Here is a 68,272-nt window from a genome sequence, read left to right on the forward strand (position 1 = left end):
ATTTTATAGTACTAGTAGCTTTTTAATACTAATAGTTTCATAGTACTAACTATATATTTATACTAATAGTATCTTAATACTAACCCAACTTTTATACTAATTATTTCCTTATACTAATATTTTGCTAATACTAATATATTTTCTATATATTTGTTATATAAGTATTTATATTCACGTAATCTTAATTTTGGTTCCGTAACTACTATATATCTTGCTTAATATTAATATTAGGCAGAGGTTATTACTATTAGAAAATGCTTTCTTAAATAAAGGTAAACTCTAATAAATTCGTAATAATCCTGAATTATTTAAAGTATATACTCTTACTAATAGTAGATCTTATAACCCGATTAGCCTTTATAAATAATAACTAGAAACCCTAGCTCGAATACCTGCCCCTAAAAGTATTTGAGTTTGGTATTCTAAATAAAGAATTTTTATTTAATATTAATTAATATAATACTATAGGTTATAGTAACCTATATTAGTATTAATTATTACTAGTATTTGCGGCTTCACTTTTATAACTTCTATTTTTAATATATATTATAACTATAATAAAGTAAAATAAAAGTATTATTTGAACTTATAAAAGAAATATTATAAATAATAAGGCTATATTTATATATAGATTATATTTTCTATATTACTTCTTTATTTATTCTTTAGTATAATATCCAAATTCTCGATTTAATAAGCTTACTAATACTGCCCTTATATAAGCTTAAGCCAAATATAGTAATAAAATAAAAATTAGTTTAGTTTTATTTAGATGTTTTATTGAATTAAATAAAATTCTTTATAATCTCTAAAGTAAAATAGCTAAAAGAAAGAATTAATTTAATATAAAGATTATATTAAAAGAAGAATTAAATATAATTAAATAGATTCTTATAAATATATTTAATTTAATATAGATAATAAGAAAAACTTTAATATACTAAAACTATATTCTAAATACTATTAAATTCTATAGCTTATAATAGCCTCTATAAAATATAATTATAATAATATTTAAGATCTTTTTTATATATTAAATTTAGTTAATAAATAACTATTTATTATTTTATTTTATTTTAATAATAATTGTATTTTTGTTAATTTCTTTACTAATAACGAGTTTAGGGCCGCTTTGCTAAAATTATTACTAGCGGCCCTATACAAGCTCCGGGGCTAGCAATAATTTTGCCCTAAACTCGTCCCGAGTAGCTCTTTAAATAATATTTTTTAGTAATAAACTTTTTATAAACTTTTAATAAATTATATAAAAAAAAAATAACTTATAAATATATAAAATTATTAATAAATAAGCTAAAACTATTCTTTTAATTTATATTTTAATAACTAAAATTTAAAATTAATAAATATTTTATTTATAATTTCCTTTAAATTTTAGGTTTAATTAAATTTAATAAAATATAAACTTAATTTAAATTAAAAACTTTTATAAAATTAAATTTTAAATTATAATATAATACCAAATTATATAAAAAAATCTTAATATTTTTAATTACTAAATTTTAATAATATAAGTATTTTAAATAAAAACTAAAGAAAATTAATTTAATTATTATTAAAATAAAAAATCTTAATTTATTATTTATAAATTTACTTTAATTAATATATAAATATAAAATTATAAAAAATAAAATACTAATTTTCTTATATAAACATTTTTAATTTATTTATATATTATTTATTTATTATTAATATATTAAATAATTTAATTTAAATAAAATTAAAGCTAATTATATTTAAAATAAGCTTATTTTATAAAATTTAATCTAATATTAATTAATAAATAAAAATAAAAATACTAAAATTTCTTTTATCTTTTAATAATTTTTAATTATTTTATAAATTATAATATTATAAAAGTATTTATAATTAAAATAAAAAAATTAATTTTTAATTATTTACTAATTTTTAAAAATAATATTAAAGAAATTTATATTATTTATATTATTTATATTACTTATATTACTTATATTACTTATATTACTTATATTACTTATATTACTTATATTACTTATATTACTTATATTACTTATATTACTTATATTACTTATATTACTTATATTACTTATATTACTTATATTACTTATATTACTTATATTATTTATATATTAATTAATATTTAAAAGCTTTTATTTAAATATTTAGCTTTTTGCTTTATATACCGGACCCGATTTGCTTTCTTATTTCGTTTCCGGTATATATTGCAAGTAAAGAACTAGCCAAAGTCTATAAGAGGCTTTTTTTGATTGCAAAAGAAGCAATATTGCTCTTACGGGCTCTTCCGGATCTCTTGCAGGCCCTTCCAAGCCTCACTCTCACCCGTAAAGCTTTCCCTTTCCACTTGTAAGCCCTCCCAAGCCTCACTCGTACCCGCAAAGCTCTCCCTTTCCACTTGTGAGCCCTTCCAAGCCTCACTCGCACCTGCAGAGCTCCCTCCCTCTCACGGGCCCTTCCAAGTCTCACTCCTACCCGCAGAGCTCTCCCTCCCCTCTCGCAAGCCCTCCCAAGCCTCACTCTCACTTGCAAAGCTTCCCCTCCCCTCTCGCAAGCCCTCCCAAGCCTTATTCCTACCCGCAAAGCTCTCTACCTCTCTTTGCAGATCACTCTCACCCGTAAAAACCTCCCGGCTATCTTGCAAGCCCGCAAAGCTCTCTTCCTCGTCCGTATCCCCTTCCCCCCCTTGTAAACCTGCCCACTATATACCTTCCCGCGGGTTCGCATAGCCTACCTACTACCGATACGGGCCCTTGCAATACTCCTCTCCCTTTCGAAAGCTCTTTATCTCCCCTCGTATTAGAGTCCCGCACTCCCCCCTTACCTACCGCTCTCGTATCTCTAGCTATTGCTTTCTCCTCTCCTCTCCTTATATCCGCACTTGTAACGCCTTCTCTATAATCCGTTAAGCTCGTATAAACTGCCGGGCTTGTTTCTCTTGCGAAACCGGCTCTCCTTTCCGCTTATAGTATACTGCTTGCAAACGGGTATGGTATGCGGTATAAGAGAGGGTTTAATTCGAATTTCGATCCAGGGGAAAGTCGCAAATAGGCCGGATATACTTATATATCGAGCAGCAATTATCCGTATAAGCCGACTATAGGATCTGGCTCCTCTCTTTATAGTATATATATAGGGAGTTCGATTTTAAAGAAATAAGAGATTTTAAAGAGATAAGGCGGATCTGGTATTTATAGTAGTAGTATAGGCAGGCTATTATAAGAAAAGAGTAGATTAAAAGAGAGTAGGAAGAGTATATCTTATAGACAGATTTTAGTATTCCCGTATAGACCGGTTTATATAATAGTATTCGTTTTTTATAAAGCTATAGTTAATATAATAAGAAACTAGATCTTCTTTTTAAAATTAGAGAATAAGCTAGATTCGTCTATAAAAAACTTGGATTTAATAGTAAAATAGAAAGTATTATAACTAGAATTAAAATATATTAATAAGTAATAAGTAAAAGTAGTTTCGAAAATAGAAAGAAGCTATTTCTTAAAAGACTTAGTAAATAGAAATAAGTATTATAAATACTAGTAAAGAGTAAGTACTATTAAAGAAAAAGTAATTTTCTAAATCTTATAACTAAATAATATAAAAATTTGAAAAAGTATATATTTAGATCTTTAATTAGGTTTTTATAAAAAGATTTAAAAAGAGAATAAATATAGACTTTAAGCTATTTTAAGCTATTATAATAATTAGTATTATTAGTATTAATATATCTATTTGCGTTTTAATTTTATAATTATTTAGATAATTAATCTCGAAATATTAGGTAATTTCATTTTATAGCTTAGATAATAAAGTTATAGTACTTTATATATAATAGTTAATAATTTAGATTTTGCTATAGAAAAGTAAAATTAGATATTTATAAAAAAGAAAACTAATAAAAATATAAATAAATTTATAATAGTAGTTATAAAGTTTTTAAATAATTTAAATAATAATACTATTAAAGAAAATAAGATTAAGAAAGCTAATAAAATTATTTAAGTAATAGCTATTATAATAAAAATAAAACTCTTTATATTTGGCTACTTCTAATAATACTTATTTAATTTTAGTATTCTATTTTCCAAAAAATAATAATCTAATTATTTCGGATCCAGAAACCAAAATATTATTACCTTAATTTTAAAAGTAAAATTATTAAAAATTAAATTAATATTTAGTTTAATATTAGATTTATATCTTTTATTAGATTTATAATAATAAATATAATTTTATATTATACTTTTAAAAACTCTATTTTTATTAAGTTTAGCTAATATAAATAAGCTAAAAATCTATTTTAATAATTTTACTAATTATTTTATTATTTTTATTAAATATTAAATATTTATAATATAATGTTTTAAATATATTTTTTTGCTTTATTTCCGATTTCTTTATTTATAATTTTTTATTTTTTTATAGAAATTAAATTATAATATATATATTACTAATTTAGTTATTTATTTATTAATAAAGTCCGAAATATACTAGAATAAGCAAGCTATAATATTAATATAAAAGTCTTTAAATACTTAATAAAATATTATAAATAATACTAGAAATTCAAATAATTATTAAAATAATTTAATTTTAATTTAAGAAATAATATTAATTTTAATTATTTTATTATTATTAATATTTTTTATATTTCTAATAAGCTTATATTTTATATATATAGTTATAGAACTCGGGATATAAAATATAAATAATAGAATATAAGTAATAAAATATAAAATACGGGATATAGTTATATAACCTTATATTTTATAAGTAATTTAACTAATAGCTAGTTCTTATTAGGCTTAATAGATTTAGGAATTATATATTAATACTATAATATTATAATTCTTATTTTTAAATAATAATAACTTTATTAACTTTATATAAATAGTATTATATATTACTAATAAACTAATACTATTTAGTTTATATATATAAATTAAAGAATAGAATCTTTTAAGCTAAAGAAGTATTTAATAGCCTATAGTAAAATTAAACTAGTTTATATTAAAGGAGAGAATTATTTATTAATTTTATAAAAAGTATCTAGTAGCCTAAATAAGAAAATAACTAGCTTTTACTAAAAACTAATAACTATTTTATTAAAGAGAGAAATTATTTATTAACTTTACGAAAAAGTATTTAGTAGTTTAAAAGAAAAAGACTTTAGTTTTTACTAATTAATAAGTAATTAGCTATTTCATTATTTATTTATCTATTTAACTATTTATAATTTTTTAAAACTAACTTCTTTTAGCCTTAAAACTACTTTTTTAAAAAATCTTCTTTTTATTTATATAATACCCGAATTTATAAAATCCTCTTTCCGAAATATATATTTTATATATATTAGAAAAAGCTTAGCTCTAAAGATTTAATATAATAGAACTATAGAATAAATATATATAAATAAAGAAATAAAAAAATAGTATTAACTTTATTATCTATAGTAATAAGAAAGTTCTAGACTATTTTAATATTAGATTATTCTAATATAAAATAGAGAAGTTAATTAATAATAATTTCTAGAAATTATTTAAGAATAATTTTAGTAATTTTAACTTTAAAATATTTAATTAACTAGATTAATATAAATTATATTAATTATAAGCTATTTTATAATATAGTAATATTTATATTAAATAAAATAATAAGAAACTTATTATTATATAATTCTTAGTAAATACTATTTAGGAAAAAGAATAATATATCTAAACTATAACTAATATTATTACTATTAGACTAGACCTTAATATAGGCTCTATTACTTTATTATATATATTTCTTAATAATAGTATTATAAGAAATTAATATATTAAACTAATTATTATTTTTATTTCTATTAATACCGAATTATAGAAAGCTAGTAATAACGGATTTTTATTACTTTTACTATTTTCAAATAGCCTTTTAAATAGCCCTTTTACTATAAAACTAATTAGAAAAGTAATAAAAATATATATTAAAATATAGAAATATAATAGAACTAATAGTAGTTTTAACTAAAAACTTACTATTTTCCTTAATATTTACTAATATATAAAGCTTTTATAAAAGGTATTAATAAGAGCTTTTCCTATTATATTAAAGGAACTAGTAAAAGATTACTTTTATAATAACTAGCTTTTTTAATATATATATAAAAAGGCTTATATAAATATTTATAGCTTTTTTAAAAGTTCTAGTTTCTAATATTAAAACTTAGATAAGTAAAATACTATTATAATAGTAATTATAATAGCTTAATACTTTAAAAAAAAATATTTAAACTTATCTAGTTACTAATTAATAACCTATATAAATTATAATATAGATTAGTACCTGCTTTATAAAATACCGAATTTCTATATAATAATATTATTACCTTTTATTAAGATATACTAGTATATTAATATATAGTTTCGGATTCTTTTTCTAATTTCGGCTAACTTATTAATAAACTCTAATTATTTAATACTATTTATAAGAAGAAATAGTAAATTAATACCGAAATTCTCTTTATTAATTAATAATATTATTTAAGAAAATAGCTAAGTAACTATTTATTCGGAAATTATTAATATAATTCTAGTTATAATTATAGTTCCCGAAATAGCTACTTAAATAACTATAAGTCCTATAATTATAATAACTATTTAAATAAATTATATTTTATATATAGAAAACCCGAATACTGCTTCTGGAAATATATATTAGAGAAATAAAAGACTAAAAAGGCTTGATTTAAAACCCGAAACCTTTATTAATTTAAGGCTTTAAACTCCCATTAATTTAATAAGGAATTTAATAGTAGCTATTTATAACTAGAAGCCGAAATTAAGAGAAAAAATATTATAAAAGTAATAAAAATAATAATAAAGAGAACTATTTAAATAGTACTTTTAAGGCTCTTTTAATATTAATAAATAAAATAGAGAAAAATATTTAGATTTCTATTTTATTTTAGTTAAAAGCCTTTTAGTTACTTTTATTATATTAATAACTATAATTAATATTTTTATAAATAATCTTAATTTCCTTTTTTTATATACTAATTAATAAATAAGAATTATATTTTGGAATTTAATAAACTATTAATAGAATTAGCTATAAAGAATATTTAAACCTTTATAATAAATAGTATCTCTAAATATAATATCTATTACTTTTATAGAAATTATAATTAATACTAGAGCTTTTAGATTCTTAATTATTAGTTCTAATTAATTTCAAGCTTTATAATAGACTAATAATAGTATTAAACTTAATAAAACTATTAAAGATTAAGTTAATATCTAGTTTAATATTAGATCTATATCTTCTATTAGATCTATAATAATAAAAATACTAATTAAGTAAATATAATTTTATATTATATTTATAAAAACTTTATTTTTATTTAGCTTAACTAATATAAATAAGCTAGAAGTCTATTTTAATATTTTAAATGCTTTTCTTTGCTTTAAAATATTATATTATAAAGTTTTATTTCCGAATTCTTTAATTATAACTTCTGTTTTTTTTATAAATATTGAATTATAATATTTATATTATTACTTTAATTATTTAGTAATTAATAAGCTCCGAAATATATTAGAATAAGCAGGCTATAATATTAATATAGAAGCCTTTAAATATCTTATAAAATATTATAAATAATACTAGAAATTCGGATAATTACTAAAATAATTTAAGTTTAATCTAAAAAATAATATTAGTTTTAATTATTCTATTATTATTAATATTTTCTATATTTCTAATAAGCTTATATTTTATATTATTAATAAAGGTACCCGATATTAAACTAGCTAATAGCTATAAAATATTAGTATCTTATATACTTGAAATACCTTAAAATAATATTAAATTAATATCTATTCAAGTTTTTTTAATTAAATTATAATAGATACTAGAAAATAATTTATAAATATTATAAATATTAAAATTAAAATTATTCTTATAAAAGCTTATAATTCTATCGGAATTATAGAATATTATTATAGTTTAATTTAATATATTTATCTTATTATTATAACCGAAATTAATAAAATTAATAATAATAATATATTTCAAATAGCTTTTAAAACTATTAATAACTTTATAGAATCTAATAGTATTATTCTAATTCTTTTAGTTTATAGTACTTTATTTTAAATAATTAAATATAATATTCTATTACTAACTATATTATAATAATTAGTAGTATTTAAGAAAGTAATAGCAGAAATTCAAAAGCTTTAAGCTAGATATTAAATTATAAATACCCTAAATACTTGAAATAGTTCTAATACTACTAATATTTATAAACTTTTCCTAAATTTAGATATTTTTATATAATATAAAGAAATACTAATTAATTTAATAATTGAAATAGGCTATATAAACTTATAATAATAAATAGAAAGTCTTATATACTAGCTCTATTATATAGTAATACTACTTTCTATTTAACTTCTATAAAGCCCTTTTATAAAAGAGATATTAAGGTTAGTACTAATAATTCCGAATTTGAATTTATTTCCGAACTTTATAATAAGACTAAAAGTAATATAAATATAATTCCTTTTACTATTTCTACTATTTTATTATAGTATAATAGAAAATACCCTTATAAGAATTCTAATATTATAGTATTTCTATAAAATAATAACCTATATAAGAACTTTTATTAAATTGAAATTACTAGCCTTTTAGAAAAGAATATATTTAAAGTTTTTTAGATTTCAGATACTAAAAAAAAAAAAATTTTTAATTTCCGGGTTATTAATAAAATTAAGAATAAGAATATAGAAAGAGAATTTAAGAAATCGAGACTAGTTATTTAAGCTTATAATAATAATAAGAAATATATAATATTAATATAATTACTAATTATCTAATAAATTAGCTAGAAAATTATTCTCTATATTATTACTATAATTATAGAAATTATAGAACTATATTTATAGAATATATTATAAGCTTATATTTAATTAATAACTTTACTTAATTATAATTTTTATATTAATCTATTTTATAAGCTTATTAGATAATTAAATTTAAATAATAATTTAATTCTAAAAATTATAAAACTATTATATAATATATTAGAAGCTAGAAACTATTAGTTTAAAACTTATTATTTCTACTATATTAATAAGCTTTCTATAGAATAGTTAACTTATAATTCTTACCTTTTCTATAATAAGTAACTATTCGGAATTATTAGTCTTTAAACTAATAATATTTTATTTATTAGAAATAAGAATTTTGCGAAAATAAAATAATTAAAGCTTTATAAAACTAAGTTTTTAGCTAAGAAATACAAATGCCTTACTTTTAATTATAATCTCAAATTTAATAAAGGTATTATTTATATAGAAACTACTAGAATTACCTTTATATAGAAATATTAATATAAAAACTTTCGAATTATATTAATTAAGAATACTATTATTATAAATAATAGAAATATTATATATTAATATCTTTTTATTAAGAATTAATATATTACCTAATATACTACAATAGTATATATTATATTAGTTTATTAACTAGAAGCTTTATATAATCTATTAATTATTATTTAAGCTATTAAATTTTCAAAAGCTAATATTAAGGTATTTAATAAATATATTTAATAGTAAATTAAAAATACTATTAGAGAACTGAGATTTATAAAGCTAGTAAAGAAGTTCTTATATTTAATTATTTTTATAAATATTTTATTTATAAATAATCGAGATTTTTTCTTTTAAATTAGATATATTCTAGTTTTAATAAATAGAATTAGATATACTAATATTATTTACTAGTTCTTTACTAAGTATAAGAAAGTTACTAGAAGTATTCTAGCTTTAGAACTTTATAATATAGCTTATAGTTTTAATATAAGTATTTCTATTAAATTAATAATTAATAAAATACTAGAAATAGAACTTTTATTAGTTATTTATATAGATTTGAAATTATTATATAAATACCTTATTAAATTAGGTATTATTTAAAAAAAAAATCTAATAATTAATATAATATATCTCTATTAGATATTTAAATAATAAGAGATTATAGAAATTAAATAAATTAAAAGAAAATTAAATTCTATTAATTTTATAATAAAATTAAAATTATTAAATACTTTTAAATATCTAATTAATACAAATATAATATAATTAGATATAGAGAAATAGATTAAATATAAATAGAATAGAAAATAGATATATAGAATAGAAAGAAATAAATATATAGAATAGAAAAATATTATAAAAAAGAAAGTTATATATAAAAGGCTATAGCCTTTAATATATAACTAAAATCTTAAAAAGTAATATAAATATATAAAGCATTTAGGAAATCTGGTATTAGGCCAAATTAGGGAATTTATATATAATTAGAGAAAAATACTGTTTTTTGCGTTTTTTTTAGAAAAGATCTAATATTAGTATAGTTATTTCTTTAGAAGTTATATATATAATTATAGGATTCGAGATATAAGATATAGGTAATAGAATATAAAATATAGTTATATAATTTTATATTCTATAAATAATTTAATTAATAGCTAGTTTCTATTAGGCTTAGTAAATTTAGAAATTATATATTAATATTATAATATTATAATTCTTATTTCTAAATAATAATAACTTTATTAATCTTATATAAATAGTATTCTATAATTATATAATAGTATTATTAATAAAGGCATTTAATATTAAGTTAAATAATAGCTTTAAAATATTAATATAATATATATTTGAAATATATTTAAATAATACTAAATTAATAATTATTTAGGCTCTTTTAATTAGATTATAGTAAATACCGGAAAGTGGTTTATTAATAAAAAGTTTATTTAATTTATAAATACTATAAATATAAAAATTAAAATTATTTCTATAAAAGTTTATAACTTTATTAAAATTATAAAATATTATTATAAATTAATTTAATATATTTATTTTATTATTATAGCTAAAATTAATAGAATTAATAAAAACATTATATTTTAAATAGCTTTTAAGGCTATTAATAATTCTATAAAATTTATAATATTTTATTTCAAATAATTAAATATAATATTTTATTATTTATTATTTATTATTTATTATTTTATAATAATTAAAAATTCTTAAAAAAGTAATAATAGAAATCCAGAAGCTTTAAACTAAAATATTAAGTTATAAATGCCTTAAATATTCGAAATAATTCTAATATAAGTAGTATTTATAAACTTTTTTTAAATTCAAATATTTTTATATAATATAAAGAAAATATTAATTAATTTAATAACTAAAATAGATTATATAAGCTAGTAGCTATTAATAAAAGAACTATATACTAGATCTATTATATAGTAATATTTTTTTTATTTAATTTCTATAAAGCCCTTTTATATAAAAGATATTAAAATTAATATATTTTAATTTAAATAAATTTTTAAAATAGTATAAATATAATTCTTTTTATTATTTCTATTATTTTATTAAAATATAATAGAGAATATTCTTATAAAAACTCTAATATTATAATATTTCTATAAAATAATATTTAGTATAATAATTCCTGTTATATTAAAGTTATTAACTTTTTAGAAAAAAAAATATTTAAAATTATTTCTAGATTTCAAATATTAAAAGAAATATATACTTTTAATTTCTAATTTATTAATAAAATTAAAAATAAAAAATACTAAAAAGAAGCTAAAGAAATCGAAACTTATTATTTAGGCTTATAATAATAATAAGAAATATATAATATTAATATAATTACTTATTATTTAATATATTAATTAAAGAATTGTTTTTATTATTATTATTATAATAATAAATATAATAGAATTATATTTATATAATATTTTATAAGTTTATATCTAATTAATAATCTTATTTAATTATAATTTTTATATTAATTTTATTTTATAAGTTTATTAAAAAGCTAAGTTTAAAGAATAATTCTATTTTAAAAGTTATAAAACTATTATATAATATATTAAAAGCTAGAAATTACTAGTTTAAAACTTATTATTTTTATTATATTAATAAAGTTTTTATAAAGTAATTAACTTATAACTCTTGCCTCTTTTATAATAAATAATTCTTTAAATTATTAGCCTTTAAACTAATAATACTTTATTTATTAAAACTAAGAATTTTATAAAAATAAAGTAATTAAAACTTTAAGAAACTAAATTCTTAGCTAAAAAATATAAATGCCTTATTTTTAATTATAATTTCAAGTTTAATAAAGATATTATTTATATAAATATTACTAGAATTATTTTTATATAAAAATACTAGTATAAAAACCCTTAAATTATTTCTATAAAAAATATTATTATTATAAGTAATAAAGGTACTATTTATTAAAATCTCTTTATTAAAAATTAATATATTATCTAATATACTAGAAAAATATATATTATATTAATTTATTAATTAGAAGCTTTATATAATTTATTAATTATTATTTAAGTTATTAAATTCTCGAAAATTAATATAAAAGTATTTAATAAATATATTTAATAATAAATTAAAAATATTATTAATAAATTAAAATTTATGAAACTAATAAAGAAGTTCTTATATTTAATTATTTATAAATAATAGAGATATTTCTTTTAAATCGAATATATTCTAGTTTTAATAAATAGAACTAAATATATTAATATTATTTATTAATTCTTAATTAAATATAAAAGAATTACTAAAAGTATTTTAATTTTAGAATTATATAATATAGTTTATAGCTTGAATATAAGTGCTTTAATTAAATTTATAATTAATAAAATACTAGAAATAGAACTATTACTAATAATTTATATAAATTCGAAGTTATTATATAAATGCCTTATTAAATTAGATATTACTTAAAAGAAATATCTAATAATTAATATAATATATCTTTACTAAATATATAAATAACAAGATATTATAAAAGTTAAATAAATTAAGGGAAAATCGAATTCTAATAACTTTATAATAAAATTAAAGCTATTAAATACTTTTAAATACCTTATTAATATAAATATAATATAATTAAATATAAAGAAATAAATTAAATATAAATAAAATAGAAAATAAATATATAAAATAGAAATATAAAATAAATAAATATATATAAATATATAAAGTATTTAGGAAAATTTAATATTAGATTAAATTAGAAAAATAGTATATAATTAAAAGAAAATATTATTTTTCGCGTTTTTAAAGAACTTTTAATATTAATATAGCTATTTTTTAAAAGTTATATATATAATTATAGAACTAGAAATATAAGATATAAGTAATAAAATATAAATAATAAAATATAAAATATGAGATATAATTATATAATCTCGCGTTTTATAAATAACTTAATTAGTAATTAGTTTTTATTAGACTTAATAGATTTAGGAATTACATATTAATATTATAATATTATAATTCTTATTTCTGAATATTAATTACTTTACTAATTTAATATATTTATATTTTATATATATTATATAATAGTATTATATAGGCCTTTAATAATATTATAAATTATTATATAAAAAGTAATAACTTCAATTTATTAAAAGTATATTTTAATTAAGCTTATTTTATAGCCTTTAATTTTCTTATAATCTAGCTTTTTTTATATAATATTTATAAGCTATTAATACTTTTACTTTTTTTTCTTTATTATTATTCTTTAAATAAAATCAAGATCTAGTTTATATTATGCGAGTTATTAGTAATAAAGAAATATTTCTTTAATTAAAACTATTTAAAAAATTATATTATTATTATAATTACTTATAGATAATTTAGAAATATATAATTTAATTATCTTAACCTCAAAAGATTTATTCTTCTTATTATACAATATATCCCACTTCTGAAAAGTGTATTTAAGTATATTTAAGCTATATTTAATATATAAAATCTTAGAAATTATATAATTCTTAGAGATTCAACTAAGAATCTCTTCTTTATAAGGCTCAAGATCAATTTTTAGAGGCATTTTTAATGCTACACAATGTATGCAATAGATTAAAGGTGGTATAATAAGAGTAAGTTATGGTGGGGGTAAAAAAGCGATATTGCAAAAAAAGCCATTGAGCCTTTTGGTCGCTAGGGTCAACCGTACGAGGCGAGAAGGCATCGCGATTCCTCGCGTCATCCTCCGTTTACCACAACTCTCCACTATATCTTGAAGATGTCCGCCATCACCACTCGGCGTCTGCCACCTGTAGAGGTCGACTGTAAGTGGTGGATGCGCGGGTATTGCGCGCGAGGCAGTGCTTGCTATTTCAAACACGATGCTGCCATGCTTGCTGCAGATATAAGGCAAGATCAATCAACTACCGCCGCGTCTTCTTCAAATCATCGTGCAAGCCCTGCAGAGAACGATGCCACCGAATGTATATTCGCCCCTCAGTTCCGCGCCTGACATGTGCTCACTGTCGACACAGCTTCTCAGACGTGCGCGATCTGCTTCGAGAGACCAGACACGTACGGCCTCCTGGTGAATTGCGAGCACGCCTTCTGTCTTGGTATGCCCTCTCCAAAGTCTCCTGCTCGGACCTAACATTGCCAGAATGCATTCGGAATTGGCGTGCTACACTCCCCGAAAACCCCACCTCCGAGAACGAGCTGAAGAAGACCAGCAAGACATGCCCGATGTGTCGTTCCCAAAGCGACTTCATCATCCCGAGTTCCATTTGGCCAACAGCAGCTACAAACGAGAATCCGATGAAGAAGGAAATCGTGGAAAGATATCTTGGGCGTCTCAGAACTATTCCTTGCAAACATTTTGAGAAAAGCATCAACGATTCAGCGCCGCCAGACTACAAATTCAAGTGCCAATTCGGAAACCATTGCCATTATTCGCACGCACACCCCATCACAAAGGAGCCATACATCTTCTCGGAGGAAGAGCTGCAGCGCCGGCGCAAGCCACGGATGAGAGCACAGATGCTGGACGAGATGGCGATCATTGAGATGCTGTTCAACAACCTGACAGCTGACTATCTTTCTACCGACGACGATGGAGACGGAGACGAATTTGATGAAGTGGACGACTTCGAGGACCGTATTGTCTTCGAGGCCGAGTTCTTCGGCCTATCAGACGATTTTGATGACTTCGGATATGATTATGGGTCGGACTGAACGTGCGAAGGGACACATTTCTTGGTCCCTATATTCTTGCTTGGCCGGTGCTAATATTTGTGGTATTTTGAGTGCTCCGTGGCATGGAAGGTGTTGGATGGGGATTTGTGAGACACAATATGTGAAGCCAAGAAACTGGCAAAGGCCTAATGGATATGTTGTTCAATTTCAGGAGCATCTTTCCCACCTTGCGTGCCGAACATCTCCGCGCTAGAACCGACATCGAAATCGCATTAATAATGACCGACCCGCGAGTCGTCAGACGAGATCACTTCCGATTGGCAATGTACCTTTCTTCTTCCTCTCTGCATCCTTCTGTAGCAGCGACAAAAAGACGACAAGGATCTTACTTTACATTATTGTCGGGGCTCTACGACCCCTTATAGCACGTGAGATGAAAACTGTACTCAACCTTGCCATTTCCCCAGGAGCTCGATCGATCGAAGACCTCAAACTTCAACCTGACGAGGTGTTCCAGAACCGGGTTAGGACTCTCTGCGGCCTTTTTGTGACAATCGTCGAAAATAGAATCTTTCTTTTTCATCAAACTGCGAGTGAGTTTCTCATTGCCCAGGATGATGCCTCTCAATATAAAGGAAGATCAGTTCCATACCCTGATCAGTGGCAGCACTCTTTTCCCCCAAGGATATCTCATGGTCTCTGCGCTCAGATCTGTACATCGTTTTTGATGTTTGATACCTTTAGGGACAGATTCCCTAACTTCGGCAACCAGGAATTTGATTACGAAGGGATATGGAAACCATCCTTAAGGAAAAGTTTGCTTCAGAGAGCGACTAGCTTTTATACAACTGAAAGTGTTTTCTTGGAGTATGCCATGAAAAGTGGGATCGAACATCTCGTCGCTAGTCGCCAGGTGGACACTAAACCTTCCGGATCTATGAAGGTAGCAGTGATTGACGACGGAATCGATCCACGCCAAGAGGACCTAACTGGCAAGATCATCATTTTGCTAGCACCCGAAATTCCCTAGTCGCATAAGTGCATACTTTGTCCTGCGGGCCACCATAGGACAATGATAGCAAGGCTAATTTGTCGTTTGTGCCCGAACGTGAAGTTATATATAGCAAGGATACAGGAATCAAATGGGAAGAGACTTATTACTAGACAGTCCGCTACGCAGGTATGTGCATACAAAGTTCTCCTCTTCCTCAACTGAAGTGGTATTTTTCCTAAATTAGAGGATATTGGCAGTACACTGGGCCATACAGAAAGGCGTGCATATAATCTGTATAAGCTGGGCCATCAAAAGTACAGTCGACGAGTCCGACATCAGAACCTTGGGGGAAGCGATAAAAACTGCTCATGATGCAAACATTATTATTCTCTGTGCATTCTCCGACCAACACAACAGCCCTTCCGGGAATCATTTCCCCTACACGTGGAAGCCTTGGTGCTGGACCATCAGAGAAGCGACCGCGATGGGGAATATTTGCAACAAGGTGGATAAGACGGAAGTCGATTTTCTATTCCCCGGAGAACAAACCCTTATTCATCAGGAATCTAACAGCGGAACTTCCGTCTCAGATGAGAAGTGAGCGAATGGAGCGAGCATCTCAATAGGGTTAGTCGTAGGGGCGGCCGCGATATTATTGTCTATAAGACAGTTGGTGAAGCCAGAGTTCTACGAGAAGTTGCAATAACCGGAAATAATGAAGGTGGCATTCGAAATATTCTGGACAGGAAGGAATAGCGACCATTTCAAGGCACGAGACCACTTTCTACCACTTTTTGGAGATGCGTGCGAGAATTGGGAAGTAAAGGACTTACGACATCAGGTGAAGTTCTTGGTTTGGTATATATAAGTGTGATTTCTATCACCTTTCTTGTCAATATAAAAAATAAATAGAAGAGTTTAGCGATTTGAGCTTTACTAATGAGATTTTAATAATTAGGACAACTCAAGTAGAGCTTTCTAGCCCTTTTAACTAGTCTAATAACAAAACAGACAACTTGGGCGTAGGATTAGAACCTGTAAACATTAAATAGTGCTTTTATCTTAACACTTATTATAGTAGGGATCACGCGGACGTTTGTCACGTGATCCAAGCGAGTGACGCTTTAAAGCGTGCTCTGCTCCCAGCTCTCACTAGCTCCTTAGTCAATTGCATTAGCTTTTACTCCCTCCATATTATGGTTATATGTACCCCTCTTTAATACTGAGCGACGCATGGGGGTGGTTTCAGCGTAGCGTACGCCCCCGTCTCCTTAGTGGAATGAACCTTCTAAGATGATTCGCAGTCAAGATGTCGTCGTCATCCCGTTTGTAGTCGCGTTTCCAGGCCATAAAAATGGCATTTGCCAAGGTGACGCCGTGAGATGGCGATGGCAGTGTGCCTCCATAACAAAATGTTGGCCTTCGTGTTCAGATGCTGACGGAATTCGCGAGCCAGTACATCGGTAAGTCGGGTGCTAGGCCATGACACATTCTTCCCTTCCTTCTCCACTACCTATAAGAACTAACTTGAAAAAATAAAACTTTAGTATAATGAAAACTCTTAAAACTTTTATAAGTAATATACAGTATTTAAAGTTATAACCTTTAATGGAAAAGGCATTTTATATTTTAATTATATTCTCTTTACTTTAATATTAATCTTTAATTAAAAGTTAAGTAAATATATACTATTCGCGGCGTTTGTACTAAATATTTCTATTAAAAGTTATTATTTTGTAGTCAAGAAACAATACTAGAGTAAGACCTACCACAAGGAGCGAATTAATAATTTTACAGAGCAGGTAGTTACCATGCAATTGAGATCTCTTTCCAATCCAGCCTCTAGACAAGATACACAGGCTGCTTGTTCGCAGAATACTCTGCCATGGCTTCGCCATCCATGACCCCTTCGAGATAGCAGTCACCAATCAGCGTATGGCAAGGCTGCATTCCAACACCGGGAACATCCCTCAACCCGACTGGTCTCAGCACGAACGGCGTCTTCCCGCCGGCAAGAATGAAGATCTCGTCCGGAGTAGAAGTAGGAATTGCCATCACGGCCATCTTGGGTGCGACCCCTATCCGGTCCTTCGCACTCACGATGAATCTCTTATCCCGCGTAGTTGCCGAGATGGCATAGTTTATGGCACCGACCGATTCTCTGATGATGTTTTGGAGCTCCGTGTCAACTTCAGCGTCGATCGTTGTTCGGAGGTGGCTGAGTCCATAAACCGCACACCACTGATTGAAAACTGCCTCATCTGATTCAGTAACTCGCCGAAGTTCTGAAAGTACAGGTACACCCCCATCGGCGAGGTTCACTTCCCCCCCGAGGATAGAGTCCCCACATATCGTCCGCCAGAAGGATCTCTTCCAGCTATCGTTCGCTTTGCCGCACTCTTCTTCGGCAACTTCGTGCCACCAGCTCAGCGTCTCCATTCTGTCTTGGTGTTTGCTATCAATCACCATCGCAGAGGACCTCTTGAGCACATCAACGCGGTAGCCTTCCAGCACAAGAATTGTATCGGCAGCAACCTTTAAGGTGGCCGTCACGCCCGCACAAGCATTGTACAAGCGCATCTGCTTCGTGTAATGGTCCAGTGTGCCGAGGTGCATCGCCTTCTGAGCAAAGTCGGGGATCCACGACGGCAAAGGAGTGTTGGTTGACACTGGGGTCTCAAGCTGGCAGAGCACGTCGAGAGTGCCGCTGACCTCGATGGCCTTTATAATACCTTGGCGGAAGGCATCTATTGGTTTGAAGTTCTTCTCGTAGTGAGGCTCGAGGGGTGGCTGTCCATTCCAGCTGGTCACTAGAGGTATCAGTGCGTACAACTTATCCCGTAGATCGGTGGCCTGGCGGTATCGGAACTGACGGACCAGATCTCCTAGTAGGATCTTCTCTCCACGTCTTCTCTGATCTCGAATGGCTTGAAGCTCGAGAATCGTCTCAACTTGGTAGTTGAGCATATCGTATATCTCGGGAGTCGTGTGAATCCCGGCACAACAGGAGGACCTGTGATGTTGGAAGTTGGCTATGGCATCGAGGAACATGGCCCACGGCGCCATCACTGGCCCATATATTACGGTGCAGTCGTCTGGAAGCACGCACTCTTGTACCGTCCAGATGCGGCCCCACCAGTCCCGATTGCAGATCCAGTGGGTTGCTCGTCTGCCAAATGTACGGTAGGTCTCCTGGCCTTCCTCCTCCTGCTGCAAATAAGGAATGTCTTTCAGATGATGATCCGCAGATAGGAGGCGGAGGAGGCAGAAGGCGTGGAATACGGCGTCATCTTCCATACTAGCCGCCGTTGACAAGTTCAACGTTATAATATCCGAGTCATCGTTGTACCACGCACAAGGCGCGGTCTTCGTGATACGGAACGTATCTGTTGAACTGTAGTCTAGGGCTGGCAGTGGAGGAACAGACCACGATTCCCACGTATCAAAATCAGGATCCGATGGGTCCAGGTTGGTCATCATGTCCTTGGATAGTTTTGCAATTAGATCGTCCGCGTCCTTGAGCACCCGGTCCACTGCGAGGCTCTGCTCTGGGCTGACGGTCCGCACTGGGATCTGAGGCTCTTCGCCAAGCCAGAGCAGGCCCTTGGTCGTCTTGCTATAGATTTCGCTCATCATGGCCACCTGGGAGGACTTCTCGGATGTGTCATCTTGATTGATACATATGGCGTCGACCCACAGCAATCGACTCTGATGCTGTAGCCTCAGTCGCTTCAGAGCCGCGTGGAGGTTTTGCGTGATGGCGAATGTCACGCCATCGAGAGTAATGTTGGGTTTGTTGCCCGTTGATCCCCAGACATATGAGAGAGCCTCGAGAGCGAGTCAGAACCTGAAGGATGAAGGCGGTAAACTTGAAAAGGAATTGCACAGGTCGGATGAACATACTTCATAGATGGATCCGCCGTGCAAAGATTCCGTGCTGAGAGACGCCTCGATGGGATCGTTGTCACAACCGGGCATCAGCGTCAACAACCTGACTTCCTTGGCCGCTGCTGATAATGTGGAGTAGGGGTACATGGTTTCTCTCTGTTTCAAGTACGAAGGTGCATGGCTAAAGGGTGCTGAGACTCGAGGAAGGAATGTAGTGCTATTGATGTGAGTGGGGCTATTAATGTTTGCATTGGATATCCCCGTGTTGCTAAAAATAGACTTATTGCTTTTTCTTTCTCTTGGTGTTGCGCGAACACTTGCCCAAAACCATCATGAAGAGCTCAGAGAAGCCATAAATCGCCATCATCGGCGAAGGCCTTGCTGGGTTGACCTTGTCTATTCGGCTCACTCGCCATGGTATTCCTCACAAAATATATAAGTCGGTACCAGTCTTTCCTGAGATAGGTACTGGGATTGCGCTGGGACCGAATGGCATTACGGCACTGGAGCTTATCGATCCCCTAATAAAAGACTGCTTGAAGAAATGTATCACTTACAATAAGGGAGTTAACGAGGAAGGCGAAGGGGTGGGTTAAGTAGAATAGATGAATGTCAGAGTTAGAAGTGAGGATAAGTGAGTACCCACTGTTTTTTATAGCTTGCCACAGCATTTCCACAACGATATTCTCAAACAAACCCAGCTTATAACAGTTCTTTCTCAACTCATAGCATTTTTTCGTGTCTCTGAATGTGTACAAGATACTGACAACATCGAAACAAAATTCAATACCTTGATAACGATAGTCTGTCACACTGGGTCTCCCAAACCTGATCGAGCATATTTCCATCCTACAAGATTTCTCGATAAACTCATCAAGCTTATTCCGCCATCCACTGTCTCCTTCGGAAAATCTCCGATGTCAATTTCGGAGAATTTATTAAAAAGTAACCTCTTTCTCAACTTTTCAAATAGCTCTAAAGCTATAACATGTGCCGTTATAGCCTGCAATAGTATAAAATCGGTTATCTATACAAGTTTCGTTCTCGCCGCCGTCTCAAACTGTTCGATCCTCTACCCTATTTCTGCCAATGAATTTGCGTACCATAGTATATTTCCTCGTACTTAGTTCTTGGAAATAACTCAAGGCGCAATGGGCCCAGATAAAGGCACTATTTTCTATAGCCATAATAGCTATATTGTAATATATCTAGTTAAGAAGGAAAATTTGATAAATATTATTACTGTCAAATACGTTCCTACTCTAAAGTAAAACGATAGATATTAGAGCATTCGGACGGACTTAAACTAGATCCAACTAGTCACCGCTAAAACTATACTCTCTGACTTTGCGGATTGGGGCGGGCCTATAAAAAAGCTATTATCGCAGATTCAACGTCCAGAGCGCTGGGCGCTATATAATCACTTAATATCCACTAGACATATTGGAGACCATATTGCGCTAATGGAAGACGCTGCTTACGCTTCAACTCTTCAACTCTTCACTAAGGCCACGGCGCTAGAATGTCTTTTGAGGACTCACTTATCCTTAGTAATCTCCTTGGGCAGGTTCTAACTGAACACCAAACGCCTTCACCTGATTTAAATGCGAAGCTAAAGGCCTGCCGCTATACCTATAATTAGGTCAGAAGGCCACGAATATAGAAAGTCGCAAGTACGAGCAGAGGGATGTAGAGATTATTGAGTTTGCCATAGTAGGCATGGGAAGTGACCTGGCTAAGATTAAGGAGAATCTCGATTCTCGAATGAGTTGGATCTGGGACGTGGACTTGTTAGGAGAGGTCGAGAGAGGCATTGCGATTGCCAGAGGGGAGTTAATGAAATAAACTCTTTAATAGAGGCGACGGAGTTCAGTTTTCCGAGGATTTGATTCAAAAGGAGGATGTTTACTCAATAAGACAACTTATCCTGATGATGTAGTCTGTTCATCAATAACATCATTACACTCTAATGAATATTTTCGGACTGCTAAGCTCTTTTAGATGACATGAATAGTTTCCATCAGTTGAGTCCGAACCGAAAGTGCCTCACCGTGCATAGTGCCATGTACATACGCTTCTCCTATCAATTTCTAACGCGTCTCACTAGTCTCAAGTTGAGTATTGACAATCGCGCCAGCGGCCTTTCGTCCATGCCCTTGTCTCTTTGCTTCTGATGGACCTCGAGACAGCGCTCTGCCTCCTTGGACTAACGGAGCGTCGACAGACTCTGTTTTTTTGACCTCTTTTCGAAAAATGTAAGGCACATAGGAGCCTTTCACAAGCATAATTCTGTCTCTTACTTGTCCACCTTCTGGCCCAAGACACAAGTATCCTTTTTTCGTAAGAAAGATGCGTTTTCTTTCTGAATTCTTGTCAAGGCTCAACTTGAAAGGCTCAAACCTTCTCATATAGGCACCTGCGGTAGTATGCTGACCACTTTCAATATTTCCGGTATTAGTAAAGTACGAGATATATTCGATTCCGCTATCATCGTCCCTTAAGTGACCTGGATCAAAAACTACAGAAGGTTGACTGGATCGAAGAGAAAAGATTTTGTATTGCAACTGTAATGTCAAGGTTAATCAGTACCTCGCTCGCTATAACCTGACGAATATCTTTACGGTTCGAGCGGTCCCCAGATGAGAGGATGTCTTGGACCAAGAAGGGGTTATTAACTGAAGCTATAAGGACGTCTGAAATTGTGCCGAGGAAAAGACATCCCCTACTGCAGTGCGTTGCGCAGGTCTCGGAAATCTGAGCTTTCAGTCTAGCAGCACCTTCTAGAGATACGTTATACCCTTGTATTCTTTTGTAATTTTCCCTCACAAATTTTGATTTTTGGCGGTGGTCGTATGTATGCAACAGAGGAATTAACAGGCAAGTGAATCAGCCAAGGAAGCTTGACGAAAGGAATCCTGGAGCCGGCTGTTCGAGGCCATGAAGATCAGTAATGAGCGTACGCCAGAGTGCTGTCATGGTTGACTCCCCAGAAGGATTATAATGCATTCCTAGTGCGGAGAGGATATGAAGCACGCCGCCGGATTGGCGTAAGATAAGGCTTCCTAGCCCAGTTGAAAGCTCTATGGGGGTTTCGCCAACAACAGATATCTCATCCCATTGAATCTCTTTAAGGTCTAATAGTCGGACTTAACGTCGCGCTAAAGGGGCCCTACCCTTTAGTCGGGGAAAGCGAAGTGTCCCGCACCGATCGCAAAAATTTCTAATTTATATGGAATACCCATAGTAAAAATTAATTAATTTGATCACTACTAGCCCAAATTACCCTGAAAATCTGTCAAATTCGATAGCAATGGCTCGCCTAAGCAACCTCCCCAAGAATACGCTTCTCCGTAATATGCCAGAGAAGAATAAGCTCCGTAAGGCTATTTAGTGCCTCAAGGCTAATCCAGAAGAAACTCCTGCGACTGCAGTACGTACATATTACGTACGAAATGAAGATATAGTAAGGAAAGCGTGGTAGAGAGAGAGGAAGAAGATAGGGATAGTAAGAGTATAAAAGAGGGGGCAGAACAAGATCCTCTGTTCTAATTAATACGAGGCATCAATTTAGTATATAGTATCGCATGCGATTAATAGAGGAAAGGGAGCCACGAAGCAAATAATATATAACTATATAATATAAATATAAACAGAGGATAATAAAACGGCTCTATCTTAGAAGTAGTTCTCTTAATAGCTAAAGAATACTTCAGAACTTCATATAATTAAGACAAAGCCTATTACGAGCCACCGTATTAATTTCTATACCGAATAGAGCCTATATGACTGGTTTGAAACTGAATATCGTCCGGTATTAGAGGAAACTGGAATATGCTATAGGAATCAGATATATAATATAGACGAGAAAGGAGTACGAATTTATATACCTATAGAAGAGGAAGTAGTTATTCTAATTAGAATTAAGGAAATATGTATAGGAATACCAGAAAATTGCATGTTTCTTATAATAATTAAGTATATATCTGTAGATAGTAACGAGCCCGGTTACTATATATCTGTGGATTTTAGCGACTTTTTCAGGCCTCGTTAAAACAAAATCGACAACTTTAATCAAGCTATATTAAAAAACTATAAACTCTGACCTTTAAAGCTTAGAGTATATTAATAATAGAAAGGTAAATATTACTTTGAGAAAGAGTTTTAAAGATTCTCTTACTAATTTAAAAAGTTTGGATTTTGCTTTAGTGGTCTTTTGGTCGCTAAAGGCCCTGTAATACACAGACATATAATTACCAGGCTCGTAAGGCAATTTCTCTAGTAGTAATTATTCTTGAAGTTATAATTATAGTTTCTTAGTTCCACGAAAATATAACCGGCTATAAGATTATTATAGTCTTTCCTATAGGATATATAAACGAGGGTATTTATATAGTTTAGTTAGATTATTTTATTAAGTATAATAATTATAGTTCTAATAAGAAATAGTATATTCTCTTAATTAATAAAGTAGCTTATTACTAAATAAATGATTTTATCTTAAAAGCTATATTTAATAAGATATAAATCGTCTAATTTCCCTCTTACTAAATCTACTTACTTTAATTATATAATATTAGTATTTTTAGGGAATAGAAATACTATTAATAGATTAATATTATAAATGCGATTCGCTTATATAAGCCGGAATATAATATCTAGTACTTCTTTTATAATCTTCCTGGAATAAGAGAGAAAATATTTACTATTTATATAATTAAATACGCCTTTTAGAATACTGGAATTTGGCCTATTAGTTTTAAAGTAATATAGAGAAAGCTTAAGAAATATAGTAAAAAGAGAAGGAAAGATACTAGCCTTTAATTCCTGGAGTTTGAATCTAAATCAGAAACTAAATCAGATACAGAAAACATATAATTTACTATATCTGCTCCTGCTCTTGCTTCTATTTACGAATATTAATTAATTATTTTTCTAAAACCTTCTTCTTTATATAATAAATGCGTTCTATAGCTCGATAATCTCAATAATAAGATTCTGGATACTTTAAGCTTCTTCTCTTATAAAAAGTATTTAGTTATAATTAAGGCTACTAAGAACTACCTAATACTTGGAAGTTTATAAGAGCTAGATACCCAGAATACTTGCAAGATATAGGTTAAATATTATAAGGCTAAGCTAAATATACGGCTTAGTTTCCAAAGAAAGGAATAGTTAAATATATCTAATACTCTAGAAAAGAAAAAGATTAAAGTAAGGAATATAGTAGAGGAGAAGCTAAAGAAGGCTAAAAGATAGCTTGTAAAGGCTAAATTAGCTAAAAAGAAAGCTCTTAAAAGAGTAGGAATTGCCGTATAAGTGGCAGAGAGAGAGAGGAAAAAGAAAGTAAGAGATCTAGAGGTATAAGTAAAGAAGCAAGTTCTTGGAACTAATATAATTATTCCTTCCGAGCTTCTAATACTAATTTGCGATCTCCAAAACGAACCTATAGAAAGCAAGCTTGAAGCTATTCGAATTAAATACTAATTACTTTATAATAAGGTAGCTAAAGAGCAAGTTAAATTCGATTATATATAGGCCAAAGATCCTATAATCTTTACTAATATCCCTATTAATCCTGTAATACTCGTATCTAAATAAGCTTACCGGGCAAAGGGGAACCCTCTTAGTTAATTATATATATAGGCAATATTAGAAGAGTCTAGGGAATTAGATAAGGAGGTAGAGGAGGCACGAGAGGGTATAAATAGTAGGGTTAGTAGGAAGGAGGTGGTTCTGTATTCTTTACTACCTAGATTAGTAATATTAACTGATTTAATAGCTCAAAATGCAGATTTTATAGTATTAGAGTAATAAGAGATTATATCCTTAATTGCGTATTAATTTAAGGGTTATTTGGTAGTGTGGTGCAATTCAAGTATCTGTAATTGCATAGTAATTTTGGTATAGTACGGGACACTTCGCTTTCCCCGACTAAAGAGTAGGGCCCCTTTAGTATAACGTTAAGTCCGACTATTAATACTATACCGTTCATTGTATAGCTGACTAGATCATTTCTATTAAAGGTCCGAAATACGTCCCCACCAATAGTCTAAAGTAGAGCCGGTTTTAGTCTTTTCGCAAAATCCGTACCTATAAGGGAAATTGTCTGCAATTAAACCGAGCTTTAGTTACTGAGTGCTCGATAAGAGACAAGAGACGAAGTCTCAACCGCTCTTTTTAAAGACATTGGGCACAATCTTGGTAGACCTAGTCAATAAATTTAGAGTAGTCTGCCTTTAGTAAGCTCGTAGCTAAAGCATCCCCGTCCCTTGTACTATATCTCTAGACCAGAGAAAACCCGGTAAATACAATGTCTCTTTTGTCCGTCGCCTCGCGACCTCGAGCGGCAGTAATATAATCTTTAACGGGCTAATAAAGTCTACTCCAAATTGACCTCGGGTTTTTAAAAGTCTTAAAAATAAATTTTATATTAATTATATAATAAAATTTTAAAATTTTATTAAAATTATATTAATTATTAAAAGCTTGTTTTTTAATTAAAAATATAATTCTCTTAATATTTTACTTATATAAGTTTTATATAGGTTAATTAAAAAATTTAAAATAAATCTTATATTAATTATATAAATAAAAACTCAAAAAATAAAATCTTAAAATTATATATATTATATATAAGTTAATTAAAAGTATAAAAATAAATTTTATATTAATTTTATAATTAAAAATCTTTATTTTTTATTTTTTATTAAAAACTTATTCTCTTAAAATATAAAATAATTAACTTAATTTTAACTTATATAGGTATTATATAAGTTAATTATAAGTTTTAAAATAAATATTTTTTCTATATAATATAAAGTAATTTCTTTTGCTTTTAAGTTATAAAGGCCTTATATAAATTAATTAAAAGATTTAACCTAAATCTTATATTACTTATATAATTAAAAATTATATTTATTATTAAAAAATTTATATTTCTATAAAATAAATAAATTCTTTTACTTTATAACTTTTATATATCTTATATAATATCTTTAAGTTCTTCTCTCTTATTAGAGTCGCAAGAGGTATAATATTAGTAATAACTTGCAGCTGCTTGAATTAATAAAAGAGGATATTATTTAAGTAATAAGATATAAAGCTATTTAGAAGAAAGATACTCGAGGATATTAAATAAGCGGCGTTATAACTCGATACTAATGAGTTTGAAAACAAGAAAATATAATGTAATTATTGAGATCTAAGAGTAATAGCTATAGTATCTTAATATAATATACCGGGCTTATCTAGTTAATTATATTCTGAGGTTTGAGGTTTGAGAGCCACGGGATTAATAAACCAATTAGTAATATACTACATATCTAGCTGGATTACTAAAGCATTATTATTATTAAAAAGAGTTAGTTTCACTAACAAGAATTACAGGTTTAAGTAGGTTAAAGAAACGTTTAATTATCTAGAAGTTTAAAGATAGAGTATGGTTTCAAGGTTATCTTTAATTATACTAACTCGTAATTTCTTGCAAGAAACGCTGGTTAGAACTGTACTTTTTGATAATAGAACGCATAGTAGAGCAGCTTCTTTACACACTTCCATGCTCCCTATCACCTCCAAATTTGCCAATGTCCTACTGTCTCTTTACGCTAACGCTGAAATAATTTTGACTCGGGCGCGCGCCATTAACATGGACATTCAACTTCCCCATCCCCAAGGTCGCCCTCTCGAAATGCCCCGCATGGTCCTCGCTATCAAACGAAAATGTGAAACTGTGAGTGACAATTGTATAATGCCCATTCTTGAGTCCGGATGAGTGTGGGAGATACACTCATGTCTTATGGTACCGTCCTATGCGCGAATTGTGACATCGTTCGTAGAAGAGATTGCTTTGTATTCGTCGGAGAAGGTTAAAACGGATTGCACGTCCTCTTTGAGGACAAGAAAACCACTTATTGGCGTTGGGTTGGGCGGAAGAGGAGGCATTTTCTGAATAGTTAGACTGCATCCGAGATGGGGTAAGAAGAAGCACTTACGATCTGTTTCTAGTGAGTTTTGTTTGAAGTTGACTTCGTGAATCAAATTTGCTACCTGATCTAAAATTAAAGGAATTTGGAGTTTTCTTTAAATCCGAGTTTCTTTTAAGTTTCTAAAAGTAGTATGTTGGGTTCGGGTGAGACGACTATTATAAGATTTCAGAATTATATAATAAATCAAGTATTACTATAGTAGAACCCTATAATATATTATATATAAATTAAATAGCTTACTTTTTTAAGCCTTTTAAATTACTTATCTTTTATATCTCTTTCTATTATTTCCTCCCCAAATACTTATTACAGGCCCTTAAATAACTTTATTCTAAAACCTTGTTTATATTTCTAAACTAGGAAATATTAGATGCCTTTAAGAGTTTCTATTAACTAAAGACCCTAAAGTTAGCTAGTACTTAAATAGTATTATTTTGGGGCCTATAATAAGTATTTAGGAAAGAGAAATAAGGGAATAGAAAGAGTAATATTTATAATAGATTATTTTCTCTTTATATACTCGAAATATAACTTTTATTAAAATTTTCTTTAATAATATAGAATTTAAAAAATATCTAATAAATATTTATATAAAATAAGATTCCTATAAAACGAAATGTTATTTCTATATTTTCCGATTAAAACCTTTAAAATTTTAATATAAAATAGTTTTTAATTTCATTTTTCGCGTTTTAATCTAATTTATTACTTTTCTTCTCTTATAAATATATTATTATTTATATATAACTTGTAATAAAGTAAATTAATTATACTTTAAACTTGTTTATTATTAGAATAGTTTCCGACTACTTTTTTTATCTTACTGTTTTATTATATCTTAATAATAACTTATTTTATTTAAACTTATAAATTACTTAGATTAGTTACTCTAATTAATACAAGAGTTATTCTTTTAATTTTTGCTTAAAGTCAAATCTATTATAAGAAAGAATTATAAGAATAATAGAAAATTCTAGTTCATTTACCAAGCCTGATACAAAAATCACTAATTATTAAATGGCTTAGTTGCGAGGTCCAAATGCCATCCTCTTCCGGTCGTTAATCACGTGCAAATTTAATTACTAATCTCTAAACAATTGCGGGCTGGCGGGAGCCAAAAAAAAGCGTTATAACTTTTGCTTCTTGGTAGCCATTTTTATTATACTTTCTGAAAAGGCGAAAGCTAGAGACCTCTCTGGAATGCCTGGAAATATATAACAATCTAATAAAGATCCAACATCTCTGCTTGAAAGTACCCATTTGCCAAGTCATCCATTGCCTCCCCTTCCATAAATCCATGCACGTATGCTTCGCCGACCACTTCATACCTTTTGTCTGCGATTGGGCGTAGGACCATGGGAGTAGTGCATCCGAATAGAACTGCAATGATATCGTCTTTCTTTGAGGTGTTTGGCGCCAATCCCAAGTATCCATTCCCAGTGACTAAGAATTTGCGACCAGCCATCAAGACACTAACTCGATGCATTATCTCTTGGACTAATTTATGAGAAGGAGGTTCTCCCGAAGTTTCAAAAAGAGGGAAAAAGTCTTCGAAGCGACGTCCTCCTACTTTAAGATGGCTATTATACTTGCGGAAGCTCTCAAAATGAACGCATTGAGCTGTCAAAGTATTCCGTCCAAAGGAAAAGATAGGGATGTCGAGAACAGCCGCGCAATTATTGAGGGATAAATCGCCAGCAGCGCTTCGACCAGCAACCAGGGTGTGCCAAAAGGCAGTTCTCAATTCCTCTTCATCTTGGTAAGGGTTAAGACCTAAGGATTGAGTTGGCTGAACCAAATGTCGCCCGTCCTTGAACGCAAAGTCGTCATCGATATCACACTCCACGACCTTCAAGGATGACAGTATGGACAAAAAGCTTGGAAAGTCGAATCCGAGACTATCTACAGCATCAATAACGACACCCCTGACATGTAAACAATTGGAATCGTCAAAACGAATATCCATTTCAGAATATCGGCTTGCATGATAGGGAACCACGTTGTAAAAATCGAAATTGCGCTTGACTTCATCCCGAAAATCCGGCAACCACGAGGGCCAATTCGCGAGACGCCTTACTTGACAGCTTTGCGACTCACGGAGAATTTCGAGATTGAGCGTTCCTGAAATACATGCTTTCATGAAGTCTATGTAGACCTCTTTCACGGGCAAGCTGTAGTTGGGATTGATCTCACTACCAACCTTTGGCGGCAATAGACTGAGTATCCCGTAAATCTTGTCCTTAGGATCGGTTTGCTGTGCTTGTCGAACAGCATCGAACAGTCCTTTTCGGATATTTTCAGTGCTGTGCAGTGGTATCAATCGAGTTTGAATATGTTGAATTGAGAGATCCACAATATGCATAAGATCAGCTGGGCGAAGAGAGTTCGCGATTACACCTCTGCCTCCTGGATTCTCCGAGTTCACTGTCCTGTATATAGAGAGCAAAGCGCCGACGGCGTTAGCGAAGCTTGACCACTTCATGGCATAGTTGCCACAAACAATCGTCAAGGTTAAATTGCTCCATGCAATCTCTTGGATAACCCATAGGCGATTCCAATAGGGACGATCCAGTAAGGCTCTTATAGCATCCAAAGGTTCTTCTTCCAACGTGAGTCCCTCTAAAATCTTGCCACTATCTGCCATGTATGAGTCGTCCCCATTACATATTGAATGCAGCTTGGCCAATGCCATGTTGCTATCGTTGCTCTCGAGTCCTATCCACGCCAGTGTGGTGAAAGCTTGATAATATATGGCCGCCATCCGTTTGACCTGCTCGTTTTTCTCAACTATATTGTTTTGATTAATGCAAATTGCATCAATCCATATCCCACAGGAAGAATTGGCAAGGGTGTGGCTGTAAATTGTTTCGAGGAAATCGTGCAAATTTTTGGTGACCCGTACCTCATGCCCATTTACGATGATTTGGCGCGAATCCTCAGAGTCCCCCCAACAATATGACAAAGCGAAATAGTCCCCCCATTTCCACCGGTGCCACCCATGAAGTGAACTTAGAGCAACTAGTGAAACATAAACAAAGGAGAGCGGAGGACATGTGCCGGCTTTGCCCTCATCGAATGGAGTTGTTATACCCTCTCTCGCGCAAGCCTCCACAAAGTTTTCAGGCCAGGATGTCCCTCGATTGATTGAATTAGATTTGTATTCTTCGGAATAGTCATCCAATGATACGTGCTCGAGGATGCAATGTATCATATCTCGTGGTTGGTTAACAAGGCTGCGTGACTTCGGTGGCAAGATCTTTAAGAGCCTGATCTCGTTCTTAGCGGTGTCAAGTGGGCGATACTCCATCTCATAACCGATAAGGCTGTGGCGCCGAGTAATGAAGGTAATAGTTATTAGAGAAACAAGAGTGACGATTCAAGGATAGTTGATATCAGCGAGATGTTTTTGATGAAGGCGCGACTGGTGGGACGGATCGAAGGAGCTGGCGGTTGTCAACCCTAATTGATAGGCTCTCAAACCTCAACCCTGTTAGTGCGTGGCTGAGGCGCAGGTGACACAAGTTGTCAATATATTTTCATTTTTATTAAAATATCTTTTATTTATTACTTTTATATTAAAATATAACGTAATTAATATCTTATTAAAAACTCTTATTAAAAACTTACTCCTGATTAAGCCTTCTTAGGCTCTAAGATAAGAAGGTTAAGAGTAAGAAGGATCGATCCTTAAGAAGGACGGGAGTACCGAGGTCGAGAGTTTTGAAACACTGTAGCTCGTGAGTCGATGGGGTATCCCAGCCTCATCGAACACGTCTTCTCGGCTACGTGTGCGCGTCTTACCCATAGAGTGTGGTTGCACAACACGATAAGAAAGTGGTGGTGGCCGAGCCCCTTATTCGTTGCTCCGGGTTAGCACAAGATGATAGAAATTAATACAGCCTATCAAGTTGGTTCACAACCACATCACGGGAGCATCCTCCCGATCCCCTGGCTATGACCCTCTGTTGTGTATCCAACCATATTTGTTCCTTCGCACCCTTGACCAATGACTGATCCTCACCGCCCAAGTTTTATTTAGGATTATTTCTGGACGTAACAATTCTCCTTGGGTCGCACTCACTGCCTGCTTGAATTTCTCGGGTTTAATAAAACCTAGAACCAGTCATCCACCTTCGCTAATATCTGCGTTCACTGACTCTGGAAAGAATGCTGACTAGTTTGCCTCACCCCCTTTAGGGATCCATAACGAAACGAGTTCGAAAGATTGCAGTAAGGAAAAACTGGAGTGTAATAAGGAAGTTGTTACAATATTTACTGATAATTAAGTTATACCTAATAAGGGGATAATTAATGCTCGAGACTAAGGGTCTTACATAAGAACCTCCGATATATTATACAAGAAATTCATAAATTGTCTTATCCCGAATTTGAATCGCCGCATCATTAATATAGTACTGCGCGAGCAACATATCTCTAGTATATCTAACGAATTCAAAAGATCGATAATAAAATCTATGTAGGAGTCAGTGGATTGGTGCATTGAGTAAGGATATCTTCTAGCACGGACTTACAGAAGTGTTCAAGAAAATGAGATTTCGGTGTTGATGAATCGAGATTAAACTCCCCTAAGAACTGAACGACCTAGGATTTGCTTCTGAACGAATTCTGGCCTACTAAGCTCATCTTCGAAATTCTTCTCTGGCTCACTCCCATCACTAAGTTCATCCAGGTTTATTCCAGCTTCCAAACATTGCGATTTCAGCCTCTCCACATCCAGCTCAATTTCAGTAATTTCTCCCCGCAACGCAGCCTCTCTTGCAGGAAGATTTTCAAGGAATGCTCTCAAGTTTGAATGAAGTTCCATTCCGACCCGTGAACGAGATTCTTGTTCCACCAACAAGCTTTCGTGTTCCTGCGTCATGTTCTGAAGTCTTTCTCTCGCGAGATCCAAATCCCCAAGCCGTGACAGATATTCTGCATGAATTGGTTTATATTGATCAAGATGGCCAGTCGAGAGACCCAGAAATGAACTTGAAGCAGAAACAGAGGCGAGCAAGTCTGCAACTTGTGGAAGGGGAGATAATGTTGCCGATTCGTGCCTAGGCGGCGGTACTGTTTCCTGCCCATACAGTCGAATTTCAATCTTTGCCATTTCGAACTCCGTTTCGTCCAGGATATCTTCTATTCGGGTATATTCATCCTCCAAGGGGCCATATACATCTCGTGCTGCTTGCATTGCAAGATAGTAAGAGTCCGCAGTCTCATCCGGTGACGTTTGAGCGTTTGAAAACAACTGAACCGATCGACTCTCTCTGACATGTCTGATAAACGCCTCATCTGCTGAGGATTTGGTTGCTTCTTTCTCCTTGAGTTCTTTGCGTTTTATCTTCAGCTGAGCACGGAGTCTCAACGCATTTGTACGCAACAAACGAAGGCGCTGTCCTTCTTCTTTCATCCGCCCTGGATCTTTTTCAAACCCAGCTGGGTGATTATCTTGCGATAGGAATCGTTCCATTGGACCGGTCTGATTTGAAATGAGAGTTCTTGGCTTCTCCGCTTGGAAACTTCTTATTTGACTCCTAGGTGAGGGAGGCGGTTCGGGCTCTGCAGTCGTTGGCGGAAGAGTATTTAATGAGAAAGTGCTTTCGGCACCGAATGAAGGATCTGGTTGAGTCTTGTTGGAATCGATATTGGTCGGTCTCAACGACAATTTGAGGCTCATAGCTGCTACTTCGTGGACAGGGGTAGGACTGGGATTTGAAGAAGTCGGTGGGGGTGTCGTTTTTGTGTCGTCAGTTACTGACCTTTGAGATGGTCGAGACTTGATCTTTCGATAAGGCCTCCTGGCCGATCTGGATTTGCCATGGTTTAAGACTTCAAGCAAATCCCGTTTCCTCTTCTGTTCAAAAAAGATCATATCCTCCTGTTGTTGGCATGGCTGAGGCGCAGATGTACGCTGTGCATGTGGGAACCCGCTTTCGTTCGACGAGTCGATTCCTGCCATGTGGGCATCGTGATGTGTATCTTTTGGGGGGCAAGCGGTCAGAAACTATAAGAGGAAGTGGATAGGTCCAAAGGCTGACCATGGCGGCTGGTGCGCTTTGCGATTCGAGAGCGGTATGGAGGAAGCTACCTTTTAAAAAACGTATGGAATGATGGCTTTTGCGCTAGTCCGCCCTCTTTCAACCGGCTCGAATTTCGGCGAAGGAGACTGTACAGGGAGCGTCACAAAACTGCACAACCTGGAAATTAACAGGGATTCCAAAAACAAACTGCTGGGATTCTCCTTTAATCTTCGATGTAACCTCACAACGAATGGACGATAAGAAAATAGTGTGGTCACACAATGCGGCCGTACAACCAGCGGCACCTCAAGATAAGTGCCAGCCCCGAAGCTTCCCTAGTGTGGCTACCCAACCTCAGGCAGGTCTTTCCCCAATGGGCTGCATGTGCTTCTCCCAAAACAACAGCGTGATACACTGGGAGCTTTCAAATGGACCGCCGCCCATGTTGAGCCTCATGTCGCATCCTTTATTTGAGCGGGGCCAAACCAGGCTCCCAGAGTCGCTGTCGGGGTCGGGCACTTTTGGCTCAGTTTTCCGCCCAGCCTTTCCCCGTGACTATGTCAACACGGTCTGGCAGAAGATCAGGCAAGTCCAAAGGGTCGGCACGATCCGGCGATTGGTCCGAATGGACTTGGGATGAAAAAGGGTGGAGGTGGTATCGAGCCCGCCTCAACTCGAGGGGTAGGTTTCTCCAAGTCAATATACCTCTGCTCCCACGAAAATGATGTTGAACATTACATTCTCTGGGAATGAGATCAGATAGGCTTACCAATTTTTCTCAGGGGAATATGACTACCAATATCAACTTGGGCAAACTGCCGCACAAGATTCCACACCACGAGGAGCAACGACTACCGAGAACGTCTCCGTCCTTCCCAGTATATCTACAAGTTACAACCGCGAATACTATGATAATCAAGACTACGACTACCAATACCCTTCGCAGACCTCCGGTGAAGTCAACGACTTATCCAGAGAGTTTGCAAAAACGTCCTTGAATGATGAGCGACTTCCATCAACGGATTCTGCATCCTACGGCGGGTACCAGTCGAATGAGGGGCAACAGGGTATGTCCCCTTCTAGAAGCAAGAAGTTAAATCTCAGTAGTTATATACTAATTGAATCTTCTCTAGAAAGAACCTCCACTCAGCCGATTACAATCCCGTCGAATCCATGGAGGCAGGCAGACGACGCGACCTCCAATGATTACTCCTCCTCTAGTCATTCGACAGTAGTTGGCAGACAAAGCGGGTTTCATGGCGGAAAGTCCCCTTCGCCACCGTCTGGTCTGTGTTCATACCCTTAGTACAAGCTTTTACTGAGTTGAAATAGGATATATAGCACCGAGTTCTTCGTCCTATTACGCACCTGTGCCTGGACAATTTGGACCTACTTATAGCGTCAGCGCTAGTTACGGTTATCCAGGACCTTTGATGGTGGATTCGCAGGGCATACCAACCTCTGGCATAGGCTACCCCAATCCTTCACAAGGGTATCCTAAGTCTGGATACTCGGAGCCCGCACCAGGGTACTCGAACCCTGCACAGGGTTATAGGGAATCATCGCGGGGTTCTGTGAATTCGCAATCACGTATGTTTCGCATTTTCCATTGAGAGATTTTCCAGGCTGACGTGATGTAGAAACACAAAGCGCTCACGGCGCCTCCGCAGCTACAAGCAGTGGTGCAATTACACCTAAACCCACACATAAGACGATTACAGGAACACCTGGCGCAAAGGAGACACTAGACCCTAGTAAGCTAATCTCCCTGCTAGGCAAGAACTATACTTAACAAGCTGCAGATTATAAAGTTCACAAGTCAACGTATTTCACGCCAGGTCAAGTAAGTGTTCTGACAACCATCAAATAACTATCACTGACAACACCGCCTTTAGGTTTTCAAGGTACTTTGGTTCGAACCTCTAGGAGAGAACGCAAGGCAAACCAGCGCCACGGAAGTAACAGATTTCTCATGGGACGTGGGAGACGGGAGGTTTGGTGAGAAGCCACATTCTAGCATCCGCCGCTTTGTGATTGTCGCTGCCGATTACGGTCATTGTCAGTGCCTGTCAGTGTATCTTCACAACCTAGTTCATGAAACAATTGCTTACAACATCTGCAGGCCAATTCTTACGTATCACAGACAAGGAACAACAAAGCCCGGCGTAAAACGGGAAGACCACGCCATAATTTACACCGGCGACAGACCCCCAAGTAGAATCGAGGGGGAAGACGAGCTAAAGCTACGCGCTATCCGAGTGATTCCCAAGACACCCCGAGATAAACTTGAGAAAGAGTCGCGCATAAATTATGCAAAGATATATACTGTGGAGCACAACGTCAAGGTTCACTTCGTTGGCCATGTTGATCCGACGTTCCAACATAAGCTTGTTACTGATTTTGACGCTACTTGGATGAAAAAGAGACAGATGAGCCCTTGGCCGCAAGGTTATTCGGCGTCGAATACTACTGAGAGTTCGCTGTATGTGGGAGGAGGTTATAAGTAGAGAATCGGAACGTCGAGACTTCTTCAAGTGAAGAGAAATGTCGGTCGCCAATGGCGGATGTATTTTCACACCCGGCATATATACGTTTAGCGTGCCTCTGTTTAGGGACGTAACCACGCCTCCCTGCTGGCGAGGCGCTTGCAATTATTCCTGTATTTTTGAATACTTTTCATGTTATCCTTTTTCTTTAAAGGGAGGGGGGGGGGGGTAAAGGAACTTTCTTGTAAAGAGCCTAGACAGGCTCGCTTTTAGTAACGAAGGGAGAAGATTTTTTTCTTGCTATTTATTTTATATAGTAAGTACAGTTCACTTCAAGAGCCAGTTCATTTTAGCTTAAGAAATGAATTACAAGCAGGCTGCTTTGGATTTATGTTTAATGCTAGCAAAATTTGTAATAAGGCGCGAATATTAAAAGAATTTTGTTTATATAATAAAGGCTATTAAACGAGCTAATATAGATTTCAAACAAATTTAAATAATTATTTAACTTAAATGCTAATTTATATATAGGCCACAAGTGCGGCCACTAGTATAATTTAAAGACCCGAATAATATATAATTCTAATTTTTAGTATTACTGCTTTTTTAAAAAAGCTAGTAGAGGAAATTAATAAAGAAATAATAAGGGCTTTAAATGTCGTTTTTTTCTTAATATTTAATTAAGATATTATAAAGTTATTAATTATTATATTTATATTATTAGTAAAACTTTATTTTCTTTTTTAAGTTATAAGAAATACTTTATATAAACTTATTACTATTATTAGCTTATAATTATTTAAGTTTATATTTTAGTAATAATAATTATTTCTTAATATATAGCCTATATTTAAAAAAATGTTATCTAATATTACTTAAAAATTCGTTTATTATTATATTTAAAAATTAATTAGAAAAAATAAAGGCTCTAATTAGCTAATAAAAAAAAGAATATTAAATATTTAACCTAAGTATTTATTTTAACTAAGCCTAATATTCTACTTATTAATTTTTTTCTTTTAAATATAAAGTTATATTTCTTTAAATATACTAAAGTTAATTTGAATTTATTAGTCGAGTTCTTTAATATAATTATTTAAAGTCTTATATAATAGCAGTTTTATATTTTCTATAATAATATATTTTTTGTAAAATTATATTTTTTATAAAATTATATTTTTCATAAAATTATATAAATAATTATTTCTTTAATTATATAAAGTTTACTTATTTTTATTTAGATTTTTTTTAATAATTATATATTTTCTTAAAGAACTTTCTTGTTTTCTTTATAACTCTTTATATTATATTTTTTAATTAATAATTCTTATTATAAAGCTATAATTATTTTTATTTTATATAATTATTAATTCGAAGATATTTATTTCTTTTAATAAATAAAATATATTAGAAATATTAAAATCTATAATTATTAGTATTTAATTCGAGCTATTTTACTTATTATTAAATTTTCTTTTTTTAATATTAAACCTTTTTAATATTTTTAATATTAATTATTTAGTACTTTTAATAATTTCTTAAATTAGGAAATAGTTTAATAACTTAATTTATATTATATAAGGCCTTTTAATAATATACCTATATTATTTTAGTTAAGTTTAATAACTTTTCGAATTAAATTAATTACTAAAATAAATAGCTTTTTAGATTAATAATTAATTTATAACTTAAAATAATAATAAATTAATATATTTTTATAATAATTAGAACTTTAATTAATTAAATAAAATTTTTATAAAAATTTCGAATAACTTTTAGTTAGTATATAACTCGTATACTAATTTATATACGGGCTATAAATGCGGCCGCTAGTATAATTTAAATACCCGAATAATCTATAAGTCTAATTTTTAGTATTAATACTTTAATAAAAATATTAGTAAAAGAAATTTATAAAGAAATACTAGGGGCTTTAAATCTTGTTTTTCTTTTTAAATTTAATAATTATATTCTAAAATTATATAAATTTAATATAAGAATTTCTAAATTCTTGAATTTTATTAAAAGAACTAATTATATTTATAGGACCGGTTATATATAATACTAGTTAAACTAACTAAATAAGCGGCTTTAGAAAGGAATTTTACTTAAAAAAAATAAGTTATTTAATAAGCTTATAAAGAATATATAAATTAAGAGAATTAGATTAGTAATTTTAAAAGAATTAAAAAATGTGAAATTTTAAGTTATTTAATTATAGGAAAATAAAATAAAGATATATAAAATATAAGATTTATAAAATATATAAGATATAAAATATATAAGATATAAGATATATAAGATATAAGATATATAAGATATAAGATATATAAGATATAAGATATATAAGATATAAGATATATAAGATAGAAAATATAAGATTTTTATATAAGCTAAATTAATAATAATATAAAATTAAGAGAATAATATTTATATTATATAAAAATTTATAATATTAATAAAAAATCTTTTTTTGAAAGAAATAAAACAAAAATCCGTTATTAAATTAGGAAAATAAATAAATAAAAAATCTATAATAATTAGAGAGCTAAAATAAATATTATTTTTATATCTTTACTAGGTTATTAGTAAAATAGTATAAAAATAATGTTTATTTTAGCTTTCCTAATTATATATAGATTTTTTATTTATTTATTAACTATATAGTAAGCATTCTTGATCCGCCTGAACTAACTTAGCTAGTATGCGAATGCATCGCAGGGAGGGCATCTCCACATGCCTCACGCCATCTAGAACACCGGTTTGCATACCATACCATCTCATATCTAGATCCTCCTTGAATCTCTTTTTTGGATCCTCCTGGGCGGCTTGGGTGTAGAACTTCCGTTCCTCCTCACCGAAGGCATGGTATATACACCATGCTGCTGGATCGCCCCTCTTGGCAGCCTCGCGAAAGACACGAGAACTAATAGGAGCTTTAAACGCAGAGTATCGTGTCGGAGTGGAACAGATCCGCTCAAGACTTTTACCGCACAAACTTCAATTCAACGCAAGATTCAGTTCAGGTTTCTATTCACCTTTCAATTTCCAGGGAAATGCCGACAGTCCCATACCAGACCAGACTGTACCTCTCGGCAACGAACACGGAACGGAAAGGTCATTGATCGGTTTGTTTTCTTTTGTTTTACATATGGACTGACAGCATAAATAGCTAATACATCGAAGGTATGGGTATGAGAAACCCATGGGCGCCATCCAATATGACTATCACCTCCAACCATAGCGAGAACTCTTCCAGAAGTATGCTGCTTTGGAAGACTCTTCTCCGTCGACAGATAGGTCCGCTAGCCGTAGCAGTGTCTGCGACGTTACTCAGGACCATGTTATGAGCAACTGCGAGGAATTAAATACTAGCCAAAGTCCGTCTTCAATGTCTGAAATGGAACATGGCTATACTGAGCGGCATTCAGGCCCTTCATCTCAAGATCAAGTTAGCGGCCATCCTTCACTTCGCAACAGTGCAGGCTCTAATCGTTCTGGGAGAAGAGGCTAGTTCTCTGCTACATTAGCGAGAATGACCTCGACAGCGCCTCAGTTCGTATAAAGAGGACTAACATGCTAGTGCCAGTGCCCATCGAATCGCCCCGGAATCCCCCCGGCAAAGCGAATTCTAAGTTTTTGATCATGGATACTTTTAATTTTGTCTCTGAAGATAAAATTAGTGTTCAAGGTCGAGAGTCCTTCCTGTAAATGTGAATGAGTTTCTCTACCGAAGTAGGTCTGTCTAACTTCGGGCGCAGACGCTTTCAGGTTGGTTCTCTCGGCAACCTTGAATGTTCTAAGCAGGACAACGAGGAATCGAAGTAATTGCAGTTCAAGGACGGAAATTTGCCTTCTAGCGGCACGAGTTTTGGCTTGCCTCCATCTACGAAATGGTCCTGATATCTGCGAAGGGTGATTATCAAGAATGTAAATCGTAGTATAACTAGTATAAGAAGAGCACGAGGGAGCTGCATGAATTACTTCTGTAAGCAAAAGAGCTCTCGCGTAAACTCTTTCTTAGAATTAATTCTTCTGATGATTGAACAGACGGGGCAGAGGTTACCAACGTTGAATGAAACAATGGTAATCACTAGGGTCAGTGATTATTTGGCGGTCTGCGATTTAGATCAACGTTATTATATAGCAAGTAACGGTCACTAATTTTAGGATATAATCTTATATAAAATTCTTAGTGCTGCAGGCAGACTCTCTAGTTCATTCCGTTGATGGAAGCAGCACTGGTTGGCCTAACTGCTTGAAGGAAGAGTAACCCAGAAGATTAGACGGTTCGCAAACCTTCTCCAAACGAAAACGATATAAAAACTTAATCTTGACAGGCGTGGCATAGACAACCGTGTAAATTTAACACCCAGGGACAACCGGAACGAGCTCACTCGTACGCAGCACTCTCGCACGGCCTAGGTTTGCACCCATCGGATCGGGCACATCAGTAGACAAGACCTCAACCGCCAATACACTCAGCGGAGCCTGCTTTCGCAGCCCAACTGCAGCAAGCAAAGTCGCAAGTTCCGATATCGTGAAGCTTGCCTCACCGAATACCATGCGGCTAGGCAGCCTCTGGCCCTCCCCAGGAACTGGTGCTCGGGCTTGGGCGGTCGACAAGAGGATGTTACGGAACTGCTTACGCGTCGAGCTGCCCGTGCTGTTGCTGGAGCTTCCGTCCTCGTTGTCGAGCTGGGCGACCTGAGCATAGAGCATGATCCACATGGCGGTGACGGGGCTACGGATAGGTGCCTGGGACACGCCATTCAAAACCGGCACGGCAAACGGCGCGGAGATGTGGATTTCTTCTGCGTCGTCGCGGCGAATGCTGGGAACTAGCGGTGGAGGAGGGTGCTGGACGCCCGCTACGCGCAACGGTCGGCCATAGCGGCCTTGTGCGGTACTCCAGGAGACGCCGAGGTCGGGTTCTACACCGTAATGACCGAATCGGATTTCGTAGGTGTAGAATCCGAAGAGTTCGGGAGAGTCGGCGGATGTGCCCGGTGGCAGAGGGAGGCTGTAGTGGACGGGTGCGGCGCCGTTTACGGAAGACGCGGCTGTCATGAGCTGCATAGCGTCGAGACCCGCTCGGTCGTCGGCTTCGTTGTTCACAATGACCCGGGTGAGCTCAGCGCTGATTGCGAGGCCTGGTTCTGGTACATCGGTGAGCTCGGAAGCCAGCGCAGGATTGGACAAGAGCGGGTCGGGGGCCCTGCGGAGCACTCGAGCGAAATAGCGATCCTGGGGGTCTGCTGGAGGGCTGGAAAACTCGATCCACAATCGTTTCGTACGAGGAGTAGTGGAAGAATAAGTCACAGAGGGTAGAAATGCGGAGAGAGCGATTCCTGCTGAGACGATAGTCGGAACTTGCGCTGGAGGGGTTGTAATGGGAAGAGTGAGAGACTTCAATACCAACGGAGGGTCGCCTGTAGGTGGTGGAGTTCCTTTGAAGAGGCAAGTAATCGTATATACAGGCGAGAGGGGTTTCGGAAAAGTGTTCAGGGGCGGCTTAGGATCGATTTGGTCGAAGAATACCAAATCAGTCCCTGTCCTATATACCTTTGCACCAGGAGCGTTGCTAAAGGCATCCGAGTTGACAACCCTTGTCAAGCCAAACTTGCCGACTTGAAGGCCGTCCCTAGATACAATGAAGCCATTGGGCTGAAGGCCATCCCAACTCCAGTCTCGGTTAAGAGTTAATCGAATTGCCACGATCCAGTGGTTCGCGATGTCCGTTTGATTAGAAAACTTCAGGCTTGTACTATCTGGACTAATAACATGACTGATTGAATCCGCAGCGCCAAAAATAACTCGCCGTCCAATTGAGGCGCGAATTGATAGACCGTCGTTTTGGAGACCCAACGTTGTCGCTAGACGACTTCCAATATTTGGCGTCGTGATTAAGTTTGGGCCGAGCTGCTTGGTAATACTTCCATTAAATGTCAGGTTGGTAAATGGCACCGACAGAGCGCTGAGCGAGTCAGGCTGGCAAAACACACCACGTAACTGGCTGGCTGGAAGTCCTGGACTATAGAGTGCCGTTTCTGTTGTGGCATCCTGTCTGACGTTTATTACTACGGCAGAGCCGAAACGAATATCATCAGTACCAAAATAGGAACTGGATGGATCATCGTAACCAAGAGCTATGCATGACAGTCTGACGTCTCTGGCGGTCGGTAGTGTGAGTGCTGCGCCGTTATCAGTCAATATGAAGGCATTGGCGACATCAGTATAGGTCAAATTCAGTGAGAGTTGATCCTCCACATTGGCAGCAAAAGGTCGTATTGTTGTATAAACTGTCAGAAAGGAATCTCGATCTGTTTCTGGGTCTCTCGCTAGCGACCTGACGGAGACAGTAATCTGAAGTCGATCAACGTCAGGATCTGGAAGTCCGGGCTCTCGTCCAGCGGCCCTTGCGACGGGCAAGTCCGCCTGTAAGTCATTAACAAGGTCCTGTCGGCGATTGGCGTAAGACTGGGTACATCCTATTGCAGGATAGGCAAGAAGTGGTCGCTTGAATACTAGAGTTTTGATCACCTTCGAACTAGCAAGTGGTGGTATCCGGATATATATCGGAGATATTGGACGGATCCAGCGCCTGAATGCAATTGTTGCAATAGGACTTGGTCCAGGGACAGCAGGTATTACTGCTATTATTACACTAGGAGGTCCTCTAAAGAAATAATCGACAAGTCATATACGGAAGTCTGTAACGTGGGTTTAGTAAAGTTTTATAGTAAAGCATTTAGAGGAAGATAGAGCTATGGTTTATTTCTAGATTTAATAAAGACAAGAGAATAGAATAAGACACTTGCTATAACTTTTGCTATAAGTAAGTGAAATGTCGGGGAAAACACTAATAGGACCGTCTACCGGAGGTTTTTCTCTACTGAGATTAATAATAAGTGAATCTGATTCTACTAAGCTCGGTCAAATGCCTGAAAAGCGGGTATATAAGCAAGGCGGTTTTAAAAAACACACATTAGTAAGAAGCTCTCTTACTAAAATTATATAATTAATAACTCGATATTAAATAACGGGCAAATAGCTATAAATTAGATATTAAAATAATTATATATTATTAGGTTTATAAAAGCTTATAGCTATATATTATATATTAGTTATATAGTAAATTAATTATAATTTTATAATAAGAATATATATATTAAGAGCCAAAAACGTATAATATATATAATACTAGTAATAATTTAATAAATAATAAATAAATAGCTATAAATTGAATATTAAAATAATTATATATTATTAGATTTATAAAAGCTTATAGTTATATATTATATATTAATTATAATTTTATAATAAAAATATATATATTATATTATTAATAATTTGATTTATATTAGTTTAAGGTCCTAAAAGGCTATAAATTAAATACTAAATTAATTATATATAGTACTAAAATTAAATATTAGTTTAATTAATATTCTAGTATTTACTAAATATTATTTAAGGAAAAAATTTATATATATATAGTGTAACGGCTGGTGTCACATGGGTGCTACGGGTTGGTTTCAGCTAAGGTTCCAAGCCATAGTTCAAACCAAGCTCGCTTCAAACCAAGCTCGGCGTTTCAGTGGTCTTGGCCATACCTACTTATCCACTGCCACACCTCACTCCTTCTCTCCTTAGCTTTAGATTCTGTAGGACATTGGAATCATAGATCTTTGAGCATCGTTCCATTGCTTTGTTCCTGCCGTCACATATAGCTCTTATATAGCCAAAACTATAATTTATATAATAGCTTTTTATTTATATTTTATAATTATAAATAATTTCAAGAATATTATTATTATTAATTAAATATTGGTAATATCAAAATTTAATTAATTTAAAGTACTAGAATAAATTTAAAAATTAATTAAGTTTTTAATTCTTAATAATATAATTAATTCTAATTTATTAAATATATTAAATAATATAAAATATAATATAATTTTTAAACTATTTTCTTAATTTATATAATATTAAATTTAATAAATATAAAAAACAAAAGAAATAATAATAACTTTAATATTTTTATTATATATAATATTAAATAATCTAGACTAAATTTATTAATTAAAATATAAAATAAATATTTTTAAATTATTAAATTTAATAAAATATTCGAAATTAATTTATTTTAAACTTATTTTTTTAATTTAATATTATAGTTTGATTTTTATATTAAAATATAATATTAGAAATTAATTTTCATTTATAAAACTTATAAAAAAACGTATTATTAAAGAAATATAAGTTTTATTAATTAAAATATATAATAAAGTCTTAGCTTTTTTTTATAATTTGAAAAGAAAAAATATTTTCTATATTATTTAAAATAAAGAATTAATTATAATATAACAAAAATTTATATAAAAATAAAAATATAAAATTAGGAATTCGATTTTACTATTTATATTACTAATAACTAACTATAATATTAAAGATTACTATATTTATATTACTAGTAGAATTCTGCTTTCTTTTTTAGATAATAAGAAATATCTTATATAAGCTTATTATTCTTATTAATACTTTCTAGAATTTACTTATAGCCTATTATTATTTAATATAAATATATTATTACTAGCCCGTAATTATTGAAGTTTGAATTCTAATAATAATAATTACTATTTTTTAATATATAGCCTATATTTATAGGAGTTCCCGAAAGGCGCTATTAATAAATCTGTTTATAATTATATCCGAGAGTTAATTAGAAAAAGTAATATTCCCGATTAGATAATAAAAAGAAGAATATTAATTATCTAGTACTAGTATTTTGCTCGTTAATTTATTTTCTTTAAATATAGAGTTATATATCCCTATATATACTAGAATTAACTAGAATCTACTAGCCGGGTCTTCTAATATATCTATCCGGAGTCCTATATTATAATTTAGGTACGGACCCACTAAGTTACAGGTGCTTCCAGGGCACTTTAGCGGTGGGTGGTTGCTTTACAGGCTAGTTTCACGGATTACAGCGTGCGATTAGTGGCTGGGACATCATGTGCCCTGTAGTCGCATGACTTTATGCCGCAATATTCGTATGCGGCCACCGGACACACAAGATGCCGAAAAGGGCGATGAAATCGAAAGACCAGCTAGAGGCGGTACAAACAGAGGCTTCGGGATCGACTGGTGGTTTTGGATCCCATATGGGAAAGAAAGATGGCTCTACTTCAATTCTGATCAGCTTGATTTCAAGGGTGGTAGAAATTCAGCCGTCTTAACAGATGAGGAAGTGACTGATCGGCTGAAAAGAGGTGATTTATATGTTAGTCTAAAACATGTTAACGAGATCAAGGAAATCGTTGAGAGTTCGACAATAGGCTGTGGGTACCTGCAAGATCTGATGGGTTAGTTCAGTACTTAATAGAACAGATGAAGGCCAAGTAAACTCTTCTGAGTTTTACTCGTAACTCTCCGTAATTTCAAGATTGTATAAGTCTAAAATCATCTTATGTCGATCTGGAATATAGTTTCTTTGTACTCAAGGCTAAGAGAGGCAGTAAAAATAGATACCTTTTTTTGTGGAGCAATGAAAATCCATATCGAGGGAGAGCTATAAGCAACTAATAACTAATCATCTGTAAGAATCATTATATTATAGTGTAAGTTGGGTTTGGCTTATAGTTAGTTAGACTAAAGCGAAGAGAAAGTTTATCTTTGTAGAGAACTAGACATATAAGAAAACGGGTGGGTGTTAACCTGTTTCAAATAGGTGTGTCTGTAATTATAGCCTTCATACAATTCTAGTCAAAGTCTAGTCCCAATACAGCATATAGAATTCTTAGCTACCATTGCTTGGCTGCATCCTCATACAGCATAACTTCGTCGCCGCGATGCTCACGGAGAAGCTTTATCATTCTAGGATTTTCAGCCGCTACTCTCACCACTGCTTCACTTAAATGAGTCTTGTACCCGAGCCGATCAAGAAGTAAAAACATCGAACTAGTCCCAACATTGCCAGCCGCTGCTTTGACTACCTCCTCAGTGATTTCGATCCTGTTGCTGTCATAGTCGATAAGCATTTCAAGCACATGGCACGTTGCCCCTTCCTCAACCGTTACTGCTGCCACGACTACTCTTTCGGTGATCCTGATCTCGTCTCCGAACCGTTTCAGTAGCAGCTCCATCATATACCGCTGTTTACTCTCGGCTGCTGCTATAACCACTTCTTCGGTTATTTTAACCTCGTTGCGGCGCTTGTTAAGTAGTTCTGCCATTATATATATAACTGGGTTTCGAGCTGCTGCTTTAAGGATTTCCTCGGTAATCTTGATCTCATCACCGAAACGAGCTAAGAGCCGCTCCATTATATCTACCGATTTGTTCTCAGCTGCTGCTATAACCACTTCTTCAGTTATTTTAACCTCGTTGCCTCGGCGGTTCAGTAGTTCTCTCATCACAGATTCAACTGGGTTTCGAGCTGCTGCTTTAAGGATTTCTTCGGTGATCTTGATATCACTACCGAAACGGATCAAGAGCCGCTCTATCATTTCCGGCGATTTGTTCTCAGCTGCTGCTATAACCACTTCTTCAGTTATTTTAACCTCGTTGCCTCGCCGCCTAAGTAGCAGCTCCATTAAATAGCGATCCGGGTTCCGAGCTGCTGCTGCAACGATCTTTTCGGTGATCTTGATCTCGTCGCCGCAGTTATCAAGGAGCAGCCCTATTATCCAGATGCCATTGCTGAGGCCAGCTGCTGCCTTGACCAACCCTTCGGTGATTGGGATATTTTCCCTTTTTAAGCCTAGTAAAAGGGCGACCACCTTTTTGCCAGATATCTCCATAGCCCGGATCAAGTTTCCTTCTGTGATCTTGACGTTGGTCCTTATTTGATCCGTTAGACTTGCTGCCATTCCTGGGTCTCCTGTAGACGAAGGGTACTTGATGTCGCGGTCTAGGTAAGTTGAGGCGAGGTTGGCAATGCTACTCAGCGTATCTGGATGCTCTGTTCCCTGCACACGCTTTCTTGTCTCTATCACTTGCAATAACAGGTTCTCTGCCTCCGTCAATTCCTCTTTTTCCTTGTATACCATGGCGAGTTCATCCATGCGTGAGAGTGTACGAGGATTTTCCTTCCCAAACTCTCTTTCATGGGCTTCTATCATCTCCTGAAGCCTTTTTTTGGCTCCCTCAAACTCTTCCGCGATTTTTAATGCCATTGTGACATCGTCGAATCTTGCGCTATCGCTCACAGATGTCTCGAAGTATTCTGGCGCCAGGATATGTATCTCCACTGCGTATTCGTATCCAACTCGACCCTGAAAACCCTCTCGGGAAGCTTCCCAGTCCCACACAAGCACGAGGTCGGGCGAGAAGCTTTCCGCCGAAGTCAAGAAGTTTTGACGCTCAAGAAATGCGCTCTCTATCTTTTCGTGCTGTCGAAGGGTAACCGAAACCATGATAAGAGCAAAATAGGTTTTGTACGGTCTGATGATGGATGGATTTGAAGCCCCTTGTAGAAAACAGACAACATCTCGTTCCAGAACAGGTATTGCCGAGACCTGGAGGGTCCATCGAGAGGGAGGTTCTAACTTGGACTCAGACTTGTATGCATTGTTGAATACGACTTTAGCACTCTGTCTGTCGTATCGAGTACTGTCATTCTCAACCGAGGATATATACCCGATAATGTAGCACTTGCCCTTGATTACTGCTGTCTCTCTGTTGTCCCAAACTTCTATAGATACCTTTGTGGACAGAACGAATTCGATAAGTCGTCGCAAGAGTGTCTTCCATGGAACCGCGTAGTCAGGTAACAAGTCAGCAGCATCGAGGCCATCAGAGCTCATACTGAGCAAGGCGTACACCTTATCATGGCGCTGAGTGGCCTCACGGGCATGGTACATATCTATCAGCTCACCGAGTGAGAGCAGCCCGTTTGTTGGATTGACTGTGTACTTCGGCCGGAAGATTGCCCCTCTTATAAGGTAGACCATTGATCGGATCAGTTGCAATGCTGGGCCGTCTTTGTAGGGAAGCTCCATATTGTTGAAACCAGAGCAGAAGGTATATCCATTTATTTCGGTAGAACCGCACATAATCAGAATATTCCGAGCCAAGGCAACTTCTTGAAGTACCTAAATGACTTCTTGTTAACAAATTCTCGAGCTGGGTCTCTGCCAACTTACCCAGATGCGCCGAAACCAGGGTCGCTCAAGCAACTTAAGAATCGCTTCCTGACTTTTGTTACTGATTAATGAAGTAGTAGACTCGTTTTCTGCTGCAGCACGTATATCCTCCAAGGCTTGATCGCTATTGTCTGCCGCCTCTCCCAGATAAACGACTACACGGTCCGCTTGGCCATAGATCTTCGCCATCAACTGGATCTGGCGCTTTTTCTCCGGTTCATCTTCTTGGTTGATGCAAACAGAATCTGCCCATAATACTCGTTCAAAAGAGTGGTCGCGAAGGCGTGAGAGCGCATTATGGAGGTTCGCTGTGATAGCCAGGTCACGCGGCTCACTCCCATCTATGACGAGAGACTGGCGCTTGTCCGAGCTGCCCCATACATAGGACAAGGCTTCGTACCGATGAGGACGCCCGCTCGATTTCTGGAGATCGTAGTTAAAGAGCTGGCACTGGATGGGAGCCGTCTCGTCTTCGCAAGGCATCAGGCGGAGCAGGCGAGTACTGTCAGGATCCAGCGAGGCCTCCGAATACCTGTACGGAGGCATGATTAAGATATGTCCAGCGTCTTAATACTTTGCGTTTTGGGTAATAATGTTTGTTGGTGATCGTGACAGGTATGGCGACTCTAGCCTCGTCTGGACTCTGGTCGATGTTGTCTGAGGTCTGTTGTTGGTCGGCGGTTAAGGATCTCAGCTTCTAGCATAGCCACCACCAACTGCATACGAATTAGCGAATCACCAACCAGTAACTGCACCTACACTGTCAGCCAGTCAGAGAAGGCCTGGAGCAACTCTCAACTCCAAAATCATTTTGCTATACTAGTTTCAAGCATGGTTGATTCAAAGGTACACATTGTATACAACAATAACTTTCCGCTTTCATCTGATGCTGATTCCAAGATACTTTGGATTTGACTCCTAAGCGGGAATGACTTGAAAGTTCTCTATCCATTTCGGCCCCGTGTATGTTTGTTCTATCTACTTATTACTCGATGTTTAGGGGAGTTTCTTGTCAGAGATACAATATTACAAACTGATATCGTAGAAGCAGCATCTACCTGCATACCGGAAACTCACTGCTCTCAGGTCGAGGTTACCATACAGCTATATCCATATACGCAGCCAAAGCCGTCTTAAACAAACGCCATAAATTAAAATATTTTGCAGAAAGATATCTCCAAATAAGTAGATTAACTGAACTAACCGAATACACGATTTCACCAAGTCCTGTAAGCGAGCCCCTTTCGCCCCACCATTGTCTTCCGCTACTATAACCCCTCTCCTCTTAAGCCTGCATATACCACCATTTAGACGATTTATATTGCCAATAGTCCCTTAAAATGATCGGATTGCATTGAGTGTCCCGCTAGGTAACTACTTAGTAAAAATTCATCGCACAGCAAGAAAGCGGGAACTTCCATAGTGAAACACACCTCCTATTTCGGCATACAGACAATCTTCTCGACAGCACCCAAAATAGAAGAGCGAATTTCCATGCATACCCCCTATATTCAACCATCCCTTTGCGACTCCCTCACCAGATCTCGCCGTACGCAGAAACCACGCCCCATTTCCCAAAAGCACAGCAGCTAACGTGCTGACCAAACAAGGCTCCTAGCACACAGCTGCCGCGAAACCAAAACATGCACCACACAATTTATAACGAAATCTACCTATCACTCACCAATTTTCATCCCACCTATACTCTTCTGACGCGCTCTTAATATTGTCAGGCAGTATAGGCAAAAACTACTCAAGCTACTCAAGCTACTCTAGAGTAGTCTTAAGTAAAGTAGAATAGAGTTTGAATAGTATAATATAGTACTTAAGTAGAGTAGAGTAAAGTATTACTCTAAAATAACTCAAGAGTAATTATATACAAGTTATATAAATATAATAAATTAATATTTATTTAATTATTAATAAATAAATAAGGTATATATTAAATAGTACTATATAATTTAAGCTAGAGCTTATATAAGGCTACTTAAATACTACTTTTCTTCTATAAAAACCAGATTTCTCTTTTTAAAATCTTTCTTTTTCTACTTTTTTTTTTCTTCTTTTACTTCTTCTAATTCGTTTTTAAATAACCCCTAGCTTTTTAAATAAGATATTATCTTAATAGTACTCTTATGAAGTCTATTATATAATTTAAATAATAAGAATATCTTAAAAGAAAAGTTTACCCTTAATAGCTAAAGAAGCCTAAAAATATATTAAGGTTCTATCTTATTTACTAAGTCTTACTACTATTTAATTAGGTAATTTAATAATTAGAAGAGTAAATATTATATTAGAATTAGGATTTTTAATAAGTTTTTAATAAGAAAGACCTATATAGAGAATTTTGGCTAATAAGCTTAAAGTTAGTTATTATAATTTAAGTAAATTTATTCTATTAAAATATTTTACTTTTTATATTTATCTTTTTTCTATTTTTATTATTTCTTTAATTAATTTTATTATTACTTTAATTAAATAAAACAGAATTTAAATATATATTAAATATTCTTTTTTTAGTTAAATACCTAAAAAGCAAATATATAAGTAAGGCGGTTTTAAAAAACACATATTAGTAAGAAGCTCTCTTACTAAAATTATATAATTAATAACTCGATACTAAATAACGGGCAAATAGCTATAAATTAGATACTGAAATACTTATATATTATTAGATTTATAAAAGCTTATAGATATATATTATATATTAGTTATCTAGTAAATTAATTATAATTTCATAGTAAGAATATATATATTAAGAGCCAAAAAAGTATAATATATATAATACTAGTAATAACTCGATAAATAACGGGCGAATAGCTATACTACCCTGCTATAGTACTCTCTGAGAGTACTATAACTTTTTATTAGGAGGGTACTAAGGAATTCGAAAGTCGTATGGTACTCTCTAAAAGTATTAATAAACTTAATAGAAAATTTTATATATCGAATTTCCTAATTTGGGCCGATTTTTGAACCCACTTTTTATAAGAATCGGTCTTATATAAGCCAGGTTATTAATAAGCAAAGCTAGAAAATAGTAAAAAACACGAATGATTTTTAATTTAGGCTATTTCTTATATAAAAAGCCCAAAATTTATATATAAGCTCTTATAGTAGTATAAAGCTAGACTAGTAGCTAAAAAGTCTAAAAATAGATCTATAATATAGTAAAAGTAATTTTAGTTTAATTTTTCTAATATTTTTAAGCTTAGACTTAATAGCTTAGTAACTAGAACCTTTCCAAGTAAGTTTTATATTATATTTAGGCTTACTATATATAAAACTAGTTATATACAGATTTTTAGCTAATTCTACCTCTTATGTGAGGCCCCTTTTTTGGTAAAAGGTAAGAATGCCAGTGCACTAATTAGTGCGTGCGCTATTAACTAATACACTTTCCGGTAAAAGGGATTTCGGTAAAAGGGCACCTCCCCTACCACCCCCCACCCCCCTTTAAATAAGCATTCCCTCGTCTCAAAGCACGTACTCGTCATATTCTCGTATAATCCGATTCACAGGGTTACTATCTGCCATGTCTACAAGTCCTGCGTCATTCCAGGGGCACGTAGTCAAGAGCGGCACCTGCGAGCGCAGCCACACTAACTCTTGGGAAACGAGCTCAAGGCGACTACATAGCTCCTCAGTAGCTATAACCTAAGGAGTATAGCCGAGCTCAGAGAGCATAAGCCCCGGCCCGAAGACAGGTGCCAGATAATTAAGCACCTGGTTAGCTATAACGGTATCTACTGTCTATAGCCGTAGTATAGCTATAGCACCCGCCATCTCCCCAAGATAAAGGAGTACTAGGCTACTTGCCACAAGACCAAAATAAGGTCTCATGAGAGTAATTAGTCATGGAAAGAGTACAAGCTACAGATATACTTTACTACAAAGGGCCGGATTAATTATTTTGTAGTGGTAGATAGGGAGAAAGGCAGGGAAATAGCCAGAGGCTCTATGTTATTGACTGAGCCAGAGAAGGAACTATTTAAGTAATTAGAGAAAAATTACGAGGATATGAAATACGATCTTGAGAAGCAAGCAACTATAGTCCAGGATATTGGAGATTCAAGGTCAGAAAGGGTACCATGGCTACACGACATAACGGGTTTTCCATATTACCTGACTATACTAAAGGACGAGGAGATCTGGAGCTCGTATAAGCTATTACCGAAGAAAGAGCTTGATGCGGATAGTGAGGATACTAAGAATCCTAATCTCGTCCGAATTTTAGTTATAGCCAAGGCTGCCTTGAGAGACGCATACTGGTTATATAGCGACATCTCGCTAGACCGGAAAATGACACAGCAGCAGGCTAATATCCTGAACGAATTCTATACTGGGGCTTTAGGTAAAGCAGATAGGTTCCGGTATTTCAAGAACATATTAACCCTAGTTACCTACTTTACTACCATAAAGCAGTTATTAGTGTACTACTACCGTATAATGTATTATAAAGGCGGCCATTTTACCCGGGCTAAGCCAGAGCAAGTACTGCCCGGGGATGTTATCTAGCCGACTACTTTACAGATCCAAGCTATGAATGAGATTATAGAAGCCTTGGCTATTAAGGATGTGGAGGAGGCTAAGCTAGCTCTTAAGTATGCTATTCGGCGACTTTACTTAGCTCTAATTTGCCACACTATTAGTAGCGTGCCGTTCAAGTCCCTTGTCTTGAGTTTCTGTACTATGCTAAGTAGGAAAGTCTGTGGGAAAGGCCGGGGATTATGGGAGGAGCCGGGGAATTTCAATAGCTATTTATTAGCTCTGACCTGGACTGCTTAGCTAGTACTTTTTAACTATACTTGTTTCCAAGAGCAAGATAACAAAGATCAAATCCCCGTCTTTCTCGCCAAGATCTATAAGAAGTTCTTCCAGTAGCTAGCTAAGACCCTGTTTGGGCATATTCTATAGTAGAGGCTATACTTATTTAAGGTTAGAAAAGCTACTATTACAAAACACCAAGCTCGGTAGTCCTTGGACGGGCAAATAATGGAATATTATGGGGTGGAATTACAGATATTGCAGATCTCTGACTTAGTGGTTTCCGAATATTAATAAGCCCATATCCTACTCTATAATAAGCTCCTGTTCCAAGCCAAGGACCTCATTCTAATAGAATCGTGGAGGCTGAAGGATAACCTAGATCTGGAAGATTTTGGCAGCTCGTGGCTCTCTTATCCTAGCAATACCGAGTTTCTAGAGGGTACTGAGCTCGCTCTTATCCGGCAGATCCAGGGCAATACTAAGCTCCGGGCCATGTTCTTAACTAATAGCAAGGATAGGAGCATGGTCTTATATCCAAAGGCTATGGCTATTTACGAGGCACATACTTAGGAATTCCTAGAGCGGGTATTAGTATTATTCCATATCCCCGGCGGCCCACCGTTGCGAGCGTCCGAGTTACTATTAGTAATGTGGTGTAATAATACTCGATAGCGCCACTTATTAATATGGGAGAAGCTGGTTATAATCTATACCCAGTATTATAAGGGTCAGTAGCAGTCCGGCATATATAAGGACAATATCCAATTCTTACCAAAGGCAATTAGGGATCTATTACTTTCGTATATTACATATGTCCTGCCTCTAAGGCAACTATTCTTCTAATAGCAGACTCCAGGTGCTCTCATCTCTCCATACCTCTGGGCTAAGCTAGACGGGACAGTGTGGGCTAATAGGACGCTTTCGGCCTGCCTAATAAAAGCATGTGCTCGTACCAAGGTACCGCGCCTATATATATTAAACTAGTAATAATTCGCAGTATTAATTATAAAGGAGAAGTTTTCCGTCAAGGAACGGGCGAATTTTGATCTTGAGGAGGGTATAGGGGAGGATATTAAGGATGAGCTAGATCTGGTTACTCTGGTAGAACTAAGTAATCACACATACTATACTTTTAATTATATATATACTAGAATAATAACGCTTACCATAAATACTCTACTATACCGGAATTACCGAGCATCCGAGAGTTAGCGTACGTTCTTCCGGTTTAACTATATTCTGCAGGGAAAGAGGCCGCGGGGTGCTTTAGAGACACTGTCACTACGAATACTGGATGCTTCCAAGCGTGGTCAGATGCGTAGGAGGGGTACATACTCCGAGGCTAATTTACTAGCTATTACTCGGAAACTATATAATATACCAGGCTTGTAATTCCGGGTCCCCGGTTAGCGGAATAGAGTGCTTACTATTATGGGGCCTCAGCCAGCCGAGCAGGTAGTTCTAGTAATAGGAACCGGCTCCGGTAAGACTTTGGTTATTATAATTAGAGCTATAATTACAGATACTGGGACTATAATCCTGGTTCTGCCAATGGTTACTCTACGGGGCAATATACTAAGACGCTTTTACGAAGTAGGCATCCGGCCACTGATCTGGTCCGTTAATTACCGACGGTCAGCTTTATTAGTTATTATGTTAGCCAAAGCTGCGTATACTCAAGGCTTTCTTGAATACTATCACATTCTAGTTAGTAAGCAGAAGCTAGACCGTATTATAATTAACGAGGGTCATCTCACTATTATAGCCAGTAACTACCGGCTATATATGGCCTAACTGGGCTGGTATATCCGGCAGATCAGGACGCAGACAGTCTAGCTAACAGCCACACTTCCCCTAGTAATACAAGAAGAGTTTATCGAGCATAATAAGCTCGTAAAGCCCAGGATCATCCGGGAGTCGACTAACCGGCCTAATATCAAGTACATAGTCAGCTTTAAAGCTAGACCCGGGCCCTTGATTGAGAAAGCTGCCAATCTGGTACAGGCATACTGGCCTAAGCAGGAGATCTTCGACTACTCCCGGGATAAGATTATTATCTACTGCCGTATACGGAACGAAGTGGCTCAGCTTACTAACCTTCTATAGTGTCTATTATATACCTCCGAATCAGGGTCTAACGAGGAAAAGGCTACTATTCTCTCCCAGTGAATTACTAATAAAGACCAGCCCGTAATTATAGCCACGTCTGCTCTCGGGATTAGGTTTAACTATCCTCACGTATAATAGGTAGTTCACGTGGATACGCCTAGCGAAGTATCTGCCTTCTCTCAGGAATCTGGTAGAGCAGGCCAAGACAGTGGGAAGGCTTCTTCTATTATCCTCTTATATTCCGGGTGGAAGCCGTAAGCAGATGGGTCCCTCTCTCCCGATCGGGAGGCCATGTAGCTATATTTGACCCAGTAATACTACTTCCGGGGCATCCTCAGCCAGTTTTTGGACGATCGGCCAAATTGGCGGTGGTATATGGCGGGCGAAGAGATGTGCCAGGTCTGTAGAGAGCCTCATGCCAAAGCCCGGCCTCTCGACTTGAAATTTGAGTTGGCAGTAACCAGAGGAATGCAATTTACTAGTCCGGATGAGGTGTTATGGCAAGATCATGTCCGAGATCAGGTACTTAATAGCTATGAGCAAGACCTTGAAGTCATGTTAGGCAGTTATCTCTATTATTATATGCTTGGCCGTAAATTCAATCACGTACCAGGTACTTGCTCCCGGCAGTTCCACTGGATCCATGCGAAGAATAAGGCGTACCAGACGCGGAAGAGGGAAGAGAAGGAGTGGATTTAGCGGTATGTGGCTTACTGGAACTACTACCAGCCGCAGGATATTTGCCAGGTAGCGGATCCAGAGTATAAGGAAGCAGAATGTCAGTTCCCTGACATGGTTATACTGCTCTATTACGGGGTATATAAACGGGCGGGTGATAGTAATTGGCTATAGAAGCACTTCCGGCGGACGTTCCAGACCGAACTTGAGTATATGCTCTGGCTTGGAGAGACGGCATTACTCGAGGGGAATGAGTGTATCCAGGCCAATTATATAGTAGCTCTTGCTCTGGCCGAACTAGGGTAAGCTTAGGACTATGGAGTTTTATTGTATATTGCAGAATATAGAGGTTAGAATATAGAGGCTAGTTAATACCTACCCCTTATGCGGGGCCCCTTTTTCGGTAAAAGGTGAGAATGCCCGTATACTGATTAGTGTGTGCGCCGCTAACTAATGCATTTTCTAGTAAAAGGGATTTCGGTAAAGGGGCACCTCCCCTACTACCTTTTAATAAGTATTCCCTTGTCTCAAAGTGCGTTCTCATTATATTATTATATAATCTAGCTTATAGAGTTACTATCTATTATGCCTGCAAGTCCTGTATTATCCTAGAGGCATATAGTCAAGAGCGGTACCTGCAAGCGCAGCCACACTAACTCTTGGGAAACGAGCTCAAGGCGACTGCAAAGCTTCTTAATAGCTATAACTTGAGGGGTGTGGCCGAGCTAAGAGAGTACAAGCCCCGGCCTAAAGATAAGTGCCAGATAACTGAGTACCTAGTTAGCTATAATAGCATTTACTATCTATAGCCATAGTATAGCTATAATACCTGCTTATAGGGCTGGGTCTTATATATTAAAACAAGAAATTACTTTGCAAAACTCTATTACCTAGTATAGGCTAAGCAAGAACTAACTATAATTAAATAGTAATTACTAAAAGGCCCGATAGTATAATAGTAACATATAGAGTTAGCAAACTCTATAGCCTAGGTTTGATTCCTAGTTGGGCTCCTGATTTGCTTCTTGATAAATGCTCCTGTAGTGTTTGGTAATAAGTAGATCTATTTTTTTTAGTCTTATTTTTTAAGCAAGAGATATTATATAGGGACGCTAGTCCAGCTTCAAGAAGTATATAAAGCCCTCCTCGCCCGCCCTTCGCCTTTCCTTCTCTCCTTCCCTTCTCTTCTCCCGCTTTCTTCTCCTCTGGCCGCTTCTCCTTCTCTTCTCCTTACTTCCTCCCGATTAAATAAGTAAGGAGTAGAGGTAGTATAAGAACCAGAATAGCAAAAGAATTAGTAGCCAGTTATATTCTAGGGTTTTATTCCCTAAGCTTTCCTATACAGGTCGTTTTATTGGGTACTCACCCCGGAAAGAAACCACTCACGTTACCTGCCGGGGCTTTAAATCTATAGTCAGCTCACTAGTATAGCGTACTCGAGACTATTTATAGACCGACTGCCCTGCTCCCTCCTTCCGGAAGGCTATTAATACCCGAAATAGTAATAAGGAGGCCGGAGCTTCCGTCATGTTATAGCTAAGGGGTCGCCACAATAGTAAGAATGCATATAGTTAGTTCCAATTATATCACGAAGGCTTGGTATTAGGCTTTTAGTAAATCAAAAAAGCTTATTTTAATATATATAACCTAGAGCCAAAGTGAATGCAGTCACGTGCTCGCTTAAGTCACGTGACTGCATTTACTCGAGGCGTCCTAGTAAAATCCACTAGCTAATTTAATTATAAGTACTATAAGCTAGTAGGATATATAGCCTAGCTTAAATTAACCTAGCCCCTTTAAAGAAAGAAATTATATAATTATATATTACTTGAGCCCTCTCTTACTTAAAAGTAAGAAATTAGTTTCTAGATTCTATTATATAATATAAACTAAATAAATATATTATATACTTTTCTATAATATCTTGAATTTATTTCTTTATAAAACTCTTATCCTTTTTATTTCTTTTACTCTTTTTTATTATTTAAATTTTTGAAGTAATTTATAAGACTTTATATATTTATTTTTCTAATAGCCTAATCTAATTAAATATTAAAAGAAGATATAAAATTAGAGTTTAGATTCTAAGTTTATTAGAAATAAATAAAAGAAATTAATCTAGTATTATTATAAATATAAATTATATAAATATAATAAATTATTATAAATAATTTATATAATAATAATAAGAAAGAAAGAAGACTTAAAGTATAAAAGGAATTCTGAAATTAAAATATATTTTATTTATAATATTTAAATTATAAATAAAATAAAAAATAAGAAAAAGAAAAAAAGAAATAAAAAAGAAAAAGAAATAAGATTTTATTTAGAAGAGATAAAAGAAATTTTCTATATATTAAAGGAAAAAATATAAGAATTAAAATTAAAGAAATTTAGTACTATATATAAAGAGAGAATATTTAAATTATAAATTAAATTTTAAGTATATTTTTAAAATTTAAAATATTAAAAGAATAAGAGAAAAAGAGAGATAGAATATAAGAAGAATTATAAAAGAAGGTAAGAAGAAAGATAGAAAAGAAATTAAAGAAATATAATAAAAAAAAAAGTAATAATAATTAAAATAAAGAAGAAGAGAGAAAAAGCGAAAATTAAAAGTTAATAAAACAAAATAAAGAAAAGAAGAAAATAAAATAAAAAAGAAAAGAATAAGTTAAATAATATTATAGTTATATTTTTTTAATAATAGAAGTTAGCTTTATATATTCGAATTAAGAAGTTCTAGATAAGAATTCAAATAAGATAAATAATATTATAAGATAATAATAAGAAGTATTATATAATTATAAGTATAAAAATACTATATTAGTTAAGTATAAAGCTTTAAATATAATAGAAAGTATTTTATTTATATAGACTTTTATATTATATAAATTCTATAAAAATAACTAGAATTCCTCGAGATTTCTTATATAATCTAATACCTATAATTTCTACTTAAGGTTCTATAATATAGTAAGTACTATATTAAATATATAATAAATACTAAAGAAAAAAGAAAATAAAAACGAATTTATAAAAGAAGTAAAATTAATAAAAGAAAGAAAAAGAGTTAATAGAATTTCGAAAAAATATAAGCCTAAATAATAAAATAATTTTAAAGAAAAGTAAGTTAGATATAATAAATATATTAAAAGAAAGAGAAGTTAGAATTAAAAATAGAGGTAATAAGTAAAAAAGAATATAAGAAGTAAATAAGAAATAATTAAGAAAAAAGATAGTTTAATAGAAAAAATAAATAAAAGAAGAGTTTTATAAGCTAAAGGGAATTATAATAAGAGAAGTAATATAAGAAAAAAGTTATAATTAAAAAGAAAAAGATAAGGAAAAAGAAGAAGTTAGAACGAGAGAGTAATAGAGAGAGAAGAGTAGCAGGAAAGGGAAAGTAGTAGGTTTAGGAAAGTCAAATGCCTGAAAAGCAGGCACGTAAGTAAGGCGGTTTTAAAAAACACATATTAGCGAGAAGCTCCCTCACCAAAATCATATAATTAATAACTCAATATTAAATAACGGGCAAATAGCTATAAGTTAGGTACCGAAATAATTGTGTATTACTAGGTTTTTAAAAGGTTATAGCTATATATTACGCATTAGTTATATAGCAGATTAATCGTGATTTCATAGCAAGAATATATGTATTAAGAGCCGAAAAAGCGTAATACACGTAATATTAGTAATAACTCGACAAATAACGGGCAAATAGCTATAAGTTAGGTACCGAAATAATCATATATTGCCAGGTTTTTAAAAGGTTATAGCTATATATTACGTATTAGTTATATAGCAGATTAATTACGATTTTATAGCGAGAGTACACGTATTAAGAGCCAAAAAAGCATAACACACGTAATGTCGGTAATAACTCGACAAATAACGGGCAAATAGCTATAAGTTAGGTACTAAAATAATCGCATATTACTAGGTTTTTAAAAGGTTATAGCTATATATTACGCATTAGTTACATAATAGATTAATCGCGATTTCATAGCAAGAGTATACGTATTAAGAGCCGAAAAAGCGTAACACACGTGATATTGGTAATAACTCGATAAATAACGGGCAAATAGCTATAAGTTAGGTACCGAAATAATCACATATTACCAGGTTTTTAAAAGATTATAGCTATATATTATGCATTAGTTATATAGCAGATTAATTACGATTTTATAGCGAGAGTATATGTATTAAGAGCCAAAAAAGTATAATACACGTAATATATATATCTTAATAAAACTAATATTATATTATTAATAACTTTCTTTATATTAGTTTAAGGCCCTAAAAGGCTACGAATTAAGTACTAAATTAATTATATATATTATAATAGAAAGTATATATTTTAGGATTTAATATATTATAATACACATAATAAATTTATTACCGAGAGTTTAGAACTCGCTTAAAGATTAAGGCTAGAGGCGCTTCCTAAATCTAAACCCCTTTTACTCTTAGTATAATTAATAATAATTTTTTTAGATATTACTCCTAAATAAGCTAATTCTTTAATAGCCTTTTACTCCCGAACCCTTAGTAAATTGTTACCGGATTTCAATCTTTTATTTCTGAATCTAATTCTCTAAGAATACCTTGCCTAAAGAAAAGTAAAGAAGAAAAGAAAGAAATAAGGCGCAAAAGTAATATAGCTAGATAAGCACGCTAGCGGGAAAAGCATTAATAAGTTCCAGATCCCAATTTAATAGGTTATTATTCGCTTACTTATATTCCCTCAAGCTCCTTCTATTTGCTATAGATTTAATAACTAATATATGCCTTTTCCTAGCTTCTTTAAATACTATTTAGTAATCTTCTCCTTAATAACCTCCTCCTTAATAACCTCCTCCTTAATAACCTCCTCCTTAATAACCTCCTCCTCCTTTATAACCTTCTTCCTTAGATATACTAATCTTTTTAACTCTAATTATATAGTAGCCTAACTCTTTATATATATTACCTTCTCGCTATATCCAAGAATATTCAAATACTACAAGCACTTCAAGTATAGAGCTACTCGGCTTCTAAATGCTATTAATTTGACCTCGAAATATATAAGAATTATTAACTAGATATTAAAGATCTATACCTAATTCTATAGGACTTTTATTATAGAGTATAGGCCTGCCTTACATAATATAAGAGCCTGCTATTCGCAAATCTGCTAGAATTCGAGAGCAAAGTACCAAGTTATTACTAACTAAATAAGAAATTACTACCCGCTTATCTGCGAGAATCCGAGAACGAAATATTAAATAATAATTACCTAATAGTAAATATTATAAAGAGACCCAAGAGATCCCTAGCGAGACCTAAAAGACTTCCTACTTAAGCCCAAGTATTATAAGTACTACCTTACCTCATAATTCTTCCGAAAATATAGTGGCTTTCTAGCTAATTATTACTGAATTAATAACCGTATCCCCGCAAATTCACTATAAATACGAATCTCCTAGATACTTATAACCGAGAAATAAGGGGCAGATACATATACGTTCTATAGAGCCTATTATGCAAATGAGCTACGAATTTGGCGAGGCCTATGGGATTAGGTATTTGTAATATATAAGTAACAAGGAATCAGAACCTATTAATTAATCTTAAGGAAGTTAATAATTCATTCTCTAAATACTAACTATTTGCTAGGATACTAATCTGGAACCTCTAAATTTACGAGACCGGAATAGGGATCCCTTGCCAAGTTATAATCTCTTATTATATAGTGTAACCCCAGATAATAGTAATTATAGTATTAATGATTTTAATAATAGTTCCCCAGAATATAATAGTGAAACGAAGCCTAATAGCCAGGAGCTATATGGCAAATTACAGGCGAATATTTCCTTTTTCGCGAATAGTAACTAGCCTAGTCTCGGGCATTTCCTGGACTAACTACTCCTGGGTAATAATAATAATAATAGTAATAATCCCGACTTTGTTCCCGAAAAGACCCCTAATATGCCTTATTCAGATAATAATAATGGTATTAATGAGAATAATAATAATACCGAGAATAACCAAATTATTAATAATAAGGATACTAAGACTAAGAACAAAAGTAAAAGTAATAGCGAGAACGAGGCGGAATTAGAAGCTTAATTATAAGCCGAGATTACTAGACCTAATAGGCCGCCAATTAACTACATTTCGGAGCTGGCTTATTATCTATTCAATTTCCAAGGATATATAAATAAGTAGTATACTGAGTCTAATAATAGACAAGATCTCTTTTATTTTGCCAAATAATATATTATATTTCTATAATACCGCGATTTCTTTTTGAATTATAGTCTTAGTAAATAAAATGGCGAACTATTATATCTAGAGCAAATAATAAACTAGTAAGAATACATAACAGTTAGGGATATTAACTAGCGAGCCATATTTACTAGTCTTACTATAAATAATAATAATAACTATTTACCTAATAGCCAGGTTACGGATAATAATAATAATAATTTAGATAATAGTACTCTTTATGAGCTTAACTTTAATATATTACGGGTAAATCGCAACGAAAATAATACTAAACCGGTAGCTAATATTTCAGACTATTGCCCGCATTTATATATACTTTACTCTCAGACAAACCGCCATAAAGGTTTAAGATAATATAATATTAATAGCTTTTATAGGCATGCTAATTGCCTTTCTTTTACCTAATAAGGAATTCAAGTTAACTTATACTCTTGTTTTTAATAAAATATCTCTACTTTTACGCATTTATATATAAATATTACTAACTCTATAACGAATCCTGACTGGCCTAAGGTCTAGAAGGTAGCCTTTTATAAGATGCCTTACTATTACTTTAGTTATATAATTAGTCATAAGAATATTTGTATTTATATTTTCTTTCCTTCTATATAGGATCCTATAAAGAAGACTATATTTCCTGGATGTAGTAGTGGCGCCCCATTTTCTATTCTCTAATATTGGTTTAATAAGATCCTTTTACCGGCCATATTCCGTAATATTTTACTAATAAGTTACTAGTATATCTCTTTTAATTAGGAGCATGCCAAACTCAAAGCTAAGGTATACTAATAAGAGAATATTAGTTCTATATATAATAATAATATTTAAGCTAAGGTAATACTTCTTTATTATATAGTTTAAGGTCGTGTACTATAAGTAATTTGGCATGACATTATTCGGTAACTTTCCCTTTATAATAATAAGCTATATTGTAATACTTGTATTTACTTTTTAAATAAGAATACTAAACTTAACTTTAAGGCCAATACCTTATTAAAGATATGGGATGCTTTTATTTCTATACTATTTCTAGTTTTTAACTTTTCGAAACTAGATTAGTCCCGAATCTATACTAATTTGGCAAAAGAAACTATCTCAACCTAATTTATATTACTTAAGTAGCTACTTAATACTAATAGATATGTCCCGACCACATACCTTCTTTATACCTGCTATCTTAAGGCCTTTACTAAATAGGCTAACTTAGGCGAGTATGGAAAGTCTATAAAGCCTATTTTTTATATGATTACTATATTCCGAGATATTACTAATATAATACTAGTAATCTCCCGATATTGCCATAAGTATTACTAAGGCTAGGTATACTTGCAGGTATATAATAGCTTTAAGGAGGTATATAATATAGCGAATTACAAGCCTTTAACTAGTAAGTTCTTAGAGAAACTAGCCCGGGATCCAAATATTAATAAGATAATTCGGGTACATAATAAGGGCATTATAAAGACTCTTAAAAGAATATGAAATATCTACTTTATAGGGCGTTTTTGCCTATTCTATATGCTTGTATTTACTATACGTTATTTCTTTGGTATCCGTAAAGAGTATTGTCTTTCTTTTACTTTTATTAATAAGTTAAAAGCTTACTTGAAAGAAGCTAGTAATTAGGGCTCGAATCGCTAGCTAACCGCTACTAATTACTAACCTTTTTAGAAGTTACTAACCGAATATTAGATTAACTTTATTTCTCTAAATATTCTCAAATATTTAGTAGCCTTTAAGTGAATATCTACTATAAATCTAGTACTTGGTATACCTTATAAGTAATATAAAGTTTTAATTATGCTTCTTATAATACTGCCTTTTACTTTTAATATAGGACTAGTCTTTATAAGTCCAAAATTATTTTAATATCTCTGGAAGATAATATTTTAATATTCGGGAAAAGCTCTTCTCGGGATAGATATCTAAGAAAGCATTTCTACTTATGAATACGGTTAGTACCTTAACCGAATTAATTGGAATTACTTAGCTTTTCATAACTAATTCTCTAATAAAATTATATATACTAGTAATATAATCCGGGACGAATATCGCAAGAATTAGAAAGAGGTTATTATATCTAAAGAAGGCCTAGCACGTATTAAGGCGGCAGATTACTAGCTAGAGCTTTATAAGAATGACCCTTAATACTTGTAATATATCTAGTTATATTTTCTTATTATAATTATGCGAACTTATTAGATAAACGTATTCTTTATTATTAAGAATATAGTTAAACTAGAGTTTAAGGAGAAGGCAAATAAAAGGGAAATTACGTTTTATTAGGTATCTTTTCGGAAGTATTTTATTAATAATTAGAAGTAGTCTATCTCAATAATAAATATGCGACGGACTAAGACTAAATATATTCAAGATTTTCTAGAGTATATATAGGGCTTTAGGGAAATAGACCGCAAAGGCTAGGAAGATCGGGCATTTCGTACCCTAAGCTTTCGTACCTATTAGATTATAAAACATTATATTAGTAAGGTTAAACGGCAAAAGTTTCATATACTAATTAGTAGATACTTTATAGCGACTTACTAGCTATTTCCTCGCCTAACCATAATTAAGTTCATTTAGCGTAATAGTAATTATATACCTCTTTAGATACGGGTTTACTATTATTACCTGGCCTAATTATAAATAAGACAAGACATAGTCCTTAGTATTAATTTCTTATTACTAACTATAATTAACTTCCTCTTATAATATTAGCCTGCCTATAATTAGCTATTAAAGCATTTCATATCCTAAACCAATACTTTTATAATAGAGTAATATTACGAGTAGTAATGATTTAAGGCAGACTTTAGGAGAGAGAATAGTTGCGAGTATAACGAGAAACGGGATATTTTTAATTACGAGCCTCCTAATAGTAATAATAAGGCCCTTCCCGAATTATTAAGGAAACGCTAGTATATACTAGACTAGGAGTTCATAATACTAGGAGATATAGAGTACTATATACTATCTCAGATACCTATAGAATATATAGCTACCCTTGCCCTATTTAATACTAATTTGGTAGCGATTTCGGTAGCTCTAGACCTCTTATACCGGGTATAGTAGCAGATTAAGTATCCAGATAAAATCTAATAACTCGATAGAGAAATATTAGTAATTCGCTAGTATTTTAAGGCTATTTTACTTACTAAATACTTTATAGAATCTAATATTTAGTATTATATTTTATATTAATTTATTCTATTTATTATAATAATAAAGTATAAACTCGATATAATTTATTAACTCTTTACTTAATTATTAGAGTAGCTTTAAAAGAGCCTGCTTATATGTTTATAGTAATATGTATAGACTAGTTATTTTTTCGGTAAACCCCGCTTAGTAATATATTACTAGTTCTTAGTGGCCTATTTACTAGTAAACGCATATCTTTTATTTTATATAAAATTCCCTAATAAAAATAAAGCTTCTGGTTTATACCTTTATAATAAACTAAGGACGTAATATAAGCCAGTATCCGACTGCGAACTATAACTAATAAAACCCTATAATACTAATATATATATATATATACTCTAATTTATTAATACTATTGTTCTCTTTTTTTTCCTTAAATATTTTTCGGAGTAAGTTCCTCTGGTCCTGATTTCTTATCTAATATACTCTCGCTATTAATTTGCTATTAATTATTTAGGAAATCCCGGCGGCTTACGGGCGTATTTCTTACACCCTAGTATATTCTTCTAAACCTTTTCTCTTATAATATTATTACTGCATATTATATAATTCATTAACTAATAATTAATTACTTCTAGGCCTTTTTAATACCGAATTATTATATTATTATTATTAAATAAACTATCTTTAATTACTATATATCTTCTAATACTATAAGTTTATAATATAAGTTTGCTAGTATATTAGTAGCTAATAGTAAACACGTTACAGGATCCCTTAAGATATTTTCCTCTCTCTTTTATACCTTATTATTACTATGCCACGCGGTCTTGCCCCGTCTATATAGGATACTAGTATTAGAAATCCCGAGAAGATAATACGCGCAATATATAGGGCTCACAGGATAGCGTATACCTAATCAGAAGTTACTCGCTCTCTTCCTCCTTCTTTATCGCTACCGGCTAGTCCCCTTTCTATTCCTTCGTTACTACCTACTAGTCCGCTTTCTGCTTCTGGGTCGCCGCCTGCTAGTTCCCTTTCTGCTTCTAGGTCGCTGCCTACTAGTCCCCTTTCTACTCCTGGGTCGCCGCCTGCTAGTTCCCTTTCTGCTCCTGGTTCGCCGCCTGCTAGTCCGCTTTCTGCTCCTGGTTCGCCGCCTACTAGTCCACGATCTATTCCCGGTTCGTTATATCATATTCTATAATTCCCGGCTACTTATAGATTATCATAACGGCATAAATCGTTACGAGGCACTAAAACATTAGTACTATTAACCTAGCTCCCACTACTTGCTACGGGCACGGCACTCATTTGGCTAGTCCCCTATATGCCCATTAAAGACAAGGTATATGCTTATAATTCGGTAGTAATTCATAAGCAATTTGCTAATGCACCCGCAGCCCCTTAGCCAGGGCCAAATTAATGGTAACCTCATTAATAATAGCGGCTCGCCAAAGAAATATTCATATATACCATGCCTAATATTCATACGGATATTCAAGAAGAATTTCACGGTCGGCCGGGGAAGCCATACCCATAACGAGCTATTCGCGCAAGTTTACCTTTAGTAATACTATATATTATCTCACTAATTGCTATTAACTAGTTATCTTATCTCTCTTGCCCGTAATAAAGATAGTATATAGTGCGGTTATTATATTAGCTAGGGTAATAGGCAAAAGTGCATTAATATATACTATCCGCTTTTTTTATTATCTATGAGAACTAATAAATGGCATTTACTTATTATTTCCTTATTACTAAACTATTCGCTAATAGTTAGCTAGCTACTAGCCGTGCTTTAGAAAGATGCCCATAAGCTACTCAAGCTTCTGCCTGACTATAACCATATCCTTAGTATAAATTATTAGAGGCAGGCTCGAGAGCTATCCGATCTCGACCTGGCAAAGGTAATGCTTATAGTCAAAGCATCTGACTATCTTTATTACTACTAGCTCGGTAGTAATATATATACTAATTGTCTCTATATATAAACCGAATTGGTAGCTAATTATTTACTTAGACCCTCAAAGAATAACACATTCTAAAGCGCAAGCGCCCCTCCCAAGACACCTCTCCCCCGATAAGAGGGCTCAGGGCTCCTGCAAGTTCCTCGAGTAATATACGAGAATTAATTAGTTAAGTACTAGAGGTAACTAAGTTAATTAGTTATATTATGGAGAACGAGTTAGTATAGAAGATTAATTAGCTAGAGGAGTATAATGTCCCTATTATCTACCTACTTATTCGCGATTAATTAACTAAATATTAGATTATTAGAGGTATCTCGCGAGAGATAATATTAGATACACGAAGCCCTTACGGGCTTAATTACAGCTCATAATACGGCGGCAAAGTAATTTATAAAGGAAAGTGGCTTTCCTGGTTCAAATAACTTAATTATAATATCCAGGTTTTTAGCTAGTAAGGCCAGAGAGAATTCCGGCTCGGTATCTGGAGATAAAAAGTCTTCTAATATAGAGATAATTATTACTAATAAACCCTTGGACTAATTATTACCGATTTGCCTCCTTTTCGGCTATATATAGCTACTAACTTATAATAGGCTTTTTTTTAATATTTAATTTTATTTTATAATTATTTAGTTATTAGAAATATTATATAAATATATTATATATAAGCTTTATTTAAATAAGTCTTATTTCTTAGAATATAGTTTTAATAATAATTTAAAATTTTTT

At 33.3% G+C, this 68,272-nt stretch overlaps 9 protein-coding genes across 9 annotated transcripts; 4 read left to right on the forward strand and 5 right to left on the reverse strand.

Moving 5' to 3' along the window:
• Positions 1-14,154: 14,154 nt before the first annotated feature.
• On the forward strand, positions 14,155-15,107 carry K444DRAFT_514981 (uncharacterized protein; the record flags this gene model as incomplete). The annotated part of the gene is made up of 3 exons (XM_024873560.1): positions 14,155-14,359; positions 14,411-14,491; positions 14,536-15,107. The coding sequence occupies 3 exons, from the start codon at positions 14,155-14,157 to the stop codon at positions 15,105-15,107; spliced, it is 858 nt and encodes a 285-aa protein (XP_024744616.1).
• Positions 15,108-15,304: 197 nt separating this feature from the next.
• On the forward strand, positions 15,305-16,264 carry K444DRAFT_20152 (uncharacterized protein). Its single transcript, XM_024870997.1, has one exon. The coding sequence runs from the start codon at positions 15,502-15,504 to the stop codon at positions 16,096-16,098; it is 597 nt and encodes a 198-aa protein (XP_024744617.1). The 5' UTR covers positions 15,305-15,501; the 3' UTR covers positions 16,099-16,264.
• A 3,383-nt stretch (positions 16,265-19,647) lies between these two features.
• Positions 19,648-20,097, reverse strand: K444DRAFT_579458 (HET-domain-containing protein; the record flags this gene model as incomplete). Its single annotated transcript, XM_024877664.1, has 2 exons — positions 19,648-19,890; positions 19,966-20,097. Coding segments are annotated over 2 exons (375 nt in total), but the record flags the coding sequence as incomplete, so codon positions are not given.
• Positions 20,098-20,306: 209 nt separating this feature from the next.
• On the forward strand, positions 20,307-20,972 carry K444DRAFT_500304 (uncharacterized protein; the record flags this gene model as incomplete). The annotated part of the gene is made up of 2 exons (XM_024873336.1): positions 20,307-20,541; positions 20,680-20,972. Coding segments are annotated over 2 exons (528 nt in total), but the record flags the coding sequence as incomplete, so codon positions are not given.
• Positions 20,973-29,157: 8,185 nt separating this feature from the next.
• On the reverse strand, positions 29,158-31,317 carry K444DRAFT_658677 (HET-domain-containing protein; the record flags this gene model as incomplete). The annotated part of the gene is made up of 1 exon (XM_024886288.1): positions 29,158-31,317. Exon 1 carries the CDS (start codon positions 31,240-31,242, stop codon positions 29,158-29,160), a length of 2,085 nt encoding a protein of 694 aa, XP_024744620.1. The 5' UTR covers positions 31,243-31,317.
• Positions 31,318-32,318: 1,001 nt separating this feature from the next.
• On the reverse strand, positions 32,319-33,991 carry K444DRAFT_658678 (uncharacterized protein). The gene is made up of 2 exons (XM_024886289.1): positions 32,468-33,991; positions 32,319-32,408 (listed from the first exon to the last, which is right to left on the reverse strand). Exon 1 carries the CDS (start codon positions 33,898-33,900, stop codon positions 32,512-32,514), a length of 1,389 nt encoding a protein of 462 aa, XP_024744621.1. The 5' UTR covers positions 33,901-33,991; the 3' UTR covers positions 32,319-32,408; positions 32,468-32,511.
• Positions 33,992-34,379: 388 nt separating this feature from the next.
• On the forward strand, positions 34,380-36,613 carry K444DRAFT_551271 (uncharacterized protein). The gene is made up of 8 exons (XM_024876535.1): positions 34,380-34,642; positions 34,744-35,028; positions 35,095-35,247; positions 35,294-35,551; positions 35,602-35,715; positions 35,764-35,804; positions 35,857-36,029; positions 36,084-36,613. The coding sequence occupies exons 1-8, from the start codon at positions 34,519-34,521 to the stop codon at positions 36,466-36,468; spliced, it is 1,533 nt and encodes a 510-aa protein (XP_024744622.1). The 5' UTR covers positions 34,380-34,518; the 3' UTR covers positions 36,469-36,613.
• A 4,032-nt stretch (positions 36,614-40,645) lies between these two features.
• Positions 40,646-42,896, reverse strand: K444DRAFT_658680 (uncharacterized protein; the record flags this gene model as incomplete). Its single annotated transcript, XM_024886290.1, has 2 exons — positions 40,646-42,641; positions 42,797-42,896. The coding sequence occupies 2 exons, from the start codon at positions 42,894-42,896 to the stop codon at positions 40,813-40,815; spliced, it is 1,929 nt and encodes a 642-aa protein (XP_024744623.1). The 3' UTR covers positions 40,646-40,812.
• A 3,357-nt stretch (positions 42,897-46,253) lies between these two features.
• Positions 46,254-49,215, reverse strand: K444DRAFT_658681 (HET-domain-containing protein; the record flags this gene model as incomplete). Its single annotated transcript, XM_024886291.1, has 2 exons — positions 48,597-49,215; positions 46,254-48,545 (listed from the first exon to the last, which is right to left on the reverse strand). The coding sequence occupies exons 1-2, from the start codon at positions 49,140-49,142 to the stop codon at positions 46,254-46,256; spliced, it is 2,838 nt and encodes a 945-aa protein (XP_024744624.1). The 5' UTR covers positions 49,143-49,215.
• Between the last annotated feature and the right edge of the window lie 19,057 nt (positions 49,216-68,272).

This window comes from Hyaloscypha bicolor (genome assembly GCF_002865645.1).
Source record: "Hyaloscypha bicolor E unplaced genomic scaffold K444scaffold_10, whole genome shotgun sequence".
NCBI lineage: Eukaryota > Fungi > Ascomycota > Leotiomycetes > Helotiales > Hyaloscyphaceae > Hyaloscypha > Hyaloscypha bicolor.

Excerpts from the sequence above, each read along its gene's own strand:
- K444DRAFT_20152 (XM_024870997.1), top strand. The coding sequence starts at position 15,502 with ATGAAAACTGTACTCAACCTTGCCATTTCCCCAGGAGCTCGATCGATC.
- K444DRAFT_658678 (XM_024886289.1), bottom strand. The coding sequence starts at position 33,900 with ATGGCAGGAATCGACTCGTCGAACGAAAGCGGGTTCCCACATGCACAG.
- K444DRAFT_551271 (XM_024876535.1), top strand. The coding sequence starts at position 34,519 with ATGTCAACACGGTCTGGCAGAAGATCAGGCAAGTCCAAAGGGTCGGCA. Across the intron at positions 35,716-35,763 it reads AAAGGAGACACTAGACCCTA|ATTATAAAGTTCACAAGTCA; the intron begins GTAAGCTAATCT and ends AACAAGCTGCAG. Across the intron at positions 35,805-35,856 it reads CGTATTTCACGCCAGGTCAA|GTTTTCAAGGTACTTTGGTT; the intron begins GTAAGTGTTCTG and ends CACCGCCTTTAG.